At 32.5% G+C, this 68520-nt stretch overlaps 5 protein-coding genes and 2 pseudogenes across 5 annotated transcripts; 1 reads left to right on the top strand and 6 right to left on the bottom strand.

Annotated features, from left to right (window-relative positions):
* Positions 1-20675: 20675 nt before the first annotated feature.
* Positions 20676-26128, top strand: LOC122608113 (protein DETOXIFICATION 16-like). Its single transcript, XM_043781206.1, has 8 exons — positions 20676-21050; positions 22224-22768; positions 22899-22985; positions 23781-23837; positions 23923-24161; positions 24495-24613; positions 24891-24977; positions 25881-26128. Exons 1-8 carry the CDS (start codon positions 20793-20795, stop codon positions 25938-25940), a joined length of 1452 nt encoding a protein of 483 aa, XP_043637141.1. The 5' UTR covers positions 20676-20792; the 3' UTR covers positions 25941-26128.
* A 7072-nt stretch (positions 26129-33200) lies between these two features.
* Positions 33201-33746, bottom strand: LOC122608121 (auxin-responsive protein SAUR21-like). The gene has a single exon (XM_043781218.1). It carries the CDS (start codon positions 33647-33649, stop codon positions 33353-33355), a length of 297 nt encoding a protein of 98 aa, XP_043637153.1. The 5' UTR covers positions 33650-33746; the 3' UTR covers positions 33201-33352.
* Positions 33747-42953: 9207 nt separating this feature from the next.
* On the bottom strand, positions 42954-43514 carry LOC122608131 (annotated as a pseudogene).
* A 1754-nt stretch (positions 43515-45268) lies between these two features.
* On the bottom strand, positions 45269-45782 carry LOC122600379 (auxin-responsive protein SAUR21-like). Its single transcript, XM_043773091.1, has one exon. The coding sequence runs from the start codon at positions 45682-45684 to the stop codon at positions 45385-45387; it is 300 nt and encodes a 99-aa protein (XP_043629026.1). The 5' UTR covers positions 45685-45782; the 3' UTR covers positions 45269-45384.
* A 980-nt stretch (positions 45783-46762) lies between these two features.
* LOC122600406 (auxin-responsive protein SAUR21-like) lies at positions 46763-47293 on the bottom strand. The gene has a single exon (XM_043773121.1). The coding sequence runs from the start codon at positions 47198-47200 to the stop codon at positions 46922-46924; it is 279 nt and encodes a 92-aa protein (XP_043629056.1). The 5' UTR covers positions 47201-47293; the 3' UTR covers positions 46763-46921.
* A 4636-nt stretch (positions 47294-51929) lies between these two features.
* LOC122600389 lies at positions 51930-52400 on the bottom strand (annotated as a pseudogene).
* Positions 52401-56896: 4496 nt separating this feature from the next.
* On the bottom strand, positions 56897-58006 carry LOC122586480. Its single transcript, XM_043758467.1, has one exon. The coding sequence runs from the start codon at positions 58004-58006 to the stop codon at positions 56897-56899; it is 1110 nt and encodes a 369-aa protein (XP_043614402.1).
* Positions 58007-68520: the final 10514 nt, after the last annotated feature.

Genomic DNA, 68520 nt, shown 5'->3' on the forward strand with positions numbered 1-68520 from the left:
ATATATTATTATATGTATTAGTGTTTATATTAATTTGAAAAAAAAGTCTCATTAATTTATATTTTTTTGTTTTTCATCAATAATTTATACCTTTTAGCCCTGAATACCTAATTTGTATTTATTTTTAAACATCAAATTGAGAAGATTTTTTAATATTTTTTTTAAGAGTTACAAAAAATATCTATGTTTAATTTTGCAAAGTTACAAGTGTCACGCAAATCAAGAGTCCTAATTGTTATCAAGAAATATAAAAACAATCCTAATTTTTATCTAACTATCATAAGACAGTTGATTGAAAATAAACCTATTCGTGTTATGAACCCACATCATGATTAAATACATATATTTGAATGTCAAGTACAAGATCACAAGTATGTTTATATTTTAGTTCTCAATTATCTTTTATAATAATATCACATTATGAGTACAACTGGTTTCAAAAAATTCTATAAAAGGGAAGTTATTGTAGTCAAGGTTGCGAAACTCGGGATCAAATCGGCAGGGGGGGGGGACATGATTTTTTAAAAATCGGATCGGAATCGAATTGGTGAATAGTGTGTTTTTTTATGTATAAAATATTAGTAATTGAAATTACATGTAGGAAAAAAATTAATAATATATATATATAACATTAAACTTAAACATAACATGATTTTTCAACTTAAACATAATTGTCTAAAAACAATAACATAATTAATAAAAGTTTTTAAAAAAAGGAAAAAAAAGAAGGTTTGACTTTAGTTGACCCGATCCAATAGTCGAGTCTTGACCAATACATCCGATTCTTGAGCGATAAAGCCGAATCTTGACCAAGTTGACCCGAGTCTAGAACACTGGCCAATTTTCAGACCGAGTATGACAAACTTGTATCATTAGTCGGCCGATACACGATCTCACTCGGCTGTATCGACTGCAAGCAATTCTTTCAATATGTGTCGGCTAATAATGACAATGATGAAACTGTGATTATTGTACTATAATCTGCAAAGTATAGCACTTAAAACCGTATATCTTCAAAATTATAAACTTTTATAAATTAAATTTATGAAAATCTAATATTAATAATATCGTAAACCCCGTGTCCAGTGTTGGACACAGGTCTAAAATCTAGTAATGATTTTAAATAAAGGAAAGTATGTAAACCGATTGTGAATAATAAAAAATTATAAGGTTAATGATATTATTTGTTTATACCTAAAATTAAAATTTTAAATTAGTTATTATTATGGTTAGTTAAATAACATTAAATTTTATATTAACTAAATTGGAAGTAAATGTAAAAAAGGTATGTTAAAAAGATAACATCAGTGTTTTGATCCAAGGATTCTAACTAAAAGTTGAGATTTATCTAAGGGTCCAAACTTTTCTATTTTGGAATTAAGGTTTCTCTTTTATATATATTTAGAAATAATGGAATTTTTCTAATGCCCTAAAGTTGTTATTATTAAACTAAACTTGTATCTTTTATATTAATTTAGAAGATTTAATTGGGACGTTAAGATTTACTAAAATAGATTAAGTAAATGCATTTTGAACTACGTATTATTTATATTCCTTTATAAAATGATTATCACTTTTCTTTCTCAAAATAATGATCTAGTTAGAGCACTTTCATTGAGAGTCTCCAATACATTTCCAATAAATTTCAATACACTGGCACATCAGCTCCACGTTAAAAAACTTCTTTCTAATACATTTTCTTCAATTCACATTCAATACCAAATACACTCCAATATATTTATTTTCAAAATTCTAGTAAATAAAACCACAAATATATTTTATAAATAAATATATAATATTATATAAAATCCTAAAAAAATAAAAAAATTACAAAACTTAAAAAAACAACGTTACAACGCATTTTAATTAAAAAATCCTAAAAATGAATTAAACGCAATAAGCTTACGAAATATGTCAAATATGCTCGACAAGATCATGACGTAGAGAATGGTGGACGTGTCGGTCTCGAAGTTCCTTGGTAGTCCGCTCATGCACTGCTAGCCTCTCCTCAAAAGTTCATCGTGATAAGTTAAGTGGTTCATTAATGAAATCCACTTCGAAAGAGGTTATGGCATTTTCCGAGTCTTCGACAATCATGTTATGCAATATAACACACGTATACATAGTTCAACGAATCTTATTAATGCTCATTGCTTTTGTCGATGCCTAAAGTATCTCCCATCAACCTTGAAGAACTCCGAATGCCCACTCAACATCTTTTCGGGCACTTTCTGGGAACTTCTTAAACTTTTTCCTTTTCTCGTGACCACTCTAATAATGCTGTCAGCAAGGTAATACGCCTTCTTATACTCATTCCTGTTCATGGTAAATGAAGTATCAGGAGTCGTATTCTCAATTATTTCCCTATATCAATAAATATGTTAGAAATTAGAAATTTGCGAATAAAGCAAGAAAATCTACTAAAAATATCTAAATAGATTTGATTGTTAGAGGACGTTTATGTCGTTGTTTGATCCTGCGGCGCCAAAATATGCATGCTATATCAATAAATCATAAGATGCAACCGCTTCAAGTATGATGGTTGGATGTCCTGTATCACCACGAGTGTATTGCCCTTACCATGCTTTTGGGCAATTTTTCTAGGGCCAATGCGTACAATTGATGCTTCCTAACATCCCCGGAAACCCATGCAGTTCTTCGTGTTTGTTTTGCAAACGTTGTACGTCATCCGGAATGGGTCTTCACAAATACTCGGGTGCATAAAGCTCAAAAACACACTTACAAAAATTATCTACATGCAATCTAGTTGTTTCCTCCCCCATTTGCCAATATTCATCAAGCAAGTCCGAACATTTCTCATACGCCTGTTGTTGTATGGCAGATACACATTTTTGGATAGTAGTAAAACCAAACCATTTTCTTTCATCGACACGTAAGTTTTTCATATAGGTAAAATGGATTGGTTTTGGACTCAAAGAGTATGTATATCTCCAACGATGCGCATGAACAAACTTTTCGACATTTGAAAACGCCGCCTAAAATGGTGTGGTACATACGTTGAGTCTTCAATGAAATAATCTATCATGAGTCGGTCACCAGAACCAAACTAATCTCGATGAACCGGTTCACGAGTTAAAATTTGTGTGGATTCGGCACCATCGTTGAGCTTGATACAATCTTTCATGATAGCCATGAGCTCCTCATCACTATCATCATCGCTAAGCAACAGACCCGCGTATGTATTGGTGCTCGATAAACACGACATGGTGATTGATTTTGAAGTAAAATTTGATTTGGAAAGTATATAGTATGCGTTTGAGATTTGGTTGAATGAATGAAATGAGTGGATTAAATATGTGAATAAATGATGGAAAATGTTGGATTTTTTAAATAATTACAAACTAGCCGTTTGTTAAATTTGAAAGACTAAATTAATTTTTCTTTTTATTAGAAGTAGCCGTTAATGATTAAAAAAAGCTAAACATCTGTCAAGCTCCGTAGTAACTACCGCGAAAATTCCCACCACGGCTCGAATACGCTCTGTTACGATCCACACCCAATGATGTGTAGAGTCTTGGTTGATGAATATAGGGCAATAACCTCCCCACTGAGGGAGCTCTTAACTAAAATATTCGTATCTTTTATTTATTAACTACTTTTAAGATCCTTTCAATGGACAGATACTTTCAAAACACATATTTATTGTTTTCGTTTCATAAATGACTGCCCTATTTTTTTTTAATGATGAAAAATGTAGATAGTGAATATATATAAACATGTATAAACTCATTGTTTTAATGTTATAAAGATATAAAGATAAAGATGTTTAAAATCTAATAGAGTATAAGAGATTATCTAATATTGTAAATGTTAAAAAAAACATTATTAAATAGCAGAGAGAGTGGGAAATCAAAAGGTTTTAGTACGGGCTCTAAGGGCTTCTTCAATATCTGGTTTTAGTTAGATATATTAAATATAAGGAATAAGTACCTTGAAATGTAACTAACTATACTCTAAGAACCAACTACGGATTTTGGATATTGTATGGTGACTAACTTATTAAAATGTATAAGTTATGTATGAACCGGATGTACACAGTCCACGTCGATGGCATATGATCAAAAACACATTATTTTAATTATAACCAATACAAAATAATGTTAAGAAACCCAGATTCATTCTTTTTATCCATCAATTATATCATATTCATGTCTTTTGTCATCTTTCAAGAATATTCAAACAAAAAATCAAACATTATATGTTAAAAAAATTTCATCCAACAATACTTTTTCTAAACTTAATCATGTATGCAACTTCTCTAATCTCGTGGCGCAATCGGATCGAAAATCTTATTAGATTAAAGGATATGATCATAAATCTTCTCTAACTTCTCCATCAAACCACCACAACCACTCTCTCCATCAAACCACCACAACTTTTAGGATTTTAATTTTAATAATTATGATAAAAACATTATATTTATGATTGAAAAAATTTTATGAATTAAATGAATAAGAAGAAATGATACAGCTGCTACTACCTTTGCATCTTCTTTGTTTGTTTTTGTTTATTAAATTACAATAATTATGCATGTTTTGTAGTTGTGATTAGTTATGAGTGGGTTTTAATGTTTCTTGTTATTGATGATGTTGAAATTGTTTGTTGATTTTGTCAAATTACTGGTTTGGTTGTTTTCCTGATAAATTGGCGCAGTTAAGATAATAAAACTCAAACTGTAACCGGTTATTTGTTGAGCAGGTAACCTCATACACGACTCAGACATTTTAAAAAAGTTATTACCATACAATATCTAAAAATCGTAGTTGGTTTCTACTATAGACATTGGGTCATACTTAGTTACATTTCAAGGTACTTATCTCTAAATATAAATATCTCTACTAACTATACCTATAATACTCTTAATTAGATTATTTGTAACATACACCATAAACCCTTAAAATAACGACAAACCTCATTTTATATCAATTGTTTTTAAATTAATAATCACACTCCTATCGTCATTACTGTCACCGTCACTGCTACCGTCACCACAGCTGTGTTGCGCGAGTACACCTCTGATATATCATTTAGCTTAATTTAGTTTTTACCTATTTACCTTTGCTTTTTCCACATTTAATTTTGGCCATAGACATTCTGTGAATGTCAGAAAAATGATTCCGCAACAAAAAACGAGCTTAACTACCCACTCATTTAGGTATCTATGTATAAGATACATATATAAGCATGTACAAAATTACATACACATAACTCTATCTCTATATTGTAGTAGTTTCAAAAAATTGAAATGGGGAGAGGAGAGAAGGATCACATAAATTTACCACTAGCTACTAACATAATCCATGAAAAAAGAGATGGAAATAGTAGAGTGTTGGCTGAAATAAAGAAGCAAATCTGGCAAGGAGGACCTCTCATATGTGTCTATCTTCTTGAATATTCTCTTGAACTCATTTCAATCATGTTTATTGGTCATCTTGGAGAATTAGCTCTTTCTGGTGCCTCCATGGCTACTGCCTTTACTGGTGTCATTGGCTTTCATATAGTTGTAAGCACACTTCAACTAACTACTTCAACTTCTTAATAATTTCTAGCTACTTCTAATTATTTATTTATAAAAGGGGCTGCCTTTGTAAGTAAGTAAAAAGTACTAGATAATCGATACTAGCTTAGTAGCTAAAGCTAATAAGGACATTTGAAAGTTGACGGTTTATAATTTTTTTACTCGTACATTAATAATTTATATCACACACATTTCTATAGGCTACTTCTTATTATGTTTTAAATTTTCAAAAAAATTTCTTATTATGTTTTAATATTTTAAAACTTATATCTATATATAATTATTTTAACAATAACTTGTATTATTAATATGAATTCTAGCAACTTGCTAGAGATTACATATGAGTTTGAAAGATGGTACAAACACGAAACCGAAACAGAAAGAAGTTGGGTAACTAAATTATAGGGGAATTAAACGTTAAAGCTATTCCATTGAAACCATTTTTATGTCAAGCTTGGAGGATCGATTTGTGGACAAGAGGAAACATATAGATTTAATCTCCTTAAAAGTGAATCGTAAGGAGGGATAGATTTTTGTTCAAGTATTGCAATTGTTTCTAGATTTCCAAATCACCCAACAGTAAGTGAAAATTTTGAAAAATGAAGTACCTCCCTCTCTATAACACTTCAAGCACCTTTTTTATCCTTAAAATATCTCTCTGTTTACGTATAACTTTTTATCCACTCCTTTTCTATCAAACTACCCCTGGAAATATATATGTAGTCGTGATAACTAATTGTAACAATGTGTTAGAACCGTCAATCAACGCTCTAACGCCACTAACTTACTAAACAATACAAAATGATATAAAAAGAACTTAAAAGGACAAAAAAGACGTTATTGTTATTCAAAAGTACTAATTCTTCAACTAATCTCTAAAACAAAGGTGTTAAGTCCACTTCGTTCTATCATTTTCTCTCGTTCCCAATAACTCATTGATTATCTGTCGTACAAAAAAAGAAAAAAAAATACGACTGAGCCAAAACCCAGTGATCGGATATAACATGAACGGAAGAATATCATATGACATGCAAAGACACATTTCAAAGACAAACTTATTTTCAAAAAAATTTTATTTTAAATCAAAATACAAATATGTATAATTTCACTAATATCTTATACATCAACAAATTAAAATACTTTAAAACCAAGTTTCATAAAGTAATGCTACTAAGAGTCAAACAAATAACTTAACTAAAGGGTTTAACGAAATTCTAAGGTAGCTACTCTATTAATCATCTACTTTTTGGTGTCAAAGTATGTTCCTACGGAAACATAAGGTAGCTATTCTACTAATCATTCATAAAATAATCATTCATTTATCAAAATCTTTCTATGGAATATATCAGGCGGGTAAGTTGGTTTAGACACAAAGTAATGCTCGTACAAAAGCTTCACATGCCCAACATGATCTCGTGTTATGACCCCTTTTATTAACTTCGACCTTGAACTTGAAGCTTCTTCTTCCTCATTTTCTTCTTCGTCAAAGATAACATCAAGACAGGTGCCTATTGCCTCCGGATTGAAAACCGCATTAAGTTGTGTAATAGCCCTGTTTATTGGTTCGTAATTGTTGCCTGATAATGATGTACTCGACATTTTGGTATTTATTCTAAATGGAATGGTTTGGAGATATATGGAATGAGTAGAAGAGTGTTATGAGTTTAATGATTGTGTTTGTTATATAAATAGGTGTGGAAACAAATAGGAAAAAAAATTAAGAAATACAATAAAACTAGCCGTTTAATTATAAAAAAAAAAAAAAGGAATCACTTTTAGAACCATTTATTTAAATTTAAAGAACTACTATATAATCACCATGAAAATAAATAGTTAGAGAAAAGTAATTGCAACTCCGTATTCTTTGCTTTTTTCTAATTCACAAGTTTAGACACTCAGTAGGAGTGAGTATGGGCCGGTTTGGGTCGGTTTTTGGTTAAAACTGAAATACGAATCGATCCATTCGGTTTTTAGAAAACCAAAACCATTGAATTCGGTTTTTGTTCGTTTCGGTTTTTCAGTTTTTTGGTTCGGTTTGGATCAGTTTCGGTTTTTTAAAAGAAATTATTTTTTTACTTTTTTATTTATAATGTTATATATTTAAATTTCAGTTGTTAACAAAAAAACTATGCTATAGAAACTAAAATATAGATATGTTTTTTTATTAACTAATTATATTTTTTAGGTGTTAAAATTAATATAACTTTTATAAAACAAATTAATTTTATTGTACGTTTTCATCTAAAACATACAATTTATATAAATTTGTACACTAAAAAGACAAAAAGTTTAAATATATTAACATATTTACAAATTTTAAGTAATAAATATGAATGTAATATGATATAAATATAAAATAAATTAAAATATAATGGGTTCGGTTCGGTTTTTGATCAGTTTTTTGGCATATGAAACCTAAACCCGATCCGTTCGGTTTTTGGAAAACAAAAACAAAACCAATGGATTTCGTTCGGCTTTCGGTTTTTTTTTTTCGGTTTTGTCGGGTTTTTACGATTTTTTATTTTTCGGTTCGGTTTTTGCTCACCCTTACTCGACAGTTTTCTCCGTTGTAAAAAATCTGAAAAATCATTCCGTAACATAACACGAGCTTAACTACCCGATAGCATGCATTTTGATACATGGGATTGAGAAATGGTATTAGTCAATTAAAAAAAAAAAACATAAGGATATGATTTATGAAGGAAATGGAATATGTTTGTAGAAATTAAGTAAACTCCAACTATATAATAATAATAATAATAATAATAATAATAATAATAATAATAATAATAATAATAATAATAATAATAATAATAATAATAATAATAATATAATAATAATAATAATAAAAAGTTATTTTCAAACACACAAACTAGGAATCATACATGAGAAATGATTAATTAACCTAAAACAATTAACCTAATTATCAACCTAAGCATTTGGGCCTAATATTTGTCACCATACAAATATTTTTATTTTAATTCATGTTTTGCCTTTATTAATGAAACGCCCCAAGACTCTAATCAAGAACACGACAAAATTTTTTTTTTAACAATAGACTAATACTCCACATATTAGTCTACAACAGACTAATACTCTACATATTAGTTTACAACAGACTAATACTCCACATACTTCTGCACAAACCCATTTTGACCCAAAAATCCATATATTCACATTCCATGCTTCAAATTCTTAAACCAAAACATCAAGAAGTGTAAAATCACATATTACAACCTAACTGATACATTCGAAACTTTAACCATTGAAATTTACATTAAAACAACCAAACAGGTCACTCGCCCGCATTTACCCAAAGTGACAAAATGACCAATTTGACTCCAAAATGATTTATACTTCAATCCACCATAATAGTCAAGACTTCAAGACTTAAAATACATCAATATACAAAAGACCATGACTCCAACTCAACTTTTTGCAGAAATGTACAAAACAAAACTATACTAAAAACACTTCAAATGTACCAAGAGCCAATAGCCCAAAATAGTCACTATGGGTTCTAACCACAACCAACGTTTACCGCATAAGCCAACATTTTCGCATTTCCAAATCAACATAAATCTTTGAAGCACTTACTCTTGTTTCCACTTCTGGGACAACCTATAAAAAGGGTGAACAACTAAAAAGTAAGCAAAACTTAGTGAATACTATTGCATACGCTTATACACACGAAGGAGAGCAAACACACAAAGGACTATCACATGTTGCCAATGGCATCGTCATACCATCACTTGCATACTCACCTTTGCGCTAACAAAACATACATGGATTCATATACGCTAAACAATAATCTCAAGAGTTTCTTAGGCCTCAAAGGTTCTTAAGCCTTTATCTCATCTCAACTATGAGGTTCTTAGGCCCCGGCCTCAAATTAGGCCCTAACGCCGAATTGATTACCACACATGGAATCCACCATCGTATGGTAATCGACCCAACGTACATATAAGAGTATGCAAGAGTACTCACCTCCATCGCGACAAACAAATCCATGATGACCATCTAACAATCATATTGCTTTCCACCTAGCAATAATTCACAATTTACATACATATAAGGTCATCAAGCTCAATTACTTCATACACAAGGCTAGCAAGCCATACATTACTATCTTTTCTAGCATCTCAATGCCCAACCCAACTTTTACATAATTTACATTCTCACCATTCTCTAAGGTTGGCTTCTTTCAAAATCTCATTTTACTTTCACAACAACATGGCCATAACACATTTTACTCAAAAATCATCATTTCTATCTTTTCATAATCATCATTCTCAAATAATCTTTCATTTACTAAAAATCTCATTTCATTCACCATAAAGTGGCCATGCCATCTCATTATTCAAATATTACTATATTCTCATTTTGACCATAATGGTCACCAACATCTTTAAATCAAAACACTCAAAATATTCATTTTCGTGGTTTAGCTAGCCATAAAAACCATTAAAAACACTTTTATCAAAACATTCATGCAATCACATATCAATATGCTTTAATACAAACAAAACTTTTAGAAAAGCATTACACATAGCCAACTCACTTAAAAATCCACAATTTTATCAACTTCCATGAACCCCCTAGCTTTATTTTAAGCCAATAATCCATTTTTAAGAAAACCCCTAATTCTTACTATCTCAAAAACCCTAACTTGTATTAAATTAATTAAACTTATATAAAGAAAACCCCCAACTTAATTACTTGCATGAACCCTAATTTAATTAATAATAAATAACTAAATTCATACCTTGAATAAAGAATATAAGATGGGAAGAATGGAAAAATCACTAGCTTTTCTCTCCTTTCTTTCTTGTGCAATTCAACACATGCACACACACATTCACACCACCAAAACCCCAAAATATTCTTTGTTATTAAAACACTTGGATAATATTATTTACTTGAAGAGTTATTTGATTATGGAGGATGAATCACACTCAATTTTAACCTAATTTAATTGCTAAGAAGATAAAAAGAAAGATTATTATTATTATTCTTCTTCAAGTAGAAAGGGTTTCATGAATTTAATTGAAGATAAGCTTTGATTTAAGATGAAAATTGAAGAAGCTAGAAGAAGGTTGAAGAAGAAATGGTGGAATGATGACTAAGGAAAAAGATGGGAGGCTGGCATCCTCCTGTAATGCCACGACCCATTTAAAATTTAGTGGGTATTTACTCGTTATCTGCTAAAGTTTCAATTAAATTAACACCGTTTTCAAAAATAAAATATTATGAAACTATTTTAATGCTAAAACTATAATAAAGGTTAATTTTCATTGGTCTAAAAATTTTAGCATGTTCAATTAATGTATTAAAACAATTAATCAAATAGTCAAAGTTACCCTTCCGTTTTTCATATTACTTTTACATCTCACAAAACCCATTTTTTCATATTGCCTCCAATACTCAAATCCCTTCGCGTAGCTATCCCGGCCTCCAGTTAAAATAAGTATGTAATGCATATATTCGTATCAATTGCTTTATTGAATCCATAATTGTAAACTGATTTTTATTATTATATTATTGATTGATTATTTTACTATTTTATTTATTTAGCTAGGATGAAAAACTTTCTTTGAATCAGTTTCAAGATTTTGACGTTGAAAAATTCTGGGTGTTGATCCTTTGAACCTTTCCAGCCTTTTTTTTTTTGTTTTAATTATTTTACTCTCTTACTAATTACTATACACCCTTAATGACTGAAAGCTTTTATGGATGTGTAATAACTTATCATTTGTTTGTGTTGATGGTTCTTTCTGACAAGAGATCAAATAATCCATGGGTCAGGCTAACCTTATATGTTTAATTGGTGTTGCATATTTTTATGGATGGTTGTAGTGTTGTACACTACATTAGATTGAAAAATGTCATTTTTTGTAAGTATTATAGAAGAAGATGATAAACGGATAAATATAATATAACGGTGAGTAAACTGGTTAATGGAAGACAACAGTGTTTGATTTTCCTTTAATTCTTTCGAGTAGGCAAGCAAGAAATGAAAGAGTGTTTTATTTTGATCTAATATTTATGCAGGGCAAAAAAGAGAAAATAATTAACCTTTTAAGCATTAGTTATTAATTACACGTGTAAGGCCCAAATTATTAATTACACGTGTAAGGCCCAAATTATTAAGTTGATAATTAGGTTAATTAGTTTAGGTTAATCATTTCTCATATATATAAGAACCATGATCTATGATAGATACTTTAACCATTGGGAAATTGGAACACATGGTCAGGTATTTATGTACAGTAGAATGTCTATAAATTTATATTTAATAAATGAGGTTAGGGTTTTTGTGGCTGTTAAACATAGTATACAACCTCTTGCATCTTTTTTTTAATCCATAAAAAATATAGAGGGCCAAACATTTATAGATATATTAAAAATTTAATATCTGAGGGGTTCTACACCCAAGCTTGAGTGTCTGACAACCACATACTCTATTTTCTCTTAATAAATTAATAATATTGATAAAAGTTAATAATTTTTCTGGTAAGACTAGTATAAAATTGGACCTCAATTAATAATTTAATATAGTAATTTAATAACTTTTTTGAAATCCAGTGTATTTATAATGGTCTCAACGAACCTCTAAATTAATAAATATTAAAAACTTTCAAATTTTAAGATTGCTTAGTAAAACCGCTTGTTTTTTTGTTTGAACTTCAAAGTTATATTAAGTTTATCTTTAAATTTTTTCATTGTACCCAAGAGTTGCGGCATTGATTTTTTCATATTGCAACAAAAAGTTGAGAATAGTTGTTGCCTTTTACAATGCTTATTTTTAAAGTTATTGAGCATCCTCAACTTTGTTATCAACCAGATTTTAATTGATTTTGCCATAAATTCTTTAATACTTTTTACCTCATAGCCTTTATTATTTATATCACGATGAATAAACAAGTGATTCACAACCATTTTGTGTTGATAATGCATACTCGTATTAGTTCTCGGGTTCATCAATGTCTTCTCCACGACTTACATCGCAAAATTTATCTAAATTAACAAAATATTAATTTATCGATATAATAATTTCTCATTTAATTGCTAAAATATCTCGGTCCGGACATTATTAATTTATAAGGTTTTATGTAACTCACGTTTACATTCACATATAATTCTTAAAAAAAATGGAAAGAAATCAAAAAACCACGGATGTGACAATTTATCGAAAAAATGATTTTTTAGGGGTGAGAAAAACCGAACCGGAAAAACCATGAAAACCGAAAAAACAAAACCATTGGTTTTGGTTTTCAAAAACCCGTAAGTTATGGTTCGGTTTTGATTTTACTGAAAAACCAAACCAAAAATATATATTGTTTACTTTATTTTACATTTATTTTATATCATGTTATTATTAGATTTTACTAAATATGTTAATATATTTGCATTTTTAGGTGTATATAATAATATCATTTATCTGTTTTAAGTAAAAATACACAAGATTGATTTGTTTTAATAGTTGTACAATTAAACAAAACATAAAACATATAAACAGTTATATATAAAATTTATTTAAAGTTTGTACAACTTACTTTAATGGATTTATTGTCATTGTTGTAGTGTTATTGTTACTAATATTGTTTTGAAAATTTGTTGAAATTAACTATGGTGTAATTATAAGGTATAAACTTATATACTTTTCAAGCTCAATTAGACCCAAACCACAAGTGGTTAAACAACCACTAAAACTGAAAAACCGAACCGAAATAGATCCAAACAAAAAAACTGAAACCCAATGGTTTTAGTTTTCAAAAACCGAATTATAACGGTTTGGTTTTAGTCAAAAGCCAACCAAAACCAAACCGTACTCACCCCTAAATTTTATTTCTCCAAAACCCTATTAATTTGGTTTATTTTTCGATCCGAAACATAAACAGAGTAAAATGAACCGTACTCACCTTAAATTAGATTAATACCCGGTCGGTGACCGGGTTACCAAGTAATTTAGGATCTGTTTACCGAAAAATAAGTTTTTTATGAAATTGTTAAAATAAACTCTTACATTTTGTACAGTTTTTGATGTAACATATTTAGAGTCGGTTTGATATATTTTAAGATTGTCAATACTCTATCTTACTTGAAATTTTGCTTGGATCCGACCTGGAAAATTGGATTAGGGTTGTAGAATCTCAATCTAATAACCCGTCAACTTGATTTTTTTGGGTCGGGTTCAACTTGCTTTTGGGTTAATAAGTCAACCCAGCTCCAGCCCAAAAATATTTATATTTAAAGTAATATAATTTATACTATATTGTAAAGCAAAAAGTCCATGTCTAAATTTTAAGTTTCAACATTTATTTTCCTAAAATGTCCTTCTATTTATACTATATTTACCTAAAATAACTATAATACCCTTTTTCTCTCCTCAAATCTCAACCAATCATTTCTTTTCTCTATCTTGCATAAATCATTTTTTCCTCCAATTCATTCAAAATCTTTTATCTCAAAAACCGTATATCGATAAATTATAAAAAATTATATGGGTGTTCTTAAAATTTCATGCTCTTTCATTAGAGATGTCATTCGATATATACTTTCGACGAATTTTTAAATCTGAGGGTGGAGCCCGTACAGCTAAGGCATTTGACTATCATACTTTATGACATATCACACTCTATGATCTAGCTATCACCCCTACCGTCTCACCGCCGCAACGCGCGGGTACTTACTCTCGTGTTTGTTAATAGGTCAACTCCTCAACTCATTTGATCTGAGAACCCACAACCCTTTTGACTTGAAATCAACCCATATGACTTGAGATCAACTCACCAACCCATTTAACGCGTGAAACCAGCAACTCATGTGACCAAAATCAACCGACTAACCATGACCTATCCATATAACTTGAAATCAGCTCACCAACCCGATTTTTTTTTGGGTTGGTGGTTGAATATAGGTTGACGGGTAGACAGCTTTGGGTTATGATTTCCATCTCGATTTTAATAACACGTCAGGATTGGGTTGGATATATGTAACCCGCTAACTCGAACTCGTTATATTTATATTATAGTTATAGTTATATTTATTTTAGTTATTGTTTTATATAAAGTATATTTATTCATGCATTAAAGTGTTGAAACATTATCGAATGTAAGTGAAAAAAATATATTTTGTGTTTCATGTGTGAAGATGATTAGATGTGCGCTCTGAGTACCAAGATGGTATATGGAACCAGAGGCTTCATTTTTTACCCATTTATCTTTTTTCTTTATAAATATAAAAGTAAATATAAATATATAAAACAAACTACTCTTTTTTCTTTTTTATGTACTGATTTATACATCTTCGTCTAATATACCTATAATACTCTTAATGAAATAATTTACAACATATATCATCCAACTCATAAATAAACCACACGAACAATTCTTACATAAATTCATTTTACATTTCGAGCCACCACCGTCGCCGTCACCACTATTGTCGTCATCGCTACCACCATCGCCGTCGCATTGTGCGAGCATACATCTAGTTTTAAATAATAATAATATAACAATAGAACCTCATATTTCCATATAGCCTTAACGTTTTTTTAGAAAAACTAATAAGAGTAACTTAACTGTTAATTAGAGTAACTTAGTGTTAATAATGGAAATAAAAATTCGGACTTAAGATGTATAACAATTTATAGTTTTAATAACTTGCCATAATGCCATATTGCCATGCATACATCAAAAACGTGAAGAGATTATAATTTTTTTGGCAGTTTTTTTTTATTATTGATTTGAATTTCACAAGTTGTAGTATTTTTAATATATTTGAAGACTTACCAAGTTTATAACATGTATGGTTTGACTTTTTATTTGAATGGCTAGGATTAGTTTGCTATTTATTTTTAATGGCTTAGATTAAAAATTTAAACTATTTTTTTCTCTTAGCTCTACCAACAATATATACTAGATCAATACCCGGTCCGTGACCGAGTTATCAACTAAACTTAAAATCCTTTCATCAAAAAAAATAAAAGTTAGTATGAAATCGAGCCTAATGTTAGAATAAAATCTTAATTCTTATACACTCTTTTATGCACTCTTTGATGTAACATATATAGAGTCGGTTCAATATGTATTAAAATTGATAACACTTGACTTTACCCGAAATTCGACTTGAAACCAACCCAAAAAACTGTGATATGGCTGCGAAATATCGACCCGATAACCTGTCAACTTAATTTTTATTGGGTCGAGGTCAAGTTGACATTTTTGGTAAGGAGATCAACCCCAACACAAAAATATCTATATAATTTATTTTAATAGGTCAACTCACTAAACCATTTGATCCAACAACCTATTTCACATGAAATAAACCCGTCAACCTACGAACTCATATGTCTAAAGATCAACTCATCACCAGTCAACTCACCAACCCATGTGACCTGAATACCCACTAACCTATATAACTCGTAAACTTATTTATTGGAGTGGTTGGGTTCGAGTTCATAGGTTTTGGTTGAGATTTCTAAATCGTCTTCGATATTAAGTCGGGTTCAGGTTGGGTATCCAACCCGTCAACTCGAACCCATTAGCCTAAACTCGTTATAACTATATTATAATTATACGGGTATTTATTTTAGTTATTGTTTTATAAAAATTTATTTATACATACATTAGAAATTTGAAAGTCGACGTTAGGTGAATTGGATCGTCATCATCCTCACCCGTTTTTATAAGTAACTTTCAAAAGTAATAGTTAGATAATTTATATATCCCGCCTATTTTAAGATATGTTTCTTATTAAATGTTTTTTTATGCTATGATAACAAAAAGTATAAGTTATTTTTGTAGCTTAAAATTTCAATTTTATATGAAAATACATGGGTTAAATTCTTGCAAATACTGTTTTAGATATAAAATATGCAAACAAATGTAAAGTATATCTTTTAAAAAATTCAAATAAAAAGTGATTTCAAAACAAATTTAGTAAATAGAAATGGTAAAAAAATCTTTAAGTATTTGATTGAATAAATTTTTATATATTGGTCACTTCATATAAAAGGTTTTCAATTATAAATAAGTTTAAATAAATTTTAAAAGTTATGTTAATTAAAGAAACTTTAAATAATAATCATGTATATACATATTGTGATAAAGAAAGGACATAATTTGGTTAATAATGATTAATAAACTTATAATTAAAAAAAAATGATAAATAACCACTCATAGTCTCGTGTTTCTCTTTTTTATAATTATAAAATAACATAAGCAATCTTATTAAATTTTACTTGAATCTTTTAAAAAATTTTATCTATTAAATTTAGCATGGATTTAGTTATAAAATACATTTTTAATGGGAAAGTCTTTCACTCTTTCTTAATAGTAAAGATTATTTGGTGGTAAATGTTTCGTAATTTCAACTTTTGATTTTCTTTTTTTTTGAAATTTTTAATTCTGACTACCATTTATTCTAATGTAAGTATGACCTTTTTTTAAAGCTAAGTAATTTTGACTTCTGTAAATATTACTACGGATTTGGTTAAATATATTTCTCTAACTTATGTCATATACTTATTAAATTTAGCATGTATTTTCTAAATTAAGGAAACATGGATATTTGTTTAAAATTATCTTATAAATTGTATTTTTTTTTTCAGTTCCAGGAAGGATTGGTGGTTCTTCTTGAAAAATGGAATAACTAATAACATAAAAACAGATCCAAGTAAAGGCAAACCTTTTAAGGATTTCGTGAAATATTTACAAAACAAATGTTTTCAAAAACCAAAATAATCTTGTACAAAAGAAAAAAAACTAAACAAAACAAAATAATCCGTGTGATATTACATAAAGACTTTAACTTTATTCATCACTTTTAGCAACTTAAATGATTAGACTCATGTGTCATTCACTATATTTTCTTTCTTTAAAAATTTACAATTACTAAAGGATTAACAAATTAAAATCTTAAACAAATGTATCATCAAAAGAGGCTAAAGAGAAAAACACATGTACATAATGAATGAACGAAAAAGCTATTGAAATTTAACGAACTAAGATCTTAAAACATCAAAACTTCGGTCCAATTACAATAAAAATATTTAAATGATTTAAACCTTAAAAATGTAAAATAAAAGAGTAATACACTTTGTTACAAAACATAAAAAAAAAAAAATAACATAGATTAATCTTCATATATAATGCAAAACCTATTATTGCTCTTGATCTTTGTTCTAAGATCAATGGGATCTCATTATCTAACAATTTCCTATAACACAAATACATAATTAGTATACAAATACAAAGAATAACCACAATAGTACATGTATATAATCAAAATCATACTAAAAACAAAATGCGATAAAAGAAAGTTAGCTATAAATATTAATAATTAATAAAATCCAAAATTAGATGTAAAAATGCTTCTAAACATATTCTTACTCATTCATGTTAGCAATGTCATTTTCTACCAACTTACAAAATCATCCAAAAGCTTATCACAATTAAGTCCTACAAAGGAAAATTTGAGAGAGAAAAAAATTCACATTTCTTTTCAAGTCGATATTTTTATCCAAATCAAACGTTGTCATTATTGAGGCAATTGGTTGCTTCAAAGTCCTGTAGAAAAATATGAAAACGCTACTACTTGTTAAGATTACGTAGTATTATAATGTAATAATATATACAAAATGCCTTTATAGAATAAGGAGATGGAGATATATGAATGTAAAAACATAATGCCTTTTTCTTTGTTGTTTAAAAATTGCGATGCACTGAAATGAGAAGAAAAAGTTTGTGATTTTTATAACGGTATATGATAAATCTTCTAAACATTTATAAAGATATCATATTGATTATGAACTTTGACTTTTGACTATCGTTGAATGTAATTGCCTTCATTAGTATATAAGAATTTTAATGTGATGTATTATGTAGTAACATAAACTATATTTGTAATGTTATTACAATTTATGGAAACACGTGTGGAAAAGGTTGTTTACAGGCTATCATTTACGGACTTAAACCAATTGTACATTACTAAATTGTGGATTCAAATGGCAAGTTAGTGTGAATTGATAAATCTGTGATGTGAAGCGCAAGACAAAACATATATACGACTTTTATTAGTTAAAGTTTGACTTCTATACTGACTTTTAGTTTCCAGGGTCTAAGATTTGTTAGAGGTGGCTCAATAGTATTATGGAACTAGGCGGTCGTTTTAGCCCCCAAATTTTTGATACCTCAATATTTTGTATATTCGACTTAATGTTTGGATTTTGGACTAACTACGATATACAATTTGCATTATAGTGACGCCGTTATTACTAGTAGTTTATAATAAAAATTGAGTTACTTTTTTTTTTTCTCTTTTACCTTAATTTATATGGTAATGAACTAGGCCTCAAAAATTGATACCGTTTGAGGCTTCAAAAAACCTTAAACCGCCACTGAATTTGTTTGTTTATGAATTTTAACGGCTAGATCAAAAGATAACTTCTATTTTTTCTCTCTGCTCTACCGACAATATATATATAATATATAATTATTAAAATATCTAAAACACAATATGCTAGTCAAATTTACTAGTTTCATGAGGTCCCATTTTCCAATCCCGTGATGCTTTTCACCTTTATCTCTTTTATTTATATACACATAGCACGAACAAACAAACTCAATTTCTATCGTAGTAGTTTTGACAATTAGAATGGGAAGAGGAGAGTACCGCTAGGCTTTATTTACTAACATAATCCATGAAGAAAGAGATAGAAATAGTAGCGTTAGTTGAAATAAAGAAATAATTATGGCTAGCATGACCTCTTAGGGGTAAGGGTGTAGTCGGCTTGTTTTATCGGTAAAAAACATCGGCTAGGATCGGCAAATTGGCAACCCTATAGCACATGGATCGGCAAGTTTGACAAGTTTCATCGGTTAGTTTTGGCCAATGCAAGTGAACGTTGGAAAGCTGACATGTGAAGTTTGACATGGTTTCATTGGCCTATTTTTTTTTTCCAAACTTGTCAATTTGCCAATACATTGGTACTACACTCATGCCCCTTATATGTGTCTTCCTTCTTAATATTCTCTTCAACTCATGTCAACTCATTTCAATCATGTTTGTCGTTTTTGCAGTTTTAATCTCCGCCGTTAACAAACTCAGGAGTGATTAAATCAGAAGAATATTTTAATTGACTTAACTAGAAGCTTTAATAACTATTCAAAATTGATGATATTTAAACCACAATAATCATGGTTTGTTCCAAACTCAAGAATTTCCACCTTCAACTTCAAAAAAAAAAAATTTAATCCAAAAAATAAAAATTCAAATCAAAAATTTATATATACTTACATATGAGGATCTAGTTAATCGCTTTTTAATGAAAAAAAACTACATATGAGAATCTGGTCTTCTTCCTCATTTTAACCTTTATTTGAATATGAAGTGGATTTTTGGACATAAATGGTGAAGATGACCAGATGCTCATATGGAGATATTTTATCTGAAGAACCATAAAAAAAAACATATGGACAATTTTGCACTTATGGAGGGATTAAGTGGTTAACATCCTTGTCTTTGGAGACAAAAGGTCAAAGGTTTAATCCGCATCCCATGTAGAGGTCAAGGGTTTTTTTGTATCATTTAGATAGATACTGAAAACAACATATCTATATAGAGATAAGACTGTCTATATCTCAACCCCTGTTAAAATATTAAGAACCAAAACTAGTAAAAAACGTTTTGCCTATATAAAATAGGGATTAGTTTCCTAAAATGTAACTATCTTTGACCGAATTTCTATAGTAGGAAAAAACTAAAGTTATGTGTATTGTATGTAAGCAACTTCAAAAAATGTTTATTATATGTAAGAAAACATACGTGGCAACCATATTGAGGTGCCACTTGTCAGATTTTAATTGGTTGAAGCAAAATTCTTACATACAATAAACATTATTTCAAAGTTGTTTACATACAATACACACAACTTTAGTTATTTCCTACTATAGACATTCGTTTAAAGTTTCTTACATTCGAGGAAACTAATCCCATATAAAATATATATATATGAGACTACGCGAGTCAAATTTACTAGTATCTGTATGAGGTCCCATTTTCCAACCCCGTGATGCTTTTGACCTCTCAACTCCTAATGTTATTTATTTATACACATAGGTCAAACAAACAAACACAAACCTCTCATCTAGTCATCTATCATCTATGTATATATAAATAAAGATGTATAACATATACATACACATAACTCAATCTCTATTGTAGACTTGTAGTAGTTTTGACAATTGAAATGGGAAGAGGAGAGGAGGATCACATAAAGGTACCTCTAGTTACTAATATAGTCCATGAAGAAAGAGATAGAAGTAGTAGAGTGTTAGATGAAATAAAGAAACAATTATGGCTAGCAGGACCACTCATATGTGTCTCTCTTCTTCAATATTCTCTTCAACTTATTTCAATTATGTTTGTTGGTCATCTTGGAGAATTAGCTCTCTCTGGTGCTTCCATGGCTACTTCCTTTGCTAGTGTCACTGGCTTTAGTTTATTTGTAAGCATTCTACTAACTTCAATTCATACAGTTATACTTCAAGTCATTTCTGATGGCTAATTGCTATTCCTTGTAAAATAAATTACCCCTTCCCAATTTCAACTTTGATTAACTTTACAATACTCAAAATATTCTTATTAACAAACTAACATTATCTATGAGTCAATTTAGTACCCAATATAACATTAAAAAAACTAATTTGCAATATCTACGCCTTAGTTTCCAAAATAACCACACTACCTTTTTACATTAATAACCTACCTTACACCACCGCCACCATCATGTCGCCACATTACGCATATAATAAGGGCTGCCTCCTTTGTAAGTAAGTAAAACATTATGTAACACGAAGTATTAAATAATCAATACTAGCTATTAAAGGCATCTTCAACAATGAACCTTTTAGAAGAATGGTAAAATCATATTATGCAAATTGCGTCTAACAATGCTGCTGCAAGGAGTATTTAAAAAAACTTTTTTTACAGCTTAACCTTTTCAATAGATAAATTTACATGATTATCTCCTAAATTTTTAACATAGCTGCATTCAATGTTTGTGCAACTAACAGCACCTATAATTATATCATGTACCTTTTCATAGACAAATATTCACTATGATTAGAATATTCTAAATTTTTGTTTACAGCCTATCTTTTTCAATCCATAAATATACATGATTAATTATCTCTTGATTTTTAACATAGCTACATCTGATTTTTTGTATACACTGTTTCCAAAAAATATATGAAGTTCCAAATTTTGTATCAATATCAACAATATATGATTACTTGAACTACGTCACGTCATCTTAAAAGTTTCTGTCTAAGTAACAAGTATATATATATTTTACTTTCATACTTGTACAAAGTTTGAACTCTAATAGAAATGATTATGTTTCTCAAAATCACCATATAATGAATGTAAAAAAGGCTAAATGGCCAGGAACATACTCCTTAGTCCAGATTCCTGTATACCATATAATGAATATAAAGAAGCACACAACTATCTTTAGATGTTTGGAAAATAGGTGTATACTAGATATTTTTTTTAAATGTTTGGAAAATTATCTTATGCTTATACATAGGGACTCAAATCCGAATATCCGATACAAACACCCATAATTGACATTGAATGGTATTGTAAATTTTACGAGTACTCTATTTGGTTTGAGCAGATGGGTATGGCAAGTGCGTTGGATACACTATGTGGTCAATCGTATGGAGCGAAACAGTACCATATGTTAGGAATATATATGCAAAGAGCAATGGTTATCCTTATGGTGGTCAGCATTCCTTTAGCAGTCATCTGGTTCAATACCGGTTCAATCCTAGCAGCCGTGGGTCAAGCCCCTGACATAGCTGAAGAGGCCGGGTTATATGCTCGGTATATGCTTCCAAGTCTCTTTGCCTATGGCCTTCTCCAATGTCTTGTAAGATTCCTACAAACGCAAAATATTGTGTTCCCAATGATGGTGAGTTCTGGGATTGCCACTTTGATTCACATATTTGTCTGTTGGATTTTGGTGTTCAAATCCGGGCTTGGAAGCAAAGGGGCTGCTCTGGCTAATGCAATCTCGTATTGGAATAATGTCATTCTATTAGCATTGTATGTCAAGTTTTCATCGTCTTGTGCCAAAACATGGACCGGATTCTCTAGAGAAGCTTTTAAAGATATCATTGCTTTTATCAAGCTTGCAATACCTTCTGCTGTTATGGTATGGTAAGATTTTACTAGCTATTACCACATATTTAAATTTTTGAGAACGTAGATTCTATTTCTCATCCGATTACTACAGATATAATTATATAAATGACAGACTCAAAGTGATTATTAATATTGAATTGTGCAGTTTGGAGATGTGGTCATTTGAAATGATTGTTCTACTTTCTGGGCTACTTCCAAATCCCAAGTTGGAGACCTCCGTGCTTTCCATATGGTAAATGGAATACTATATGGTCTATTTATTATAATAAGTAATGGATTTTGCTAGGGTGGAAGGAGTGTTGAGCTCCAACCCAATTCTACCCAAATTGCCATGTCACCATTTTTCAATAAAAACATTCCATATCAAATCAACCAAATTCTACCCAAATCTACCCAAAATGGAAGTAGTAGTCAAATCACTCCCTTTCTCCCACCACCACCAACTCGGTTTACTTACCCAATTTTCTTACCCAACCCACCTTACCCGATTTGGTGACGGCGGTGTACCTGAAGTACCCAACCCAATCCCCTATCCAACTCCCACTCCCTCCACTCTAATAAAATTCTCATGTGATGTTAATATTACTATTACTATTATTTATATATAAATAAAAACAATATCAATTTACACTTCCCACTATGTGGGGCCCCGGTGGGTTTTCTCCCAAGGTTGTGAGTTCGAGCCTCGGCTGACACAATCCTTGGGTTTCCCATCTAGGAATTTTCCACAAGGAGGGGGGTTGAGAGATTGCAACGTATGCTCAGCATCTCGTGAGGTCCAACGATTGTTGGTTAAAATTGCCTCCAACCACGTCTGATTCGAAATACACATTTCAAAAGAAAAAAAAAAAATTGTTTTTAACTTAAGTTTTTGTTAACGAATTCATTTATTCATGATATAGTTTTATAACTATTGTTTTATTTCTAAACGGATACATGTTTCACGTTATATTCTATATGATACATGGTCACATGGACATTCACAATTGGTTCACAAATATAGTAATGTTAACCTTTGTTTCCGTAGTCTAAACATTGCAGGAGTTATGTGGATGATCCCCTTTGGACTTAGTGGTGCTGTCAGGTATGTGCCCGTACTTCGTTCATACATTCTTGGATATATGTTTTAAAATGAAAGACTTCGTCACTTTTGTCTGGTGAATATGTAGTACACGGGTCTCCAATGAGTTGGGAGCTGGACATCCACGCACCGCACGGTTATCAGTCATTGTTGTGGTAGTTGTAGCCATTATCGTGGGAATTGTGGTAGGGTCCGTTTTAATATTGATTCGTAATATTTTGGGATATGCGTTTAGCAATGAGGTTGAAGTTGTGCAATATGTAGCAACCATGTTGCCAATTCTTGCAGCATCAAACTTCTTGGATGGTCTCCAATGTGTTCTTTCAGGTTCTTTTACCATGCCCTGTTAATATTATTTGTCTAATTAAAACTATGATGACTTATTGGATCTTCATTGCAAGTTATATAATTTCAAACCATAGAGAAATACACGCATTATTTGGTCAAAGGAATGAACCATGAGCCATAATTGATTTGGAATGTATTCAGTTTTCAGAAAGAAATTTAATTTGTGAAAGTCCTCAATTCTTTTTGAATTCCTGAACTAATTAACAATATCTCCCTCTTAAATCAGATTTTTGTTACAAAAATTAAAGGTGTCAAAAGCATGTATCGACTTTCATATGCTTATAACATATGCATTACATTGTCTGCATACAGGTTCCGTACGAGGTTGTGGGTGGCAGGAGATAGGCGCATACATTAACCTTGGGTCATACTACCTTGTGGGCATCCCTTTAGCTGTTTTACTAGCTTTTGTATTGCACATTGGAGGGAAGGTATTATATAATCTATTTGTCATGCCTAAATAACTTCAAATCTTAGTTTAAATTCGAAAATTAGTTGCCGTACATATAAAGTTTGTGTGCAAACATTTTTAATGATATAATAGTACATGACTACGTTATATGGATCATCCAAAGTATGTTTTAACCTATACTTGACATGTTGGATACATAAATCTTGAACAAACATTGATGATTTTTATTTAACGAAATTTGTTTCTTAACTAATTGTAAATTTGTTTGACTAACAGAAGAATATTGCATCATGCAGGGATTATGGTTTGGGATAATAGGTGCATTGATCGTTCAAGTGGCCTCATTATTGACGATTACTATACATACAAACTGGGATTCAGAAGTAACACTCTCAGCTCTTCTCAATAGAAAATTTGTATTAACAAAATTTGTTTTCTTTAGTAATGAATTTTATGTCCATATGAGTGCAAATCTACAAGGAAAAAGTTGAGCAGATAATTCTTTGAAGTCAAAACACAATGCATAGTCCCAATGTACGATTAGCCTACTTAGTAGAGACTCTTGCTTCTTGGGGTAAACTCCAGGGTTCAATATCAGATATGGGATTTTGGGTTAATTTAATAGTAGAGTAGATTCTCCATTCCCCCAAAAAAAACACAATGCATATATTTTTCGAAATATCATTGACCTAGTAAGCTTGATGAGATGACCCTTTTTTCATGTGGTTACAATATGGATGGGCCGGATGGGTTGGATAATGGATAATTCAGAAACTTTTTCATTACCAGTAATTAAAATGCCGGGCTTGGTGTCTTGAGAGCCTAATTGGGAATACTTACGAAATACGAATAACTGTTTAATATAGAGATTTACCGTATTACAACAACAATAATACAGTAACAATGTATCCAATCCAGTCATGAGTGGGGTATAAGGAAGTTGAGATGTTGAAAGTCATACTTCGACTCAAGGGTAGAGAGATTCCTTCTCACCCAATAGATCATAACAATATTATACAGTAAAGGTAACTCTTGGGCAACTTTTGACCTCCTTTAAATTTTACTTAGTTTAGAGGTTCAGATTATTGTTGAATTCCAACTGGTTGAGATAAAAGAAAAAACAAAATATTGAGAAACATCTGTATAATGGACTGATTATTGCTTATATGCAATACAAGCTAGTTTCCAATACCTGATAATCATCAACCACTCTTACGTATTGCCTTTTGATTTTTGGAGGTCGTATTTGACCATCGTAGTTGATAGCTCTTGTGTTGTGAATGCAGGCTAAGAAGGCCCAAGAAAGGGTGTACGAGTTTGCATTGCCAACAGACATGGTGTCATAATGAAGTATAAAATGCCTTCTAATACGGAAGGTGATCATTTCAAAAAGGATTTCAGTTGCATTTAGGTGCTATTACCCCAAAATTTTCGATGAAATACTCTTTAGTATACATGTAATAAATTTTTGTTTAGATAATTTTTTTAATGAAAAAAAAATATCATAAAACAAAAACAAAGACTTTTATGCGTACTATAAGTTTTTTAAGAGACTTTTATGACCGAAATAAAAGTTGAAGAGATTTGTTGGGCTTTTATATGGGGTTTTCAAATTATGATGTAACTGTTGGAATAAACATGATTCGATTCGAGTGATAAAATATCCCCAATCGTCCTGTGGAACCTGTAAGAACATTAAAGCATAATTGCTATTGATTTCGGGTTCCCATAACAAGGTGATTGAGTAATAATGGGATGAGTAATTCGGCTGGAACATGATGCACGAATTTGAGAGGAATACACACACGAATTTAAAACTAATAAGCAATGATCAATTGGCTGAGACAAATTTTGTTACATAATGTCTTTACACTATTATGAGTTCGAAGTGTAACTAATAGACAAACAAAATCTGAATAAGGAGGAAAATTTTAATTAACATAATAATAATGACCAATAAGTACAACATGCTATCATAATATAAGTAAGCCTCATCTTCGATACGTATCCTACGAAGATTTTAGGAGGAAGACCTTCGGTCATTGGATCCAGTAGCATATTATGTGTACTTATGTACTCAATATAAAGAACATTTTCCTCATTCCGTTCACATAAAACAGATACTTTGTATCGAGATACATCTCAGCGCCAGTTGAACTGTTACTGTTCAAAGAATTACGGTAGCTGAGTTATCACAGTAAAACTTCAATGGTCTAATAATAAAGTTGACGACTTTCGAGTCCACTGACCAGGTTCTTTAACAACATCTCATGACATGAAATTATGAACATTCAGACATCATGGTAGACGTTGCAGTCAGTTTCTACTTATGACTCCGTCAAAAGATAGGTTTGTCAGCTAATCATAAATATACATTCAGAAGTAGATTTTTTATTGGAATTAGAACATCCCACTACTTCTAAGTTGTCACCTCTCCTATAAGTTAATATGTAGTCTTTAGTCCTTTGCAGATATCGTAGAACCTTTTTAGCCATTTTCCAATATGCTAATCCGGGATTATATACTTAACTCCCAAGCATACCGGCAATGTAAGCGATATCTGAACGAGTACAGACCTGAGCGTATGTAATGCTCTTAACTACTTACGAGTAAGGTATCATCCTCATTTGCCCTTTCTTTAATCTCAATATTCAGACTTTGGAAACAATCACATACATTTCCTTTTACTAATAGATCTATAGTGGGTGTGTAGTGTTGCATGTTATGACGTTCTAAAATATGTTCAATATAAGTCTTTTGAGAAAGAACTAGAACATCATTACGCCTATCCCGATGTATTTTGATACCTGTGACATTAAAGGCATCACCGAGATCTTTTATGTCGACATTCTGCGAAAAGTAAACGCTTCAACTCATGCAACATATCCAAGTTGTTATTTGCAAGTATAACATTCACATGCAAAACAAGGATTACAAATTTACTCCCACTGATCTTGAGATAGGTACATTAATCCACTTGATTTTCTTAGGAAGTCTTGTCCTCTTATGACTTCATTAAACTTAGTGTACCATTTTAGTGATGCTTGCTTCAACCTGTATATGGACTTATTTAACTTGCAGATCATGTGCTATTTACTTTATGGAACTTCAGGTTCACATGTATCCTTCTTAATGCAAGTTTGCATTTAGGAAAGTGGTCTTGACATCCATCTAATGTAACTCTAAATCATAATGAGATACGAATGCCATGATGATCCTTAAGGAATCTTTATGAGACAGGAGATAAGGTCTCTTGATAATCGATTCCTTCCTTCTGAGTAAAGCCCTTCGCAAATGGTTATGGCCTTATAGCGTGTGACGTTTCCATTCGGGTCTAATTTGGTTTTGAAGATCCATTTACAACCTACAGGTTTGGATTCTTCAGGAAATTCAACCAAGTCCCAAACGTCATTATGCTATATGGTATTAAGCTCTCAAATTATGGCTTCATTCTACTAAGCGGCATGATCGCTATTAATGACTTCTTAATAAGAGGTACGACCAGTAAGCTTTCCAATGTCCTCAACTTCAGTTAAATAATGAAATCATCAAAGTTATGGTCATGAGTGACCGAGATGATCTCCTGAGTTGATTTTCAGGTTCAATAAGGAAGATGCTTTAGCATTAGTAGTAAGATGCTTTGCTTTAGCATTATTAATAAGATGCTTTATCATTAGTAGTACTCTAATTAGGAGGTTTAGAATTCTGATAGAGAAGGTGGATCAGTGATATTAGGAGCAACGTTGGGTACAAGAGGAGTTATCAGAGGAGTAATAATAACCGACAAGTGGTTCCTCCCACTTCTTGTACTTCTTGCAAATCTTAAGTTATGATTTGTCGTGCTCCCACTGATCTCTTAGTTCTCAAGAAATGTGACATGCTACGTGTCAATAATGCTAGTAGTGTAGGAAAGACAGTAAGATTAATAACCGATAAAGAAACAAGTAAGTGATTTAGGATTCAGTTTCTTTAAGTTAGGGTTATAGAGTTATGCTTTGGCAGAGAACAACCTCATACGTTCATATATTTTAGACTCATTTTCTTTTCTGTTCAGGAGTCTTAAGGACAGATTCTAATGGAACTCTTATTGAGTATATGAACAGCTGTGCGTAAGACCTCAGTCCAAAGGAAAGTAGGTAAGTTAGTGTTGACAAACATACTTTTCACCATGTCCATTAAGGTTCTGTTTCTCCTTTTAGCAACATAAAATTTTGTTGAGGAGAACCAAACATGGTATATTGGTTACTTATGTCTTGTTCCTTTCAAAAGTTATGGAAAGGATTAAGAGCTTGATCAATATCAATATGTCAACCATAATACTCACTTCCTCTATCTGATCTCACAACTTTTATTTTATGATCAAGTTGGTTTAAAACCAAAGTTATAAAATCTATAAAAGTCTCTAAGGGTTCAGATCAAATATAGGTGCATATAATGTGAATAATCGCTAATGATTCTAATAAATGATGAATGGATGCGAGATAGGGGCCACTAACATCAGAGTGAATTATTTCCAACAGGTTGGAACTTCTAGTGGCTCCTTTCTTAATCCCTTAAGCCATTGAATACATGTTTCAAAATCACAAAAGTCAAGAGAATGTAATATTCCATCCTTTATGAGTCGTATCATGCAAACTCGTAAAATGTGGCTAAGGTATTTATGCCACTATATGGAGTAATTCTCTTAATTAGTTAGGTGATTTTGTCTTTGTTTTAGTTATGTCATCAATATTATGAGACAACAAAGACTGTGAGAAAAATATGATCTAGTTCTAACTTTTACAACAATCCACCTAAGAAACTAGGACCAAGGAATTCATTATTATGAGTAATGGCAATCTCGTCGTAACCATGAATAATTACATAACTTTCAAGGTCTTAAACTAGAGAAATAGATACAAGGTTCCGAGAAATTCTCGGTACACATAAGGTATCCACTAGTCTAATACACTTTCAAGTGTTTATATGTAAATCATAAGTCTCCATGGTTTCAACATATAAGAGATCAAACCTTCCAAGTCTAAGCTTTCTTTGGTCATTTGATAGCTTCTGATTTGTTTGGAATCCTTATGTTGAGTTAATCACATGAACCATATAATTAGAATCGCTCACACATGTATTAATAGATACATCATAAAAAGAATCAAATATTACATGAAATAAGTTACCTTTCTTAGCTAGCTACTCCTTGATTTTAGGGCAATCTGGGCACAATCAGAATTTGTAGTTAGGATTGCTCGTCAAGGACTCAAAACTAGAGGTATAAGCACCATGATTAGCCTTTTGAACTTTAATTTGCAGTCTTATTACTATTATATCTTTCCTCTTAATGGAATCAGCAGTGGTAGTAAGGTGAACAAATATAGGTTGGCCCAACTTAAGGCGACCATTTTCCTGCACACACATTGCTATTCGTTCACTCATCAACCATTTATCCTTCATAGCATTATATCTAATTTTGAAGGTGTCGGAATGAGCAAGCAATGAGGTCATTATAAAATGCATAAGAAAATTGTCAGAGACTTCCATTTTAGGACTCTTAAACTTATGAGTCATGTCAGTCATATTCATTTTGTGTTCACAAATACTGCTATTTCCTTTGTATTTAAGCTACTTGCATACGCCTTATACATTCCCTCAGATACTATGATTGATGAAGTTCCTAACCATCATTAGTGACAAGTGATTTGCCCTTTCCCACTTTCTTAAAAATTCGCTTTATGAGCTGCGGAAAAGTTAGCAGTAATAGCAGTGGGTTCATCATGGCGAATGACATAGTCAAGATCTAGCATCTCCAGAGTTAGAGGTAATTAACCTTTTCATGAAGCAAAGTTTGCGTCAATAAGCGGCTTAATGCTTAAGTTAGGTACTACAGTGGAAATAAGGAGGATATCAATTTATGATACAAATAATAGAAGATTATTGAAGTAATGCCTAAAACTAAGGGCAATAAGATTATAGTGACATAATTAGCTATCTAAGGCAGACTAAGCAATATCTATAAAAGTAATGGAACTAAACTAATGCCTAAACTTAACTAAGGGCTAATAATAATGTTCCTCATAATTAGATATCTAAGGCTTATTAAGTAATGTCTCTAAAAGTAATGGAACTAACGTAATGCCTAAATACGTAAGAGGCTAAAGTAATGTTCCTAAAAGTAATGAGACTAAGACCATTATACTAATGAAGCCAGTGATAGGTAACCTATTGTAAACACCAAAACAATAAGTTGACATAAATCTCTACTTAGATGTACATCACCTTTGGGCAGAATTAACTAATATCTAAGTATACATGAGCATTAGGGTCATGCGGCACAACGCTTATCTTTTGACCTTTGGGCACAAAATTAAGAATCGTGTATCTTATGCATGAAAAATATTCCTTTTAGCACACAAAGTGTATTAAATCACCTTTGGGCAGAATCAATATACTTAGTGTTCATTATCCAAAAGGAAAAGAACGCACCATGAGAATCATATTTGACCTTTGGGCACAAATGATGAAACCATGTACATTAGTGCGAAGCCCCCACACATTACGGGGGTCCGGGGGCAACGCCCCTGGGAGCGGGGTCCAAGAGGAAGAGCCCCTGGCTGGGGTCCAAGGGGTCCAAGCACGAACACATTCATCAGCTAAGATCGTATTCAGTATACATAAACTTAAGTAATTACTTGTAATCAAGCAAGCACAAAGTTAGGCAATAGTTCGTGATAACATAAGCACGAAGTCATCATAAGTCATGTTGACATTGGAACGAAAATATCATTAAGTCGTGAGGACATAAGCACGAAGATATCATAAAGTCGTGATGATGTCAGCACGAAGATGTCATACACTCGTGATGACGTAAGCACGAGCTTGTAGTTAATTCGTGTATAAAGATAAGCTGAAGTTCGTGTGATCACATAAGCGTGAAGGTGACGTAAGCACGAAGAGGACGTAAGCGCGAAGAGCAGCATAAACCATGATGACGTCAGCACAAAGATGACGTCAGCACGAAGATGACATCAGCGTGAAGTGGTCTTTAGTCCATGATGACGTCAGCACGAAGTGGGCTTTAGTTCGTGATGACGTCAGCACGAAGTTCTAATTCTGCAGATTTTTAGTTCGCGAAATTCATCAAATTCGAACCGAATCACGACTTATTGTTCGTAACGAGTCTCTGATACCACATGTTGGAATAAACATGATTCGATTCGAGTGATAAAACATCCCCAATCGTCCTGTGGAACCTGTAAGAACATTAAAGCATAATTGCTATTGATTTCGGGTTCCCATAACATGGTGATTGAGTAATAATGGGATGAGTAATTCGGCTGGAACATGATGCACGAATTTTAGGGTTTATTATGTGTTGGGATTAACCTTAACTTAAGGTTAATTACCCTCTATTTATAATGAGAGTAATTACACATTCAACCCTTTAGTATTTACATATTCAACCCTTCTGGTGTTTAACGTGTGTATCATTAGTCCTCTTAGTTACAATCACCTAATGGGAAACCCGATACTACTTCTCTAAGAGTAAATACGCCCATCATATATTTACCTAGACATAGGGATTTCAGTTTATCGTCAATTATCATATCAGGAATGATACATGATCAGTGACAGTCACACTAATGTGGTTCCAACAGGAATACGATCATGCTACCCGCGCGTTGCAACGGATATCATTGAGAGAGTTTCGATTGTTGTAATCTTAAAATCTTTTAATATCCTTAATTACGACCTCCTCTTGATCTTGAAATCTTTTGATCTCGTTAATTACGACTTTTGCTTGATCGGGATCCATATTAATAGATAATGTACCGCTATAATTCCCGACTCCATATGAATATGTTGTGTATGTGTTTTAGGGTATAGAAAAGAGAAATATTAATATTTAATGTGTCTGCTTTTGATGAAGGGTATTTGTATTTATTAGAAGATATTTATTGGAAAAGGGAAGACTAAAGGGGTGAAGAAGGGCAAAAAAGTAAAATCGCATGTCTTAAATCTTGTAAACTTTCAACATGGGTGAATATTTTTTAATTAGGAGTATAGAAGTATAGATGTATTTATTAGAAGATATTTATTGGGAGAGGGAAGACTAAAAGGGTGAAGAAGGGCAAAAAAGTAAAATCGCATGTCCAAAATCTTATAAACTTTCAACATGGGTGGATAATTTTTAATTAAGAGTATAGATAATGGCCCATTTGTACTAGGCCCAAATACAAGATTTTTAAGTCTCTTATATAGTTATGTTACTATGTTGTTCCAAAAAAACAAAAAAAAATAAAAAAAAATTGTATGTTACTCCAATATATATGTTACAAGAGCTAGAAGCCTAGAACAGTGATAAGAATATTGGTGAAGTATTTGGGCCTAGTACAAATGGGCCATTTGTTAGATACATGTACACAGTACATTAGGCACTCTATATACAGTAAATATAAATCATATACATGTACAGATATAGCAAAAGCCAATCGATCCCTTACATGCAAAAACTCATATTTTTTTAGAATTTAAACTAGGTAGTGGATTCTTTAGTAGACAATAGTCAAGAAATGTACATGCATCTATGGTTGCCAATGCCTATGACATTTGGTCTTGTATTAGGAGCAACTTCGGTTTCATAATCTTTGTATAATAGTTAGAAAATTTACATCGTCGATTGTAAAGAATTTCATACAAACTATTTATGTACTGAAACTGTCTAGTGGTTAATGATACATATACTTTTTCTAACAACCAAAGTTCTAACTACTTATAGTACACCCAAACGAGAAGCAACGTCATTGAACATATCTTGACTACATGGAATTGTAAGGCCACCCATTGGATGGTCATACCCGAACTCTTCCTCTGATTGGCGAAGTAGTTCTTGAAATAAAGGTTGGCTTAACACTGAAACTGGAACCACAAATCTCTTCTTTTCTTGTTCTCCAATGTAAATTGCTACATAGCCTTTCGGTGTGTCCATTAATGTTGTGCTTCTTCCATTGGATAATGATCTCCGGAAAATTTGTTTTGCTTGAATAATTCGGGGCATAAGGATGGCCATTCTGTTAAATTTTGATGAGGGGAAAAAGTCTTGAAAGGATTTTTATTTTCTTAATTCAAGATGTGGTAGAAGACTCAGAAAACTTGTTGTTGTGGCTTGCTTATGGATTGCTTTATATAGAGTGTGAATGACTAATAATCTTGAGAAAAAGAAAAAGAAAACAAATTCACATGGCTATGTCCTCCAGGTTGGAAAACAGAACATTGTTAATTAATGCCTGAAAGATGAGACATAGATGGAAAGTGTATGGCTAGAATTCTGTATACAATAAGTGCAGATTGGTGAAGATTTCCAATTTCACATGGTTCTGTCATAAGGTTTGAGATCATAGTTCTCATTTATAGGACCTTGTGTCTTACCACCTAATGACCTATATTTTGATTCACATAAATTCGTCCTGGACATGGATCAGACTTACTTTATTTCATATTCTTACTGTATATCACCAACTAACCTTGGAACCCTTTTTGTCACCTGTTCAATCAACATCATGACATTAAAACCATTTCAAATGATCCTTATAAGATCAAAACCATGAGAAAACAAAGTATACCAACATAACTTTGTTCTGTTGATGAAACATGAGTTTGAGTTAAAGTTATTCATCTTGTGGTTATCTTCCATGAAAGAAACCCTCGAAAACAACTTTTTAAGATTTTCAATAAGAATATACAAAACCTTAAGCGGGAAAAAAAAGGGGACTACTCTTAATTTTAAGACTTAGGCTCCTTTTTTTTAGTCATTAAATGCTCAAGTGACTAAATGCTGAATGTATCGAATGTATAAATAATGTCTGAATGTATTAAGTAAAAAATAGGTAAATAACAGTTTGTTTATTAAGTAAAAAAAAAATAAAATTTGACTGAATACATTAAGTTCTTGATTATTAAGTTTATTAAGTAAAAAACAAAATGGGACTCTCATGTATTAAGACACTTGTACTTGTGCTTTATTGAATTGTACATATCTTAAAAGTGACAACCCTTTTAAATGCATGTGGAAGTAGTATAAATATTTTATTTATCTTCTATTTTTGATATTTTTGTTTATCTTATACGATTTTAAATATGCAGAAAAGGAATTACTTCTAAATATATATAAAAAAAAAACCTAAATTTTAAATTGAAGGAGTTTGAACCCTTAGATGAAGTTCAATTTTTAATTATATTCATTAGATCAAAATGTTGATGTCATATACATTATTTAGTTTTTATATTTAATTTTAATTAAACAAATTTGACTGATTATTATTTTCTTATTTAAATTTATAGACATAATAATTAGGGTATTGTGAATGGAAGCCGTTTGGGCTCTAGATAAAAATTCTAATTATTTTAAGTATAATTAAATAATAAATCAAAGATACTATCTATTTAGACTAAGAGGAGTGGGAAGAAAGGGAGAGGGGGGCGACTTGCGCCATGTATCATGTGGTGTAAGAAGAGTTGTCCCTTAAAAAAGGTGGAAATAGATGGATTTTAAAGAGTGAGGTGACTTGTGTCAAGTGACATATAGGGTAAGGGAGTGTTGTATGTAAAAAAGGTAAAAATTGGTGGATTTATGAGAAGTTGGCGAGAGGGGGTGGTGTTCAGGGCGACCTTGGCTGACTTTGGAGCACAAAGGGGCGAGCTGTGGAGGTCGGGCAAAACACAAGTCTGACAAGGGGGTGGTGTGAGAGGCGACTCTTGGTGACAAAAGGCGAGAGTCGGACAAAGTCACATCCACTCCTCTTAGTCTTAGTGCTTATGAATAATAAATCATTTGTTCCCTAATTTGAGATCCTATTCGTAGACTTCAAACTTTTCAAACATAACCACCTACCTGGTTCTTTTTTTTTTTTCCAACTTGCACTAGTTTTTAATTAAAGATTTGCTAACTAGTGCCCCTAATGCACCATTTAAGTAGCATTTAATGAAACATTTAATAAAGTGCAACATTCTTAAAATATGAAAATATGTATTAATTATTCATTTAAACATATAAATTGTTAGGTTAAATTAATACACATTAAATATAATTTTTGATTAATAAGAAAATAACCTGATTATTAAATGCTTCTTAACTAGTGCAGTAGGGGCACTAGTTAGCAAAATCCCTTTTAGTTATGTTGCACGACCGACTTCTTTAATAAACTAGCAAAATCATTTGCGCATAACTAAAATAGATTAAAAACACATATGATTAGCAGTGTATACCGCATAAAAAAAACATGAATCAAAGTTTTAACAAATAAATGAATACAAATGTATAAACCGAAGTACAAATCGTAATACCAAATAAATCAAAAGACGAAATAAAGAAAAATGCGGTGATTCTTGGAGAGATCAACTAGTTTTAATTGCTTCTTTCCTTCTCGATGACAACAAATATCCCGCCTAACTGTCTTATCATTTCTTTTATCAGAACTATATTTACGAACTGCAAAACCTTGTTGTTTGGCATAATTATCGTAAAAAATATATGCCTCTTCAAAAGTGCTAAAAGTTTGGCCAATAAAAGGTTAATTATTCAATGTTTCATCTATATCATCATTATTGTATTCCTCTTCTGGAGGATTGTTCAAATCCAACATTATTCCTAATCTATATTACCTTTATAAACAAACTATCACCCCTCCATTTAATTTCTAGCTTTGAGGGAGATGGGGGCGAGTTGCGAGAGAGCTGGAGAGCTTCGGCTGCAAGTTCGGCGAGTTGAGCGCGAGCTGGGTCGGGCGAGATGGGAGCTCGCCGAGAGTTGGAGAAGAAAGGGGCCAGAAGTGACAAGTTGGTGAAACTTCTTTTGACCGTTGGAGGACTAGGAGGGGAAGAAAGAGGAAGTCAGGGCCAGAAGTGGCAAGTATATGAAAGTTCTTTATTTTTTTATTTTCTTATATATTTTACCCATTTAAACTTCCAAAAACACAACACACACTTCATATAAATTCTTAAAATGACATTTTATTATTTAAAATAGTACATTACAACATAATTAAAAGTAGTTAACATTACAACATATTGAACACTTATTTTTTTTGTTCGTAAACTGTTTCGGCATTTATGATCAAATGGTTCAAGTTGATGACCGTATTAGCAAGTTCTTCCATAGTTTTTTCAATCTTGTCGATCTTACCCTGCAAATAAGTAAAGTATTGACACTCAACATTAGTACAATGTCCGGTTTGTATATAATAGATTTCTTTTTTACACCATTGCCTCTTCGCCTTTAGTTTTCGACCAACGGCAACAAGTTCCTCTTTGAACATTCGGTGGTCGAGGATATCAGCCATGATACTGTCATTCACTTGATCGACAGTCATTGGTAGTTTTCGGTTAGGGGCATTTGATGAAGAAGCCATTTCAGATATATAGAAGTTTGAGTTTTGATCTGAAATCTTTTATAAGGTCCCAGTATTTATAGGTAGATTTCAAAGACGCTCCTCCAACGTTCAAAATTTAAAATATTTACACTTTCAGTCCCTCTAACGTTTGAACTCAAAATATTTACACTTTTAGCCCCTTAAACGACCAAAAATTCAAAAACATTTACACTTATAGTCCTATAAATAGAAACTTACAGCACAATTTAGATTCATCATCAACTCTAAATTTCATTCTTTTACAAAGTCACTCACTCATTCTAACCAAATGGCGTCCTCATCATGAAAACACAATGGTCACCGACCTCATCTGACCGAAGATGAGATGAAAACACGAATCATGGCCGATATCAAAGAGGACACCATCCTTCAAACTAATCTCTCCAGGGTCCTGGGTTACCTACGTAAGAAAAAATGACAATGTGAGTAACATGTTGCTATTATAGAAGCACCAGGCCACAAGGTCTCGAAGCACGAAGAGACATATTCTTTGTTTCTGCAGGATGAGATCAAGAGGGTGAAGGGGGTGGTCAATGATGTTTTTCAGGCGGGTCACACGTTGGGTGACCAATGCACTTGGGTCGAATCGTACCACGACAATTGCGGGGAAGACAAAACAACGGATGAAGTCAAATGCCCAGAACACGACAAGTGGTGGCTTAACGAACGCGCGTACCGTGGATTAGGAAATATGTCAATCAACGATGATGAGAATCAGGAGTAGTTATGTTTTTTTTTCAAGTTATACATTGTGTGTTTTTATTACGTACTTGTGTGTTTTTACTTTGAAAATGTAATGTTTTTAAGTGTTATGTAATATTTGGCTATTAATAAAAGTTATAAATTAAAAAGGGTTAGTTATGTAAAGTTTATAAAGTTAAGGATAAATTATTAAAATGTGAAGAAAAGGTTGGGAGTTTTAGATGTCACTAAAAAAAGGTTGAAAAAAAGTTGGAGGGTTGAAATAAGGTGGAGTAATTTGATTGGATAAAATTGAGGGTTGAGCTTTCCGGCTCCCCCCCCCCCCAATATACCCACTACATTTAAACTACCTCCACACACCTTATCCTTAAAATTTCAAAATTACTCTTAATAAAAAAAATCCACAATTACCTAAAACCCCTATTGTTATAAAATCTCCATTAACTCTAAAATTATTATAGCTACGGATAAGAAAAAACATCTTAATTGTCATAAATTATATTACAAAATGTTTAAACAATAATTGCATTTTTATAACTCACGAAATTACGAACCAATTATGTCATTTGTATAAATTTTAATCTTTGACTATTTATTTTTTTAATTGTCTTGGTCATCTTCGCTACAATTGTAAATAATTATTTTTCATGGTCAGTGTTTGCACTTCATTATTTTTTGCACCTAATACGTGACTTTTTTTAGAATGATATATGAAAGTAAACTGACCGTTATAAACTGTTACCGTGTTTAAATCGTTATAGACCGTCGTCACTGCAACGCGTGGGTACCACTCTAGTAGTCTATAATGTTGTTAGTAACAATTAAATTAACATATACAATAAAAAGAGAGTATAATATACGCAATCCAAATGGACATATAACTAATAAAAGATGCAAAGTATCAATTTTATATGACATAAAAGTCAAATAGATATAGTAACGAGTAAAACAAAAATAAGAGCAAAAGTAAAGCAGAGAGTTTTATAAGGATATACTTACAAACAGTTGCAGAGAGATAGCCGATAACAGGTTTAGAATGAATGAAATGTTAGAGAAAAAAGTAATGTATATTGTGTTAGGATATTTAAGGAGGTGTTTGGTTGACATAAGAAATGGGAAAGGAAAAAGCTAAGGGAAATGGTAAGGAATAATATCATTATATACTTTATTATATTAACATATACATTGTGAATTATACTTTTTGGCTTTTTGTTATGCATTTATATTTCCGATCAAACATCTTTTTGCTTCTCCCTCCCCTCTCTCTCTAACTCCAATAATACATATCAGTTGTTTGAGTTAATAATGGAATAAAATGTTAGGAGTAAAAATAGGAGTAGCAATTATCGACGGGTCATAGACATTTAATGAATGGAATCCTTGATTTATATTTAATTAAAGTTAACATTAATAAAACTATTATCTAAAGCCCAAAAGGGCTTCCATTAGCATTATCCCAATAATTATAGTTATTAATAACTATGGAAACTAATATTCTTACGTTTTATATCCTTTTTCTTCTTTAAAATCAATTTTTCTTTTTTAATGAAGTTTCAAGTTTTAATATAATATGTTTTTATTAAATTATAACATGTAGGATTTTTATCATATCTATATAATTATTAAAACAGTAAAAAATCGAATGATTCTAGAGCATCTTTAACTTAAAACTATCTTATAATATTGTCACATAGGATTAATCCTATGTGTCATCTCCATATTTTTCTCTACAATATTAATCTTTATATTGGAATTAAATATAGAAAAAAAAGTGAAATAGATTTAAAATCATTATAAAAACATCATATCTTTTTTATAATTGATTCTACGTTACGACAAAGTTTAGAAAACTAAACTATGAAATTCATTTGATTTGTTAATATACTCCATATTCTTTAATTTGAATGTTTTAGATATTTTTAAAAACTATATAGATATAGAGGATATATAAATAAAGAAACTAATTAAACATTAAAAAAACCTAAATTACTTTAATAATAAAATCTTAAATTTATAGGAAATATATATAGATTTCTTACCCAATTCTTAAATCATCTTCCCTAACATATAGATTTTTGCATATATAAATAGATGAATGAATGTAAACAACATAAATTTTTGTATTGCTTTCTTACGACTCAAAGTAAATATAGTTATGGTTTTTAGGTTTTATATTTTCATGCAAATTAGTTTACTATATTAACATGAATTGGTTGTTTATATAAACAGATTTCAAGCTAAATGTTTTTTTTTTATGTTATTTTTGTTAGATTTTCGTTAACTAGACATAGAGGTTGCAGATTCTTGGTGAATAATAATTTTTTAAAACATCATTATACAAAAGAACTAGATATATTCATTTTTATGATTAATAAATGTGATTTTTTTTAAGTCGATTATTTTATTTTTTAACTTTGTAAACTGTAACAGTTAGATTCTATTTTTTAAAATTTCTATTTACATAGCTAGCAAAATACACAACACAATAAAATTACGATAACTAGATCACATTTTATTGATTGTCTATGTTAAAAGTTTTGAAAAATAAATTCAACATTCACACATCGCGTGGGTAAAAAACCTAGTAAACATAATAAATAGATATCAGTTATAAGCATTTAACTTTACATCATTAGTATTTTATTATATTAAATCAACGTTTTGAAAAAAGAATATATAATCTTAATATATATTATAAAACAGTTGAACTAATGAATTATTAACCAATTAAATCTTTCAATTTCATTAAACTGATTTTCGCTTATGTCATCAATTAGATTAACTATAAATTAAAAATCCTAATAATAGTTATCCAAATATATTATTATATTGGTATTTATATTAATTTATAGAAAAAATCTCATTAATTTACACTTTTTTGTTTTCGTCAATAATTTATACTTTTTAGCCTTGAACACTTTATTTATATTTATTTTTAGCCATCAACTTGAGAAAATATTTTTAAAAAACTTTAAAAAGTTTCAAAAAGTATTCATATTCAATTTTTTAAAGTTATAATTTTCATTCAAATCAAGAGTCATAATTGTTATCAAAGAATATCAAAATAATCCAAATTGTTATCTAAATATCATAAGACAGGTGATTGAAAATAAACTTATTAGTGTTATTGGTCCGTATCATAATCAAATACATTTACTTAAATGTCAAGTACATTATTACAAATATGTTAATACTTTAAATGTTAATTATCTTTCATAATAATATCATATTATGAGTAAACTGGTTTTGGAAAATTCTATAATTAAAAAGTTATTGTAGCATGCGCTTTGTGAAATGACTACGGCAAACAATTCCATCAATATGTCTCAACTAATAATAACACTGACGAACATGTGATTATTATACTACAACTTGCAAAGTATACACTTAGAACCCTATATCTTCAAAATTATAAGCTTTTATGAATTAAATGTATAAAATTCTAATATCGAGAATATTGTAAACCCCGCATCCAATGTTGGACACAAGTCTAAAATCTAGTAATATATGATACATCAATTGATGATTTGATGGTATAGATCATAAACACGTCAATTTAACTTATTAACTTAACAAATACGAGTACTATATAAAGAACCTATAATAAAATATATCTACGAATTACATAAATATGAGTATATTATTTATACTATCTTATAATAATTATCTCTTTCTATCTCATAAAAATGTTAGATGGAAAATTACCATTTTACCCTTTATAAATTAATTTACGTTATGAATCCTTTATCTTCTAAATTATATCTACTATCACTTTACATCAATTACATTTACACAAATTACTTACACAGTTGCACCCACCATGAACAACACCACCACGGCTACCGTCACCACCGCCAATCGTCATCACTACCAAACCGCCGCCGCATCACGCGAATACAATGCTAGTCTTTTCAAAACTATGTACAATATTGACATTTTAACTATGTAAAAGTGTAAAACGAAAGGAAAAAAAAAAACACGTCGATTCAGAGATTCGAACTCTCGCGGAGAGCCCCATCTACTTAGCAGATAGACGCCTTAACCACTCGGCCAAAGTGACAATTTTTGTTTTTTCTCTCAATAAACAAATTTAAATTAAACTTTTTAAATTAAATTACTTTAAATTAAACCTTCTCTCAAAAAAGACTGGTCAAAAAAAAAACTTCTCTCAAAAAGCAACAATACCACTGAGAGAGAGCGAGATCATGAAGAGAGTTAAAGCGATCCGAACGAAGTAGACTAGATCGAAACCATGGGCTTATGATTCTGTTTTTTCAGTTAGTTTACATATACATTTAATTATTATCGGTTTACCCAGTTTGAACCATTTCGAATTAGCCTGAAGAAGAACAAATTAATTCAGTTTGCACATGTATTATGTTTCATGACTTGCTCCCCTTCCGTACGAAACAATTATATTGAATATGAATGACATTACTTTGGAGCATGACTTTCAAGGTCACACTTTGACTAGTCAATGGTTACGATTATCATTGTGGGTGGATTGACCTTGAAAATGGAACCGTTGATCGGGAACCCGCCCATTTATGATTAGTAGTTTTGCAAGTGATCATTGAAAGATTGGAAACCTAATTATAATTGATTAAACTTGTGTTTTTGATTTGTCTTTAAACTATCAGACTTAAAAACAACATCGCACAGATTTGATCAATTGTTTTAAATTTTTTGGATGAATGCTAAACACTACGTTCTCAGCGTCTTCATGTTAACATTACCAAAAAGATCATATAAATATTCTTCTTCTAATTACTTTTTTTTTTACGGGTGAATTTCGCTTAAAACTTCGTGTCGCGATTCGACAGCAGGAGGTCTAACATAAGTTTTTTTAACCGGGTCCGCGTTAGAGAGCTCTCTCGAAGTAGAAATGCTTATTTCAAATACCCGATAGGGGTAAACCCTTCCTCTAATTACTTATCAGGTTTTTAAAGTATCATAATGATTGCAAAGGATGAGTTGACTCTCTTTGGTGATACAAAATAAATGAACATTGGTTCCATTTCAATTGAAAACATTATATGGATTTTTATATTGATCTTTCATTTCATGAAAAAACAGCTACTTTAAAATTTCATACAAACAAAAATTGTAATCTTGATCAATGGACACCCCTAGTGGCTATTTAGCAATTTATGTTGTAGAGCGCGCTAGAAAAAATGAGATGCATGCTGACCAAAACATCTCTGCTGCAAAATGAATCGATTCATATATAGGAGACATTAATAATGATTAAATGTACACTAATAACATTAGGTTATGGAGAGTGCTTTCATATCATGAATAATTGCTACTTTGCATTTCTTACAAAAGAAGAAAACTGTAATTTCTATCTACAAACCATTAATGGTTTTGGTAATTAAACTAGTGATATACAAACTATGCTTCTAAAAAAATTGTCACATATCTATAAACGGTAAGCAACATCAATGAATATGTCTTCACTACATGGAATTGTGAGACCACCCATCGGATGCTCATATCCAAACTCTTCCTCAAATTGGCGTAGTAATTCTTGAAATGAAGGTTGGCTTAATAGCGATACAGGAACTATAAACCGCTTCTTGTCTTCTTCTCCAATGTAAACAGCAAGATAGCCTTTTGGGATGTCTGTTAATGTACTTCTGTCATTAGAAAATGATCTTCAGAGAATTTTTTTGCTTTAGTGAGCCGAGGCATAAGGATGGCCATTCTTCTAGAACTTGACCAAGAAAGAAAAATAGTCTGGAAGGAGTTCTTGATGATAAATAAAGATGTTGTTAAATAATTAGGTGTTATCTGTTGTAGCCTTATTTGCTTCCTTTATATATACTCGTTGAGGCTACTATTGCCAAGTAGATGCTAAAAGAGACATTCAATGAAACGGTGACACAAGATTAAAAAAAATGCAAAGCTCACATGGTTTGTCATTCAACTTGCAAGATATAACAAACTTAATAGCCACAAATCCAAAGTCATTGATAGTGTGGGGTGCAGGCTAAACGGAAAAGACAGATGGAAATTTAATGACAAGAATTGTAATAAAGAAGTACCTGATGCAGAGTCGAATGTCACATGGTTTTGTATTGACACTTTGAGGCAAGACCTTGTGTTTGTCGGACATTTTGGGTCACTAAGGTATAACTTATAAATCATTATTTGCTTGAAATGTGTGATCTTGCGTTGCTGGTTGTTTAAGATAGGTGATAAAAGGTACATTTAATGATAGATGTTGACTGGAAAAATAGAAAACACAATTTCACATGGTTTTGTTATACAAGATGGAAAATAGAACAAAGCAGAGATGTATGACACAAATCTGGACTATAATCTTTACTCGAAAACAAACTAAATACAGAGAATATTGCGGAAAGTGTATGGCAAGAAATCTTAATACAACAAGTGTTGATTGGCGAAGAAGAATACCAACTACCAAGGTCACATGGTTTTGTCTTAATAATGTTTGTGATCAAAATATTTGTTTATAGGACATTGTGTCCTACCACATAATAAACCTGCATTGAATAGAGATCAACCCATTTTAATTTTGACCCATTTCAGAGTATCCTCAAATAACGTAAAATTGGTTTTTTAAACATGTTGAATTGAATTGCAAAACGTCATTATTTATGGTTGGATTTGTGTGACATAGATTTGGATCTATTTACTGTGGGGAATTACCCTTAAGAGTGCTCCTAATACTAATACTAAATAGTCTACATAATACATATTTCCACTAGCTTAAAACCATGACCCCCTGTTATGAAATGTTATCAAGTAAATCTAGTTTAATAAAAGTTTTTTAATGGTGTATCAACAAATGTTTAAAGATAAAGTAGAGAGCCAAATTTGTAAGTTAAAAGAAATATATTTTATTTATGCACGAAGTTATTTTTCAAAGTGGCAAGTAACATAACTAACAAATGGGCTAGTTTTGTGATAGGCAGACTACTATGAGATGGTTAATGTTACATATTTTCTGTTCCACACAGTGATTATCTAGATTTCCTAAAACTAGTCATCTTTAATGTTCTATTAGATTCTTTTAGCGTATGTTTTTCCATGGTTATGGATGACTTGTGTCAAGGTATCTATAGAAGAATTATAAGAATGGTTTGTTCAGGTTTGATTAGAGCGAGTTGCCAGTAATATAGGGCTTTAGGGCCCCTAAGAATCTTGAAATTAAGATAAAAGCTACTCCTTACTAAAATTGTTTGACACAAGATCAAAACAATATCCTTCCTATTATTGACTTATATGTTGATACAAAATAAATGAACATTATCTTCACTTCAATTAAAAGCAATATATGGATTTGTATCTGATCTTCCATTTCATGAAAAGTAGCTACCCTTTAAATTTCATACAAGCAGGACGATTGTGATCTTTATCTATATACTATATTTACTATGCACGCTAGACTTACGAGTGTCCAATTGTGTTAGTTATAGTACCCGTTTTCACTGATACATTTAGAAACTACAATTAGAGAATCATTTTTGGATAGTCCAGTAAAGAAAAATGATTCAGAACAAAAACAAACTTAACGGTGTAGGAGACATTGCTGATTCAATATATCATAAATATTTTCTATTTTGAAGTTTTGGTACAAGCTAATATCTATATATGTACAAAAATTGTCTAGTGGATAGTGACATAAACTTTTAACGTTCTAACTAATTTATAATACACCCAAACGAGCAGCAACATCAGTATACGTATCGTGACTACATGGAATAGTGAGGCCACCCATTGGATGGTCATACCCGAATTCTTCCTCTGATTGACGAAGTAGTTCTTGAAATGAGGGTTGGATTAACAAGGAAACTGGAACAACAAATCTCTTTTTTTCTTGCTCTCCAACATAAATTGCTAAATAGCCTTTAGGGTTGTCCATTGATGTAGTTTTGCTTCTACCGTTTGACAATGATCTGCGGATATGTTGTTTTGCTTGAATAATTCGAGGCATTAGGATTGCCATTTTAGTAAATGTTGATGAAGGGAAAAATGATTTGAAAGGATTCTTCTCAATGAAAGACTTATGGTGTGGGACTCTGAAATTTTGTTGCTGATGGATTGCATATGGTTTGCCTTATATATAGTCTAGTGGCTCTTCTTGGTGATAAAAGGGACATTTAATGGCTGATGGTGACCAAAAAAATACGAAAAAATAAAAACAAAAAACAAAATAATTTCACATGGCGATGTCCTTAGGGTTGTGAGAACAGAACATATACAATAAATGCCTCAAAGATGGGACATAGATTGGTGAAAGAAGATTATTAGTGTCCCATAACATGGTTTTGTCTTAAGGATTGAAGTCATAGTTTTCATTTGTAGGGCATTGTGTTAATTTACAGCTTTATTATGCCTAATTCGTAATCACCGTAATCTCATTGCCATTCTTTAAATATCCGGGATAGAAACAGTTGTTTAGGATTCTGCATTATTATGTTAATTCACAAATAAATGTTAATCTAATGATTGCCAAGGGAGACCCTGTTACAGTTTTAGAATCAAACTAGCCTAAATCAGATCTAATAAATTTAGGTTAAACGTGTTAAAGTAGATTGTAAATTATCACTTGGTTTGCAGGGTTATATTCTTAGAATTTACTAAAAGGTGTTGTCTATGTGTTTTTGTTATTCGGCGTACGCAGTTCCAACACCGGAAAGAGACCATGGGTTTGACTATGTCGTACATTTTACAAATGCAAGTTCGATATAGGCAATGGAATGGTCAAATCCAACGAAGTGTTGTTGATGGATCGATACAATACTTTAAGGGACTTAATTAACTACCGTCTATTATGCCTTCCACACATTATTTATTCAAACATCGAAAACCAGTTATCTTTGATTGGCTTAGTTTATATCTTCTGTTTCTTATTTCTGAAGTACCTTAAATAATTAATAAAATGGATATACACATTCTTTAGTTCAAATATGTTTGACCTCTTAATACAAAGGATGCCGAAAGGATCCACTTTTCAAGTGTTTACCAAAACATATATGCTACGAAATGAATTGATTCATAAGTAAACGATAACACTAATAACATTTGGTTATGGACATTGCTTTCATATCAAGAATAATTGCAACTTGGCATTTCATACAAATGATGACAACTGTGCTTTCTGTACAAAAACCATGAATGGTTTTAGTAACTAATTAAACTAGTGATATACAAACTAGTCTACAAAAAATGTCACATATTTATTAAGAGTAAGCAACGTCAATGAATATCTTTTCACTGCATGGAATTGTGAGGCCACCCATCGGATGCTCATACCCAAACTCTTCTTCAAATTGGCGTAGTAATTCTTGAAATGAAGCTTGGCTTAATAGCGATACAGGAACTATAAACCGCTTCTTGCCTCCCTCTCCAACATAAACAGCAAGATAGCCTTTTGGAATGTCTGTTAATGTTCTTTCATTAGAAAATGATCTTCGGAGAATTTTTTTTGCTTTAGTGAGCCGAGGCATAAGGATGGCCATTCTTCTAGAACTTGATCAATAAAGAAAATAGCCTGGAAGGAGTTTTTGATGATGAAAGATTATGTAGAGTATATAGGTGTTATCTGCTGTACCCTTATTTGCTTTCTTATATATAGTCATTGAGGCTACTATTGCGAAGTAGATGATAAAAGAGGCATTTAATGATCAACGGTGACACCATATAACAAAAAATGCAAAGCACATGGTTTGTCATACAACTTGCAAGAAATAACAAGCTTAATAGCCACAAACCCGAAGTCATTGACAAGAATTGAAAGGACGTACCTGGTGAAGAGTAGAAAGTCACATGGTTTTGTTTTGATGTTTGAGACCAAACCTTGTGTTTGTGGGACATTTGGGTCACTAAGTTATGATTTATAAATCCTTATTTGCCAGAAATTGGTGTTCTTGCGTTGCTTGTTGTTTAATATAGGTTATAAAAGATACATTTAATGATAGATGTTGACGGTAAAAAAGAAAACATAATTTCACATGGTTCTGTACTTCTGTTATACAAGATTGAAAATAGAACAAAACAAAGGTGTAGGACACAGATCTAGACTAATATCTTTACTAGAAAACAAACTAAGTACAGAGAATATAGCCGAAAGTGTATGGCCAGAAATCTCAATACAACAAATGTTGATTGGCGAAGAAGAATACCAAGGTCACATGGTTTGGTCTATTTGTAGGACATTGTATCCTACCGACTAATAAATGTGCCCTGGGCATGTTTTATAGTTTGACTAATCCGAATCCTCATCATATATCATCCGTTAAACCTTTATTGAACAGAGATCAACCCATTTTAATTTCGACCCATTTCAAAGTATCCTCGAACAGCATAAACTTAGTTTTTTTACACATGCGGAATTGAATTGCACATTCCAAATAGCTATTTACAATGCTGTAATATACCCGCCAAGTAAACACTTCACAGAAGTAGATTTCGGTCTAATACAAAATGTTATCAAGTAAATCTAATACACTTAAGAGTGCTCCTAATACTAATACAAAATGTTATTAAGTAAATCTAGTTTAATCAAAGCTTTTTAATGGTGTGTTAATAGATGTTTTTAGATAAAGTAGAGAGCCAAAGTTGTAACTCATAAGAAAGATATGTCATTTATGCACGGAGTTATTATTGAAGTGGTAAGTAACATAACCAGCAAATGGGTTTTTTTTGTGAGGGTTATTTTTGTGATAGGCAGACTATATATGTTCTGCTCCACACAGTTATTATTTAAGTGTCCTAAAACTAGTCTTTAATTATCTACAAGATTCTTTAGCATATGTGTAACACCCGACTTTTAGAAATATGGATTTCAATTTTTTTTTAAATAAAGCAACCATTAAATGCGGAAACGTCCCATTAAAAACTTAACCATTTCCTAACGGAAATGTCGATAAAGGTTTTGGTGTTACTTATTGCATCATAACGACAATCCAAGAAATCCACATTCAAACAACCAAACAACCAAACTAAATATCTAACGACATAATAACTAAAAGTCTAAATAAATGAGGCAAAACTATGGCAACATAAAGTCTTCATAAAAGCAACCATCTACCCATGCCTCACTCTAAGCAATCTTCAACGACCAACCTGAGGAAACACAACATTTTCAACAAACAAGTGTCAGCTTTTAAAGCTGAGTAAGATAACCACAGGTTGTATTAAACGGTTGCCAGTTCAAACATCTTTTAAAACTATCATACGCATGTTAAGTAACACATAACAGCAACAACAACAAGCATTAGGAATATCATATCCCTAGATGTGCCTAGCAACCTCATCAATCGACAATAAGCATCTCAACAAATCAACATCAGATTATGCCACAACAAAGCCAAGTAACTTATGTCACTTGTTATCTACAATATAAATTGTGTGAAGGCGGTCAATTGACCTTTAGGAAGCCTCACACCTGACATGATGGGTAGACTATTTGGTGGTCCATCGGCGTCGTTAAGGATGGCATAACCAATCCACGAGTAAACTGGCATCGACAAAAATGGCCAGCCCACGCCATCCGGCAAACCCCAACAACAGACTGAGTCGAATGGGGGTTATCATGATTACCCCAAACGACAGCGACGATAGCATACTAGCCAAGGCTAGCATGGGTTAAGCTTAACACTTTCGACAATAATTATAGTTGAGTATCATCATCAACAACAACAAATAACAACAACAACAACAATACAGCTTTAGGGCCCTTAACGTGCTCGTGACATGGCAGTCCTACCAATTCTAGTGTACTAGATGTACAAGCCAACATGTATCAAACTAAACATCAATCTCAATCATTTCCAACATCTAAGCACGCATATAAAGTATAACGAGAAATAAAAGATCATTAGCATGCATAAACAACACCCAAGTAACCTCCCGTAAGTTCCCATACCCAACATACGTACGAAAGGGCTTTAACAAACATTTATTATGAAAGCTAAGTTTTCGTTGTGTCCCTCATGTCAAAAGGTAGTTATCTTACCTCAATAAGCACGCAAAAACAAACTCTCGTCAACACGCAACAATGAATGTTCAAACCTCCAAAACCTACGATATACAAAGGAACCTAATTAACTTCTACTTAATTAAATTCCTAATAACAAATACTCAATATCATTGTCCTCTTAATGCATTATTAGTACATCTTATTATTTCAAAATACAACTATAATTCATGCTACAATAGTTTTAGAAGATAAAAATGCAATATATTACTTCTATCACATATTAAACTATGAGAAAGAAAATGAAGATTCTGATTTTTAAACTATAAGGACCAAAACTGCAAAATCTAAAACTGTAGGGACCTGAAATGTTAGATTCAAAACTGCAGGGACCAAAAATATCATTTTTAAAACTTTAGGGACCATTTATGACAAGTTGCAAAACATCAGGGACCAACAGTGACAAGTTTCGAAACATTAGGGACCCAAATTGTATTTTCTGAAACATTAGGGACTGAAAACATAAACTTTCAAACTACAGGGACTAAAGTGTAAATTCTGGTAGATGCTGACATCAGCGTGCTGACATCAGCTGATGTCTTCTGATGGGACTCAGGGTTCGACGGGCTCCTGCAAAATTTGAGCTGCTCCCTCTTTTATTTTAAGTTTCTTTTTTATCAAAAACTATATACGTATGAAACTTCAAAACATGATTTCTACTTCGTTACTTAACGGATTCAAGTGATTCTTTTTGCAAAACGTTCGTTTTTTCATCAAAGAATATATCTCCAGAAAATATTTTATTTTAACTTTTTGTATAATGATAAAACGACAAAGACGTTATAATATATATATATATATATATATATATAACTTTAAAACAAGATTCCCGATTCGTTATTCGACCAAATCAAGTGATTCTTTTTGCAAAACCCAATATTTTCAGAAACGAATATACTACAGAAAATTAATTTCGTTTAATTCACTGTTATCACTAGATTTTATGAAAAACGTATTAAAAACTTTACGGATCCTATCGAAATTGATGTGTGTGAATCAAGATACTTCCAAATAATTACACAACGTTAATATACAGCAAAATAAACTGTTTTACAGAACTAAACTCTGCTTGTATGATAGTCATCATTGAGATCTCAAATTATGCTCGAAAACGTTAATTTTCGGTATGAAAATCTCTAGACATAAGCAGGTTTCATTCTAATATATCATATATTGAAAAGAAAGACATACTTACTCTTAATCTAGAATATAGCCACGAATTTTGATGGAAAAAGATGAAGAGATAAGAAAGAAATAGCAAAAACTCACATAAGGGATCTTATAATTGTGATATATGTTAATTGTGAGTTTATGGTAACTTAAATATGGAGGTTACAAGACTTGAAAACCCTAATGAAGCAGTTTTAATGTCTAATTTTCGTCCATAAGGATTGGGCTTGGCTAAAGTCCACACAAACAAGTCCAAAAAGTCATATTAGCCTAAAAACTAAGGCCCGAAGCTAATATATACACTAACGGATGACCAATTAACGTCTTAGGCACATAATGGTGAACCGACACACCATATTAACATCTCATAACTCAATAACATAATCACATATAAGCCCATTAATCATCCCCTAACAACACAAATATTAGTTAACGCTTAAAGAAATTAACGACACAACAAACGGTTAATGTTTGACTAACGGAAGGTCAACATAAAATATTTAGGATGTTACAATATGTTTTTCAATAGTTATGGATGACTTGTGTCAACTTATCTATAGAAGAATTATAAGAATGACTTTTTCCGGTCTGATTAGAACGAGTCTCCAGTATTATAGGGCTTTAGGGCCTCCGAGAATCTTGAATTGTAACATGAAAGCTACAGCTTACTAAAATTGTTTGACACAAGATTTTATCAATATCCTTCCTCTTATTGACTTATATGATTATATAAAATAAATGAACATTAGTTCACTTCAATCGAAAACAATATATGAATTTACATATGATCTTTCATATCATGAAAAGTAGCTACTTAAAAGTTTAAAGTCCATACAAACAGAACGATTGTGATCTTTATCTATATAATACATTTACTATGCACGCCGGAGTTACGAGTGTGTCCAATTGTGTTAGTTATAGAAACCTTTTTCACTGATACATTTAGAGACTACAGTTAGAGAATCATTTTTGGAAAATACAGCATATAATTAAATGATACTGAACACAAACAAACTTATTAGTGTAGGAGACACTGTTGATTCAGTATATCAAAAGTATTTTCTATTTTGAATTTCTGGTACAAGCTAGTATCTTTTTATGTACAAAAATTGTCAAGTGGTTAGTGACATATACTTTGAACGTTCTAACTAATTCACAGTACACCCAAATGAGCAGCAACGTCAATAAACATTTCTTCACTACATGGAATTGTGAGGGCCACCCATTGGATGGTCATACCAGAACTCCTCTTCTGATTGACGGAGTAGTTCTTGAAATGAATTTCTGTTTAACACTGAAACTGGAACCAGAAATCTCTTTTTTTCTTGCTCACCAACATAAATTGCTAAATAGCCTTTAGGGGTGGCCATTCATGTAGTTTTGCTTCTTTCGTTTGATAATGATTGCCGGAAAGTTTCTTTTGCTTTAACAATTCTAGGCATAAGGATCGCCATTTTACTAAATGTTGATAATGGAAGTATGATTTGAAACGATTTCTTCTCAATGAAAGAGTGTGGTGTAAGACTTCGGAATTTGTTGCTGTTATTCTTGCATATATATAGAGTTTAGTGTGGCTTCTTGGTGTTAAAATGGTCATTTAACGACTGATGGTGACCAAAAATATATGAATAATTAAAAACAAAAAACAAAATAATTTCACATGGGATGTCCTTTGGGTTGTGAGAACAGAACATATCTAATAAATGCCTCAAAGATGGGACATAGATTGGTGAAAAAGATTATCAATGTCACATAACATGGTTTTGTCTTAAGGATTGAAATTATAGTTTTCATTTGTAGGGCATTGTGTTAATTTACAGCTTTATTATGCCTAATCCGTAATCTCATTGTCATTCTTTTAATCTTCAAGATAAAAATCGCTGGTTTAGGATTCTGCATTATTATCCTAATTCCCAATTAAACGTTTAGTTAACTGTCCTACAGTTCCATAAAGTCAAAAGTAGCCTGAAGCAAATCGAATTAATTTAGTTTAAACGTGTTAAATTAGGTTGCAAAATATCACTTGGCTTGGGATGTTATAGTTTTCTGAATTGCTTAAAGGTGCGGTCTATGTGTTTTTCTTATATGGGTACGGTTCCATCACCAAAAGTGACCCTAGATTCGACTATGTAATCACTTGTTACAAGTGCAAGTTCCAATAAGCGGTGCAATATTAGTGGAATTTTTGGGTTATATAACAAATTATCATATTAAATCACAAAGCACGCAGCGGAAGATAGATCTATGTAGTTAATTAATTAACCAAGAAAGAAAGCATTGATGTGCGAAATCTAGCTTTAAATTTATAAACACAATTTACCGAAATACTGATTACTACACACTCACAGGCAGTGTACCTGATCGCATGCAGTATAGTTAAAACTGGTAAGCCGAGATCGTTCGCAAGGACTTAAATAAACAATTGTAAACATTAAATGATTCAAGTAAAATGTGGGGGTTTTGTGGCCGAATTGCCACGATGCAAGTAGTTAGTTTGAAAAGTCAGTAATCCCAAAGGATTAATCGAAAGAAGATTTTGTTGTTTAAAACAATAAATTAAAGGTCATCCATCTTGATTTCGCTCGACTACATGTTAAGATTGCACATTTGATGAAGTTTAAATTCAATTTAGTGATTAAATGACCGAGACTCAAATTAATCGCCAACCCCGTACCCGTCAAGTTAACAACTTAGTCGACTCTCTTGTATAAACTAGTTTCATTATTAAGACCGGTACCCCGAGACGCCTGTTTATAACTTCTCTAGTTTAAGAATGGTTTTGGTCATTTCAGATAACAATTTTGCCTATCGATTGTACCCAACCGTCAACCCGTTAATTCTTATCTAATATTGATTATCCTCTCCCGTACCCGTCATAGAACCAATCGCTTCTAACTAAGAAATCAAAATAACTTATACCCAAATCCTAGTCGTCACTAAGCAATGAACACAAGTTATCCGCAATCAATAATCGAATAGCAAAGAATTAATAGATTAAGATCACGACAAAACGTTAAATCAAATCACTTAGAATTATAAAATATTGTGCAATCCTTACATATTGTCTTACTCCATTAAGATGGATGAAAAGACGATTAGTCAATCATATTAAATATGAAAGAACAAATCAAAATAGAAGAATTCATGGTTACCGAATACAAGGAATTGAATGCAAATAATGTGAATGGTCCAGTCGTGATTGAGGGCTTCAAAGATGATTCTCCGGATGAAAAATCCCTCCAAAGTTTCTCTAAAATGGCCAGAAGAAAAAAGATCCCTTTAGGGTTATTTTATACTTGGTATTTATATTCTTCAAAAAGTCAAATTTCCGTCGGCCTAAATATGTGGCACATACCTATTTGTATGTGGCACATATTTGAGTGTTTCTTCTATAAGCTCCTCAGATGTAGCACATGCACTTTAGCATGTGGTGCATATATCACTCTGTCCAGAATTAGTCCTAAAAATGTGACACACACCAATGGTATGTGGCACATACTTTTGAACAAATAACTTCATCTCTTCTTAAGCTTAATTATGTGGCACATACACATACCATGTTCCACATATTTGCATCTCCAACTTCTTCCCTTTGCTTTACTTGATTAAAACTTCTCACAATCATCCATAAACGTCCATGAGCTCATAATTAACCATATTTAAGCCATTTCTTCCATGAAACCTGCTATGGACCTGAAACACTCGAACATACCATCAAGCATCGAAATATATACACATATGTCTCAAATTTTAGCATAAATTGTCCGAAAACATTGTGGGAAGTATATATAAAAATGGACACATCAAATCCCCCCACACTTAAGCAATGCTTGTCCTCAAGCAATTCCAAGCTGAAAACAAATATAACCTTAGTACATCATGGAAACCACATTTCAGTAATCAAAAAAGAAGCTCAACCATAATCAAGAATGAGAATAGATGGTTGGACAGTTTTAATCTTAAATGAAAACCGGAATGTTTGACAATATTTGACTGATACACAAGCCTTAATAACATGACTAAGCACAAATGAAACGAAAGAGTGATGTCTCGCCTATCCTACTCCAACTAACTTACTCTTGGGGTTGAATATTTGAATAATCACTCAATGCCAAGTCGTGAGGCATACTCTTTTAACCATAGGCTTGTACTAGGTTCGTTCCTACATCGCCAAGGCGCTTGCGCCCTATAACGTCTATCAGAAGAGGACTTTAGGGGTTGTAACATTAATAGGCTAAACAGGGCATTTAAACAGAGTATGGAAATTTGGGTAAACAAATAGTGTTAACAAAGAACTGACACAAAATTTAACAACTTTTTTTTTTCACATATAGTCTAGTCCAAACAAACCCACGTCATTAGTTGCCAACGGTTTACATCCTAAGAAGTTCTCCCGACCATAACCCCAATAGAACGATCCAAAAACCAACACCATTGTGGTGTATGATAATCAAACAACTTATCAATCAAACCTAACCAATGTTGACTTAAACAAACTTGCCAACTTCAAACACTCTAATTAAATATATCAATTTAAGAACACTTTGTTGGTTATAACGACTCACCAACCTACATAAAATGATTTGACAAAAAGGAGAAATACCAACTGACAACCCAAACTCATTTTTTTCATTTTTTATATATATATATTTTTTTTTCTGTTTTTCAATTCTTTTTATTCATTTTTTTTTGTGAGCTACTTTTACTCTGACTAATTGGTATTCTCTTAATAATATTGAAACAGTAACAAATCATTTACAAAATATGCTAAGATGAACAATCTAGACTTTATCCAAAAACCATTGCGAAATCAAACTACCCCCATAAGATGAGAATATCCCGACCCGACATAATAAGGAAAATCCCAAACCATCCACTAGCAAAGGCAACCAATGACCCACCAGGACTTCGACTATCGGTATGGTGAGGAAAGGTTTATATTTAGGTAGATTTAACAAAGAACAGGCTAATGACAACATGTTTTCTATTGTTTCTTGCACTAAAAGTGAGTGCAACATAAGGGTTTAAATGGGTGGTTCACTAACCAGTGTAGTTAGCTACTAAGCACATTACAAAACATGCACATAACAAATTTTTACGAAACAAAAGGTGAAACATACAAAGAACAAGGGTTTTATCCTAAATTTGCCTCTTCATCATCTAGAAAACCACGGAACGATCAACCAGGACAAGTTCTAGAATCAACGCTATCACCGGCACACTCATAGCAAATGAAATGATCCGGAAATGGAAAATCAACCTCAAACTTGCACATCCTAGTTCAGAGTTCTAAAAGAGACCCTTACTTCCGGATAAATCCAAAAGCCTAAGAGAGGGACAAATTTACAAGGCTAATAGTTCCAAAACCGAACACTTATCATAAATAGTAATGAATTAATAATCTCACAATTTGGTGTTTTGGTGCTATAAGCATGCTAGCAATGTTATTAATCCAGAAGGGATGCCACATCAATCAGTCAAAACACATTCCTCATATTAAAAGTTTGTACCAAGGATGTAGTTAAATTGCTTCATTATCTGTATAATTAGGTGACAAAAGCAATTAACTACAAGGACAAGCATGCAAAATCTTCAAAAATACCCGACTTTATCCTATTTACCTCCCCCCCACACTTAAGTTAGACAATGCCCTCAATGTCCAAGAAACTAAGGCAAACTATGGGAAATAGGGGAAAGTAAACAAAAAGCAAAATAAAGAACAAGAAAAACTTGCCGGGTATGACGAGTGTTCCATGCTTGAATGATGCCAACAAGAATATTGCGTTGAACTTACTGCCAGCATATGCATATGACATTCAACTTGCTATCAACATGAACACACGATTAACGAGCAACATTATAAAATAAAACACGCATACCATTCTTCCTACTTATTTAAATGGAAATGGGGAAAAAATAAAATAAAATAAAATACATAACACGGGTTGCCTCCCGAGAAGCGCTTAATTTATTAACGAGTCGTTAGCTAGACTCGATCCTCGCAGAATTACCAAGGTTGGGATTCCGACACCCCCACACTTAAAGTGTTGGGAGATCGACCCTTGAAAGGAAGGAAACAGTTACCTTTCACCTTTTCAGAAATCCAATCATTCGCTCGACCAGAAATATCAACAACCATCATCAGCTCCTCTTTCTCCCTTGTTGATAAATTCGAGCACAACTCTTCAGACAACTTAACATTGCTATGAGAGACAATATACTTCAAACGGCTATAAAGTTTACGGATCTTAGCAGACGGGCCATCCATTAAGTTCGAAACTGGCACTGTTGCCTTCTTCAACTCACCCTCCTGTTTCTCAAGCTTCTTATCTAACCATTCATCAACCTGTGAATCCAATGAACTAACACAAGCAGTTTCAACTGAGTTAGCAACATTAGGAAAAGATACAGAACAGGTGTTTGTAAATGTCACCAACTCATTTCCTGCTCTCAAAGTAAGTTTTCCACGACCGACCTTAAGTTCCGTGGCAAGGAATGGTCTCCCTAAGATAAGAGGCACATCTAATGCTTCATCTGCTTCAATAATCACAAAATCGACAGGAAAAACCAAACCGCCCACCTTAACTAACACATCTTCTAGAATTCCCATTGGTCTAATTTCAGATTTATCGGCCAAATGGATTTTCATTTTAATCGGTTTTGGTTCTCCTAAATTCAGTTTAGAATAAATTGATGAAGGCATTAGATTAATACTTGCTCCTGAATCGTTTAAGGCTCTTTTCACAGATAAATTACCAATCTTGCAAGGTATGGTAAAACTACCTGGATCCCCGCTTTTTTTGGGCAACTTACCTGTCACTGCTGCTGAACAAACATCTTCAAGCACTGTAGTTGTCACCCCCTCCAGATTTTTCTTATTCATCAAGATTTGCCTCAAACACTTTGCATAACCTGGTATCTGCACAATTGCATCTAAAAATGGAATGTTAATATGCAATTTACTGAGGTGACTCACAAATTTATCCATTTGCTGCTTTAGTTTATGTTTCACCAATCTCTGAGGAAATGGGATTTTGGGCTGGTACGGTTTTACTTCAGGTTTGTCAGCCTGTTTTGATGGAACGGCCGGTGTCTGCACGGCTGGGTTCGGCTCCATCTCTACTTCTTCAGCAACCTCTTCTTCTTCTTCATGTACCTACGCAAGCGGAGTAGATTCATCAGGCAAATGATTTGCAGAATTATACGTATTACCTGATCGAGTTGTGACGGCATAGACATGCTCATTTCGAGCATTGGGAGGGTTGTACTTCGATCCCGATCCTTGATTGTTTTGTTGAGGCTTAGGATTCGGTTGAGTATTGCTTGGTAGAGTACCGGGCTGCCTATTCAAATTTCCTAGCCTTTCGAGCTTAGCTTCTATATCCTGGAAAGTCGCTTGAGTACTCTTGGTGCTCTGCTCAAGCTTATTAGCCAAACCATCCAATCTGGTAGTCATAGCATCCCATTGAGAGACCATCTTCTCATTAGTAGCTTTCTAAGCTCCTACCAAATCCTTCATGATATCTCTCAGTTCAGCATTCGCATTCTGCTGATTGTTGAACCTGCGAAACCTGCTTCCACTAAAACTAGAATTATTAGCATTAAAATTAGATGAAGGAAAAGAAGTACCTGATGACCGGTTTTGATAACCAGTATTCTGATTAAAGTTCCCTTGCTGATTCTGGACATAGTTAACTTCTTGAGCCGGCTTATTCGGGCAATCCTCTGAATAATGCATGTCCCCACAGTAGTCACAACCATCAGCAATTACCTTAACATCCCTTTCAATGCTTTTAAATCTCACATCTTGGTTGTCAAACCTCTCGTTCATCTACTTTGTGAGGGCTTTGACTTTGGAAACCAAGCTTGATTCTTCACTACTCTCTAGCTTTGCCACAGTCTTACTACCAGTTCTCTTTCTTACAAGCTCTTCGCGATCAGAAAACTCCTTAGCCAAATCATCTAGGATTTTGTAACCCTCAGCTGGGGTCACATTGTTCAAACTACCCCCAAATGCCCCGGCTAGTTCCCTTCAAGTTCTCTTGAGCAAACCATCATAGAAGATTTCAACTACTGCTTTTGTGTTCAGATTGTTTCCTGGACAATTCCTGATCATCTCCTTATATCGTTTCGAAGCATCCACTACATCTTCCCCTGGATCTTGAGTGAATGACCGGATCTTATTTTCCAACTGTCTTTGAGTCCTTATAGAATAGAACTCATCAATAAACCCAACACGAAGCTCATCCCAAGTTGTATACAGATCATCTGGTTGCTCCTTTAACCATGCCTTAGCCCCTCCACATAAAGTGAGTGGAAAAAGCTCAAGCTTCACATTATCATCTTGGTTCGCGCCATAGTGATAAAACCTACAAATCTTCTCGAACCTCTCTAAATGCCCATACGGATCATTATTAGTTACCCCATCAAACTTCTCTTCCTCCACACTTTTCAATTGACTTCCTTTAAGAGAAAAGTTTACTTCGGTGGTTAGAAGGCGAATAGGAGTGCCCCTATTAGTGGGGACATTTCTCCTACGGTCACCGTAAAGACGGTTATTGGGGTTTACCGGTTCTTGATCACCCATTCTCCTAGCTCTAACTGGTTGAGTTGCCTGAAGATTTTCTCTAGGAATCTCGGTTAAATCCGATTGATGAGTTTTATCCCGATTATCTTCTTCCTCTGAGCTATCACCAGTTTTGAACAAACCACTACCTTCAGAGAATTTAGTACATAAGTGCACCCCGGACGTTGAACCTTTCTTTGAGTAATGTTGATCCAAATCTACGTCCGGGTGATCACGGTTTTCGGTACCTGAATCTATGTTTTCGGTGTTTGAGGGCTCCATGTTGTTTAATCTAAGTAAGCGTCTTCTGGCTTTCCTTGGATTAGATTGAGGACTAAGCAAAGGTCTACCAGAGGCTCTTGTGTTCATCAACTACAAAGCACCTGCACACTCACCTCAAGAAATACCGTTAACCGCACCAGAAACTAACACAATGAAACTAAAATAAAAATAAAATCTATCTATTAAAAACAAATAACTTCCTCACAAATGAATGCAAGGAAGGATCGAATCACAAAACTAACAACTACTTAATTTAAGTCCCCGGTAGGGCGCCAAAAACTTGATGTGCGAAATCTAGCTTTAAATTTATAAACACGATTTACCGAAATACTGATTACTACACACTCACAGGCAGTGTACCTGATCGCATGCAGTATAGTTAAAACTGGTAAGTCGAGATCGTTCGCAAGGACTTAAATAAACAATTGTAAACATTAAATGATTCAAGTAAAATATGGGGGTTTTGTGGCCGAATTGCCACGTTGCAAGCAGTTAGTTTGAAAAGTCAGTAATCCCAAAGGATTAATCGAAAGAAGATTTTGTTATTTAAAACGATAAATTAAAGGTCATCCATCTTGATTTCGCTCGACTACATGTTAAGATTGCACATTTGATGAAGTTTAAATTCAATTTAGTGATTAAATGACCGAGACTCAAATTAATCGCCAACCCCGTACCCGTCAAGTTAACAACTTAGTCGACTCTCTTGTATAAACTAGTTTCATTATTAAGACCGGTACCCCGAGACGCCTTTTTATAACTTCTCTAGTTTAACAATGGTTTTGGTCATTTCAGATAACAATTTTGCCTATCGATTGTACCCAACTGTCAACCCGTTAATTCTTATCTAATATTGATTACCCTCTCCCGTACCCGTCATAGAACCAATCACTTCTAACTAAGCAATCAAAATAACTTATACCCAAATCCTAGTCGTCACTAAGCAATGCACACAAGTTATCCGCAATCAATAATCGAATAGCAAAAAATTAATAGATTAAGATCACGACAAAACGTTAAATCAAATCACTTAGAATTATAAAATATTGTGCAATCCTTACATATTGTCTTACATCATCAAGATGGATGAAAAGGCGATTAGCCAATCATATTAAATATGAAAAAACAAATCAAAATAGAAGAATTCATCGTTACAAAATACAAGGAATTGAATGCAAATAATGTGAATGGTCCAATTGTGATTGAGGGCTTCAAAGATGATTCTCCAGATGAAAAATCTCTCCAAAGTTTCTCTAAAACGGCCAGAAGAAAATAGATCCCCTTAGGGTTGTTTTATACTTGGTATTTATATTCTTCATAAAGTGAAATTTCCGTCGGCCTAAATATGTGGCACATACCTATTTGTATGTGGCACATATTTGAGTGTTTCTTCTATAAGCTCCTCAGATGTGGCACATGCACTTTAGCATGTGGCGCATATATCACTCTGTCCAGAAATAGTCCTAAATATGTGACACACACCAATGGTATGTGGCACATACTTCTGAACAAATAACTTCATCTCTTCTTAAGCTTAATTATGTGGCACATACACATACCATGCGCCACATATTTGCATCTCTAGCTTCTTCCCTTTGCTTTACTTGATTAAAACTTCTCACAATCATCCATAAACGTCCATGAGCTCATAATTAACCATATTTAAGCCATTTCTTCCATGAAACCTGCTATGGACCTGAAACACTCGAACATACCATCAAGCATCGAAATATATACACATATGTCTCAAATTTAAGCATAAATTGTCCGAAAACATTGTGGGAAGTATATATAAAAATGGACACATCAAGCATGTACCTTTAATTGAAGATGATAAAGTAAGAAACTTTATAATAAGGTTTAAAATAAAACCTCTCTACGATTGCATACACAACACTATAATGTATGCGTGCTAGCACTTGATCACGAACCTGCAACGATTGACTTCTCCTTTTCCTTGCTTTGATCGAATCACCAAGAACCTTAAAAGGGGTTTGTTATTTTCGGCTATAGGACCGAAAAGAGAGAGGGGGAGAGAGATTTAGGGTTTTTGAGAAACCTTTGATTTGTGTGTAAAAAACAATTAGGTTAGGCCTCTATTTATAGGATTAGGTTAATTTGATGACCAAGTTTAGGGTTTTGGAAAACCCTCCCATCCTTGTGGCCGTCCCCCTCTAGGAACTTTCTAGAGGGTTTCTTAATTGTTCTATTAATCAAAATTATCTCATCCGTTAAGTCCGTCAGTTAAGTACCGTTAACTATTAACATTTTAACGGACGACCATTAGTTTTTCGTGATCTAATTAATTAATAAATTACATTAATCATATTAATTAATTATAGTTATATTCGTGTCGAGACATGTAACCCCGTAGGCTTAAATTATTTCTGGATATACGTTCATTTTACGTGATCATATACTAACAGAATTCACTGAAGTGTTGTTGATGCATAGGCACAATACATTGAGCTGAGGGGCTTAGCTGATAGCCGTTTATTTTGACTTCCACACATTAAATAAACATTGAAAATCTGATTATCTTTGATTGGCATTAGTTTATATCCTTCTGCTTTATTGACATATTTATAAAGTATTTTACATACTAAAATGGAGATATGCATGGACTAAGTTTAATCACTTCAAAGGATGGTTAAAGGATCATCATGCTTTACTAGTGTTTCGCAAAACATATATGTTGTGAAGTGGATAGATTATAATGAACCCCCGGGCGGGTCGGTTACAGTCGGTTTCCGGGTCGGGTACGGGTTTGCGGGTCTTTTGCTCATCCCTAATCCAAAGTATGTCTTTACATATCCTTAACATTTTTATATTTATACTAGCAAAGTACAGGAAACAAAATTGTTTCTCATCAACAAACTATAAATTTGTTTGACTAACTGATATATATCATATCATGCAGGGATTATGGTTTGGTATAATAGGTGCTTTGATCGTCCAAGTGGCCTCACTGTCGACGATTACTATACGTACATACTGGGATTCGGAAGTAAAACTCTCAGCTCTTCTCAATAGGAAACTTGTGTTACCAAAGTTGCTTTCGCAGATATGAGAGCAAATCTATCATGAAAAATTAAGTAGATAGTTCTTTCAAGTCAAAACACAATGGATAGTGCCAATGCTGGGTCAACCACTTGGTAGAGGCTATTGCCTTTTGGAGTGAAGTCCAAGGTTCAAAATCCCTGGCGTGGGTAGTTTAGGATTCTTTGAGTTAGTTTAAGAGCAGTGTAGATCTGTCGTTCAAAAAGAAAAAAGATATACAATACACAACTTTTTGGAAATGTCATTAATTTAATAAGCATGATTAAGCTTGATGAGATAACCCTTTAATCCTAAGGTTACAATATGGATGGGCCAGATGGGTCGGGTAATGGATGAATCATGAACTTTTTTATTGTTAGTAATATAAATGGCCGGGCTTGGTGTCTTGAGAGCCCAATTTGTTTTTACACCATATGAAACATATGCATAAATGTTTTAATGTATATTTAGCATATTTGTAAGGTGCCCTATTGTTGCATGGATCGTAATAAGACGTGATTCGTTATGTCAAGAGTGCGGAATCCTCTTGAGATAACTAGATTGCTATTACCTTTTGTTGATTAATAAGCAATTAATCAACCCAAGGAGATGCACAAGGCTTGTGGTTCGTGTAGAAGAACACACGAAGGAACAAATAACCTTAGCTCGTAAATTCATGAATATCTCTCAAGAATTCGTAAATCATTAACCTAATTTCGTAGATTAGGTCTTGTATTTATACTAATTACGTATTGGGTCGTGTGGGCTTAGGCCTTAATTACGTATTTGCCCGAAACAATAAACAATCGATCTGCCTCGTACTGACGTCAGCACGAGGGACGACCCATTGTTCTTTGTTTGACTTCGTTTGACTCGTACATAACATCCAATCACTGTTTAAGTGTTCTACGACACTTATAAACCTTGATTCTATGTTCTTGTACCTGCAAAACAATATATAACACACAATCACAATACAAAACTTAAACAGATATAATATTGAAGTTCAAACGTAATCATTAAATATCAACACAAGTTCTTATTTAAATGATAACACACAAGTTCCTAAAAATATAAACGATAATCAAATCTATGTTGCGATTGTCACAACGAATCTGCATCTACAGACTCCCCCTTGACGATTGCAAGTAGATCTCTTTAAAGTCTTCAAAACTTGAACTTCAAAATTATTCGTTAAACTAAAGTCTGGTGCTATTCGCATGAATTCTCTCTTGCAAACAATGTGCGAGAATGTTGCGATAGCGTCTTTCCTCTACTCTCCAAAAATCCACAGCTGAACAAGGTGTATCCAAAAGTCTTCTTTGATCACCTCCTGACAAGTTGACAACCTGCATTGGATCATACATGCTTAACAACATTTCCTTCTTTGAATCATCAACAAACATCTGTGCTTCGCCTGACTTGATATCTATCTGCCAAAATGTCATCTCTGTTAGCATATCTTGATCCCATCTGATAGCGGGAACCTTCTTAATACATTTAATTCTTTTTTGGACAAACCGAAATGTGCCATCTGAATTCTTAATCTTCTTCAAAGGTGTTGGCTTTATCAACCTTTCTTCTGGCTTCAGACCTCTATCACTGAAATACTTAATTCTTTCATCTCTGAATCTATTCCAGTAGAAATCTGCAAGTCCATTGCTCTGAAGATTAACGAACCAGCGTCTTCCCAAATCTATCATGTCTGAATCACTGAGAGAGTGGAAGTGTCTTTGACGTATTGACATGTACTGGCAACCCTCCTTTCTCTTGATAATAAACAATTTGATTCTGTGATCATAGAACCAACTTTGTATCACTGAGAAGTATTTGGGTAGATCCTTGTCTGAGACATATTCCCAAAACATCGATGGTTTATACGTATCATGTATCATCAAACCAGTATGTCCTCTAGAACCTGGAATTAGTCTATTAACAATAAACTCATGATCTTGCTCCACCGGAGGTATATTAAATCTTCCAAGGTCAACCTCTCGTGTAGCATCTATATTCCAGTATAGATCAAAAATATTGTCATGTCCTTCATCGACTATGTTTGCATATACAACAAATCTCAACCTTGCAGCATTCTTAGGTTCATCTGGACTATCTCTGATTGGATTGAGATTGAGATGTTCTACTTCAGCTATTGGTTCAACTTGAATGACTTCATCTTCATTAAATACACGATCAAAGTCATAAGGTGTCTCAAGCAACCTTTGTCTATCAGCTTCCGAAGTAATGAACTCTCCTTCTTCTAAATCTTCATCATCGATACTTTCTAGATCTTCTTCAGCATCAAGATCGTCCAATGCACCTATTGTTTGAAGCTTATTTGCAATTCAAACAATTTACATATACAAAGATAAAGAACATAGATCATAAGTCAAGACATAATAAATAGTATAAATACATAAAAGAAATTAAAATAAATAATACTATATCATAAATATAATGCAACAATTACATTAATATTTATCTTATAATCTTTATCTATTTTAACTTACAACAATAATATTATATCATAAATATAATGTAACACATACATTCATATTTATCTTATAATTATTACAAAAACAAAAATAAAAATCATTAGCACTAAGGTTTATAATCCGAATCTGATTCCAAATCTGACTCTGACTTTGAAGATGTATGAGTTAACCCTGACTGTTCATTTGATCCCTAAGTGATCCTGGATCATAATAATTATCATAATCCATAATCTCTGCTCTAGCTCTCATATGAGCTTGTGGATCATATCCCAATCTCTTTTCTAGTCTATGCACAATTAAAGGGTGCAAATCTGACTCTGTAGAGGCATTGGTAGTAGAATCAGTCTTAGTTGACTCACTATCCTGAGTAGATTTTCCTTTGCTAAGATTTTCTTTTTCTAAATGATTATGAGGATCATTCACTATCTCCCTTTCCATTCTATCAGAATTAGAATCGGAGTTACCTGAATTGGAATCTTCCCCATCATCATTGTTATCTGGATCATCAGGATCTGCATCTGGAGCGGTCATCACAGCTTTGCCTTTATCTTGAGTCCCAGAAGTACTAGCACCAGCTGTACCAGCAATCTCTGACTCTCTTTGTCTTGATGACTCCCCCTGAACATCTGCAGTCTCTGTATCCATAGCATCACCAGCAGCATCTTGATCTTGACCTCTATTCTCTGGCTCACCAACATCTGGTTGTCGTTGTTGATTTGGATCTTGAGCTCGATCTTGATCATCATGATCATTATCTCTAGTCTTCTTTGCTAACTCATCATCCTTACAACCATCTTTATCTCCCCCTTGAGCCAAGAATTGGTCAAGTCTAGATCCAAGAGAATGAACAAGTGCCGTCATCATGTCCATCTCTTCCTGATGCTTAGCAACTTGGAGCTTTAGCTGACTCTCCAAAGCGGTAACCCTCATCTCCAACATCTTCTTCTCTGAAAATAAACGACTCAGCTGCACTTGAACCGGAGTAACTAGACGTAAAGTAGAAGTAACATCAGATGTAGAGGCAATTTCTGATAGGCTTTTATTGTCCGTCGCAATGCAATCCCAATAAGCAAGCGAAAACAATTTTGCCTTCAATCACAATCTGAAATTTTTGATGCCAATTACATTTAAAATGAGTTTATTATCTGTAACCTGCACACTTAACAAATTTCATCAATGCATCAAAAACATCAATAAAAATATTATAAATATGCAAAACAACCAAAAACTTAACCTAATAATCATTACAAGATTTAAGGCAAGTCCAATCTTTGTCAAGCATACTTATCAACCAAAAACAATTGAAATTTCAATTATTTACTTGAAACATATTCAAAAATTGTTACAGTTTATGTATGTATTAAACATTTTATTTTCTAAATTAAGCAACTTATGTATTAATTAGAAAATCCATCTTTTACACATTTATACCGTAAGGAACAAGACTTATATAATTCACTAAGAATTATAACTTTTAATGCTTATCAAATCTCTCGTGCAATAAGAACTAGTTTGACACACAAACTGACACTTATTCCAAGAATAAAAATAAAAAGAAACAAAATAAAATAAAATAAAAATAAAAATAAAATAAAATAAAAAAAACTAAGTTACTTTATTTATTTACAAGAAATTCTAAGTTTCTGCAGATTAGATCAGATTAGCATTTACATAAGTCTGCAAGTGAGAAATAATTCTCTTATTATTAATTATGAACATTGATCCAACCACGATTACCGGTATGTTTGTCCTCTTAAACACTCGGTACTTTCAGTTTCCTTTGAGTTATGACACTTTCGACATACCGTGGCCAAGGACAGTCACCATGTAACCCGAGTAGCCTAATATGCCATTGAATAGTTTGCGAACTTATGTGACCCACATTCAGATATACTTCCGTAATCGATACAAGCACTAAGATAACAAAAAATCAACGTATATTCAAAAACATCGTTAACAAATCATGAGACACTTTAGATAACTGATATTAATTACAGTGTGATTTAACTTATTTTCTTTTGCATTTCATTATTTATAAGGAACCCGTGATTTTCTATGAGACCCATGTAGCGAACTTTCTAACAACCTATCCCAAGTTGGAAGCTTTAGGTAGGCTAGGTATATAAAGACACCCCGAGGACATACTTATCCGAATCTCAAAGACCACATTAGCCCTTAATTTTCATTCATTTCATTTGCATAACAATATCACATTTACTTTCATGCACATGATTGGTAGAGGTTTTTGCCTATATATTGAACAAATCTTATAGTAATGCTCGCTCTTTCACAAAATTTAAGGACTAGATCAATTCATTACTGAAAAGCAAGCATTCTCAGCCATATATCTGAATATGTTTCCCACAAGAACATTGTATAATTTAAGTTCAGATTAAGGAAACCTTGCTACTTTGTGTCTACCAATATATCCCAAATTGTAATCACTGAACTAAGCAGTTATATTACGATTAAGCAGACTTAAAAGCTAAGTATCCTCACATCTAATTATCTTACAGCATTAACTTAAATCTCTCCCATATTTTTGTTATTTTCTTATTTTTCACATTTTTATGATATTCATGACACTAAGAACTCTTTTTGTATTTTTATGACTCTAGCTATTTACAGACACAAACTTACAACATTAGTTCTTTGATAGATTTAATATGAATCCGCATTCTTCATCCCATTGAGAAAAATTAACTTCTCAAATCGAGTCTTATCAGATGCTTTGGTATACAGATCAGCTAAATTATCATCGGTTATAACCTTTTCCAAATGAATTAACTTCTTTTGGGCACAATCACGCAAGAAATGATGCCTAATATCAATATGCTTGGTGACCTTATGCATGACAGGGTTATTTGTAATGTCTATAGCTGACTTATTGTCTATTCTAATAGGAGTATCAAGAAAATCTATACCGTAGTCACGAATTTGTTGCTGAATCCACAATACCTGGGAACAGCAGCTACCAGCAGCTATATACTCTGCCTCACATGAAGACTGAGCAACACATGTCTGCTTCTTGCATTGCCACGATACTAATCTTCCTCCTAACAATTGACAACCTCCCGTCGTAGACTTTCTGTCATTGTTACAACCGCCAAAATCCTAATCAGTATATGCAACAAAATCAAACGTTCCTCCCATTGGATACCATAGACCAAGCCCTTGGTTTCCCTTAAGATAACGTAGAATACGCTTTGCCGCAGTCAAATGTGACTCTTTCGGACTAGCTTGAAATCTCGC

This window comes from Erigeron canadensis, chromosome 1 (genome assembly GCF_010389155.1).
Source record: "Erigeron canadensis isolate Cc75 chromosome 1, C_canadensis_v1, whole genome shotgun sequence".
Classification (NCBI taxonomy): domain Eukaryota; kingdom Viridiplantae; phylum Streptophyta; class Magnoliopsida; order Asterales; family Asteraceae; genus Erigeron; species Erigeron canadensis.

Coding starts and splice junctions, on each gene's coding strand:
- LOC122586480 (XM_043758467.1), bottom strand. CDS start 58,006: ATGGAGCCGAACCCAGCCGTGCAGACACCGGCCGTTCCATCAAAACAG.
- LOC122608121 (XM_043781218.1), bottom strand. CDS start 33,649: ATGGCCATCCTTATGCCCCGAATTATTCAAGCAAAACAAATTTTCCGG.
- LOC122608113 (XM_043781206.1), top strand. CDS start 20,793: ATGGGAAGAGGAGAGGAGGATCACATAAAGGTACCTCTAGTTACTAAT. Junction 24,614..24,890: donor TATTGCACATTGGAGGGAAG/GTATTATATAAT, acceptor TGCATCATGCAG/GGATTATGGTTTGGGATAAT. Junction 24,978..25,880: donor ATACAAACTGGGATTCAGAA/GTAACACTCTCA, acceptor TTGTGAATGCAG/GCTAAGAAGGCCCAAGAAAG.
- LOC122600379 (XM_043773091.1), bottom strand. CDS start 45,684: ATGGCAATCCTAATGCCTCGAATTATTCAAGCAAAACAACATATCCGC.
- LOC122600406 (XM_043773121.1), bottom strand. CDS start 47,200: ATGGCCATCCTTATGCCTCGGCTCACTAAAGCAAAAAAAATTCTCCGA.